The following is a 65,817-nucleotide window of genomic DNA, read 5'->3' on the forward strand; positions in this document are numbered from 1 at the left end:
ACAATGAACTTAACACAGCACCTCCCTTCCTTCCATCTCATTCTCCTGTGTGACATGATCTCCATACTGAAAAACGAGAGCGAGCTTATAAATATAAGCCCTTTCAACTTCCAGCAGACAAGTAAACACAAGCCTGGGAAGATTTTTCTGGGAAGATAAATGTTCCATAGACAAAGAGAGAGAGGAAGAAGAAAGAGAAAAGTAGTTTACTCAATGTTTACTTTGTCCAGACTCCTCTCTCCAGCTATTAAAGGCAAAAGTCTTCAAGCCTTGATCTCACTCTCTTCAGCGCTCAGCGCTCTTCACAGGCGCTTGACCAAGCTGACTCTTGTGTGCGTGTGTGTGGATTTGTTCTCATATGCCTGCTACACAAGATTCCCAGAAAGCTAGCAATGCAAGACACTATTTATACAATCAACAGTGCCTATACTACACACACCTTAAGGTCAGAGTGCAAACTCACTTCAATCTCCTTTCAGTGGAATCACAGACGAATGGAAAAGAATTACATAAAAATAGTAGTTTAATAGAAGTTTGGTTTGTATTCGTTTCTCAGTATGTAAGCGGCGTGGAAATGATTAAGTAGAGAGCGAGAGAAAGGAGAAAACAGAAGGTCCTTCTGAGATCTACCGCACTGATTAAATACGAAAAATAAAGAAAGATTGTTCTTAGAGTAAATGGACAAAATTAACCAAGAACACAATTACAGAATTCGAAGAAGAAGTCGAACCACGAGAAGAGATTTTGAAGAAAATATAATACACTGGAACCCTTCTGCGCAGCAAAGAGGCCCGACAGACCACATTTAGACAGCAATCTGAGAAAAGACTTGACTGTGTGTGTGTGGGAGAGGAACAAGATAAGAATGAGAAAATAAAGATAAAAATAAGACACAAGAAAGTGTGTGAGCCAGAGAACATTTCAAGATCTACCTAGCCTCAAATCCTCTTTCTGTTTCTGTTCTTTGCAGATTCCTTGCAATTCTGGCCTTGATGTGGTTTCGAACAAAACAGGAAGGAGAATGCTGTTGAAGTGTGCAGCATGAGGCAGTGTGTGCACTTCTGCGGCTAAAGGGGAAAAATCCAAGTACTCTTCACTGCCAAAAAAAAACAAAGCAACAAAAACAAATAATATATTTAAGAACAGAAATCACAGGCACTGTTTACCAGTTCCAGTAATCTTATGAAAAACAAATGAAAATAAAATTGTAAAAATAACTTGTATTATATTATGGTAATTGTTATATATCAAGTACATCTTTTAAGGGGGTTTGAGATTTTTCTGGAATTTTTCTGGCATACAAGACCCAAATACTGAATAAGAGGGTGTTTTTTCAGTGCTTTCTGACCCCAAACATTTATATTAGAGAGCAAGATCTTGACTCTGCTCACACTTCCAAGTTAAACAGAACGCATTCATACATGTTTGGCTGCAGTGGGAGCAAGACAAACTGTTCTTTTAGAGAACACAGGCTACTTTCATATCCAGATCAGAACAATCACACAGTCTTGTCCAGGCAGCAGACATGAATGTAATCTGTGACGTTTCCCATCCGATGATGTTGAAGGAGGAGTCACCTCATTATGTTGGCTGACTTCAGCGTGCTTAGTGAAGTGTCTTCTGGGTCTACACAGTATCAGCACATTCCGTAACTTTTCCGTTATTCATAGGCTGACCTTGAGTAAGGCATCTAGCAAATCATTGATTAATGTACTCTGGATTGCATAACTTCAAATGAAAACTCTCACACATTTGTAAGAGAGCACTGGTGTGAGGAACTTGTGATTAGAGAGACTGACACAAGCGTGATTTGACACATTTGGGGAAGGGCAGAAAGAGGAAGGAAGGTGAATGACACAACTGAAAATGAAGCCATACAATGCTCATAATCACATGATTTACTTCATGAAAGTGCATATGTATTTAAGAGTAATGCTGCAATAAATAGCTCAACAATCAGCAATGACCAAATGAATCTAATCATGGGCCGGTATGAGATTTTGATGCTATGATAACCTTAAGCAAAAATATCATGGTTTCACAGTATCACAGTATTGTTTTTACAGCTGTAAAATGTTATTTTGAAATGCCTGCGTAAAGAAAAACAACAACAAAAAAACACTGAACACAATATATTTTATTTTTGTGCAACATACAGAATGTTGGAAAAGCAGTATTTGCTAATTTATTTTTTATTTTTTATGTGTTTCTGAAATGTTGAATTGTGGGCTGTCTTGCAGCTTTTGATGAGAAAAAGAAAAAAAGAAGAAAAATGAAGACAGACATATTTATTTAACCTAAATCTGTAATTACAGTTATTTCATTTTAGTTATAATATACATATAATTAATATGATTTCATATCATTTGTTTATATAATTTTATATACATAATTTGATTTAATAATAACCAAATTTGTAACAAAACCACCGATCTCTGACAAAACGCAGAAGCTCTGTCTGAACGCGACGCAGATCACTCTCTGACAGCAGGAGGCACTCATGGAACAGCACATACAGCGTTTCCTTGGTTACCGCTGTAAACACAACAGAGCTCCGCTGAAACACTGCTTTAATGTGAATTAAACAGACACCAGATGAAAGGAAAACACCATCTAAACTTTTCTGAAGACAGTCAGTTCCCCTCAGAAACACATTCATATAAATCCCTAAATCAATACTGAGGATTTTCATCGAATAGTTTGTGCATCATGAACAGTGAGTGATCTGCCTGCTACAGTATTTTCTCTTTGTGTCCATCTTCAGCGTCTCTGGCCTGTGTTAACGGGCAATAACGGGTAATAACTGACAGATAAAAAAGTATTTCACAAGGTGTATTTCATCTCTAAACCTAAAAGCACTTAAACTCTTCCTTTGGTTCAGTGTTCTTTGTCGCACTGTCACATACCAAATCACAACATCCGTGTGATTACTTAAGATTAAGAACAACATCGCTCCCTTGTGGACAATATGAAATGTGTTCAGCTGCATGAAATAAATGTAGTCTTTTTCTGCATTTAATGCACACAACCTGACAGTCTCAGACACCTGACTTAGAAATCCTTGTAGTTAGTCTATCCAATAAATGGCAGGGTGTCAGAATTAGCAGGGGCGGACTTAACCAAAATGTGAGGTAACCGCTTAGGGCCACAGGGAATCAGGGGGCCCCAAATGATATTTTGTGAAACATATTTGGCAAACGCTCCAGTGTGTATTTGTGTTCTGGAGAATGTGATCAAACGTTCATCAAATGTTCACTCACAACTCAAAGTGCTGAGTTTTTGTCAAGTTCTGAGTTCTGCAAGCTTGCAAATCCTCTCATTATAAAATCCTGAGATACAATGTAAAGAAGAGATTCATTGTGCAGTGCAGACAGCTTTTAGTGATTATAGGCTTTCTAGGCTGTATAATCCTGTCCGATTGTCTCAGAACGGATATATTAACCTCAGAGAAGAAAGTATAGTTTTTTCGTGTCATGATTTTATTTGTCTCGAGGTTTCAGATTCAGAATGACTCGCTTGTGTGCTCTCATACAAATGCACAAATGTGATGACTGGAGATTTTCGATTAATACAGTATATAACATTTTCGATTTGTTTCTCGGCAAACCCTACCATATACATTAAAAACACTTGGAATCCGGAATGAGATGCATGGGATAATGTTATGACATGAATCCTTGTTTTACAAAGATTGAAGAAAGTTAAAATGTAGGAATTAGGTTGTTGTGCGCGTGTGTTTGTTATTATTTGTGGTAGCAGATGGGTTGGCAGATTGAAGTGTCAGTTGTATTTTAGCTTTAAGAGTGTGAACACGGGTTTCTGCAATAAACTGATTAGCCCTGAACACATACACACAGATTTCAACACCACAAACAAACACATGCATTCACACAGCAGATAGTTTTATATAAAGCCAAAAAAAAAAATCCTGGGTCGCGGTTGCGGTCTTTTGGGCTTATTAAAAAAAAATATGATCGCTTGTTTAGAAAATCTGATAGTAGATGCAATAGAGGAATGAGATTACTTTCTTTTATGAGGTAAATTTTTAATTGTTACAATGTTTTTGTAATTAATTATCACAGGTTTATAAAAAAACAAGTAGGTCTATCCCACTACTAACAGTTTAAATATATTTTATTACACCCTACATACATATGTGGCTATGTTACAGCTCTGGTGGTTAGTATGTGCTCCCGCTTTGCTGCAGTGTGCTAATTTTTGTCAAATAAATTCTGTTTTTGCTTTTCAGATAAAAGAGTGGTTTCAGTTTAATACTAATTAAATAGGTTGCAGGCTCATGTATTTGTAAAAAAAAAAACTGATAATAATTAATATCGATGGTAATAAATAATAATGGCCTTGTTTGTGGAATATTTTTGAAGCTGTGGTTGCTTATTTGTTTCACAAGAGTTGCCACCAGTGTAAATGACGTTGTTGTTAATCTCTAAATCTAATTTGAGGTTTGGAAAGGGACAGTTCACTCTAAATCACATTTGAAGGTGTAAATCAGGGTTTAAAGAATATATGGGACATATGGTGAACAGGCATGGACCTTTAAACCGTGACCCTTTGGGGCTTATCCACAGGGATAAACTGTGGCACTTCAGAGGGTGGATGTGGCAGTCCACACCTATGAGAGGAACTAACGAAATCAAGAGGCAGAGAAATACTTGTTTGAAGCTATATGAAAGCAAATTCACGAGCTTTGCTGTACTGAAGAATAAAGTACCTGGACCATGACTCCGATACTGCGCACAGAGAGGCTTCAGCCGAGTGAACTTCAGGCTCTGTTTGGAGAGGAGAAGGATTATTCATGCTCCCTGAATGACATTTTTCATCACACAGAGGTAGACATCTGATCTGTACAATGTAAAAAGACTAATTCACCTCATAATTAAGCATTTCCAGATTAATTGATAGAGATACTCTGTAATGGAATAACCACTTGATATTCTGTTTTATACTGTACTGTAACATTTGCGGTCATTTTAGTTCAAATTGACCGTTTAAACAGTAGTTTGCTTGTTTTCGGTTTCTCAGGCGTGTGAGCTGCAGTCTGACGGTGATAACATAGGGGCGTGCGACTCGAGTTCTCTTTCTGATGTTGACTATGGGAAGCCATGTGCAGCCCCTCATCTGCAGGGACCCACATTCTCCAAACAGGAATACTACACCAAACTAGAGGAGCTGAAGAGAGAACACCTGAGAAACATAGCCGAGCTGGAAAAACTCAACCTGAGCCAGATCAAACCGGGTCAGAGAGAAAGACAGCTCATTACTTGCAGGAGTCAAAATGGAGACGATACAGAGAGGTATCCAATTGTGACTAAACATTAAATAAATGACAATAAAAATGTATATTTTCAAACATTCAACTACTGAAAATTAAATTGTTCCAATAAAACCTCAGATTTGGGTTTGATCCCTGACCTTTGACCTCTTTCATTAGTGGACAGGTGGAGCTCAACCAGGTTGGGAGCAAGGCATCAGTGGACCGTCTGAGGAATGAGGTTTCTCATCTGAAATTAAAGGTAAAGATTAGACCTGAGATGAACTTCAAGGATTTGTTCATCATATTCAAAAATCTTTTAACCCTCTCAGAAAACAGACATAATAGTTGTATATAAAGTGCACATCAGTCTCAAGAAGTGGTTTTTAAGTGCTTGAAAAACATTTTGTCATTAAAAGTACTTTGTTTACTGAAGGTTGTTATGGTGCACAGATATGGAGATTCGGATACATTATCAATATGTGCATTACAAAACCCTTCAAATTAGTCACCAGTCTAAATCATTCAGCAATATTCAGTTGCCTCTAATAGTAACTTGTACTGTCTATATGCAGAACAGAGAGAGTTTCCACTGATAATACCAATATGAGTCAGCACATAGTTACTTTCAGAAGCTTTATGGTTATGCAGGAGGAGCTGAGAGATTCAAACAGTTCTTGAGTGGATAGGTCTCTAATCAAATAAGCGAATTTGTAACATTAATCATGTGAACCGCTTAAATGGACGATCAGATGATCTTGCTTCCACTGAAGCACAAGATGCTCTTTGGATCATCCTCAAATCATGCAGGAGAATAATATGATCACCAGGTCAGGTGTTATACAAAGTTGTGGAGGTCATGCAGCTCAAATATTGCTGTTATTAAAGAAAAAGTTCTGAAATCTGTCATTCAAAATGTTTTATATAATAAAATTAAGGAAAAAAAGACGCTACTGTAAAGGCCCAATGTTGTTCAAGACAATATTCAAAGTCTCTTCTCTCTAAGTTGACATGCATTTCTGTTGTAATGGAAATAAATACATAAAAAAATATTATGTCAATTTCATATTGTATTTGTATTTTATATTTATTAGCATAACTAAATTTAAATACTTTTAAGATTTATTTGGGCCATGGAAGTTTACTGAGGCTCCCTAGTTGTGAACAACTACCCTAAATTATAATTCTTAAAGGGTCATGAAACCCTAAACCAGATATGTATGTATTACTGAAATCAATATCACATCACATATTATTTTGAATATTAAGAAGAATAGTGAATCTTTTGATTTTGTTGTTCTGAATTAAAAAGCAAAACTGAATCTTAATTTTTAATCACAATTGGTACAGAGAGTTGTAGAGAACAGTACAAAAATGTAATTTAATATGTTTTTTTTTTTTAAGCAGGCTCGACAGAATTCGTTAGAGGACCAAAGGAAGTCACACTCTCCGCAGAACTCATCTCACAGTGCAGCCACTCCGGGGATGGACCGCCTGAGACACAATTCCAAAGTAACCGTTCCCAAACCGTTTCGCATGATGCTTCGTGAAGAGGATCGCAAACGACGCAATGTGAAAACCCGCTCTGAGATGGAACTAGAAAATGAGAGACTGAAGAAAGAACTGGATGAGCTGAAAGAGTGTAGCAAGACGTTTCGTGCTAAGCCGGCCCCGCGCTCAACACACTTCCTTTGCAATGACATCATCACTAAGCACCCAAAGAAGCTCCAGCTACAAAAAATCCAATCAACCAAATGGACCACGATCACCACGGAAACCACCTCAAACAAGGCTCTCATCGCCAAACTCCTCCTATTCCACAACAGCCATTTAGCTTTATTGAAAGAGAGCGAAAGAAAAGAGAGAAAAAACTAGAGGATGAGCTAAACAACCTAAGTCCCAAAACAGAACGAAGATTGTTTAAAGCCAGACCCTTGCCGAGGTCTCTATATAGGCCCAGCTCACCAACTTGCCAGATATATGAGGCAGTTAATCTGAATCACAGAGGCTCAGCACTGCCTCCTAGCATTCTGGAGGACATGCTGCAGGAAGGAGAGGAAGCCGAGAATCAGTATGATGATGAATTTTCAAGGCCACAGAGCACAGATATATCACGCTGCAGCAGCAACCTCAAGAAATGGAAGAACAAGGGTGCGCTGCAGGTGGAGGAGGAGATGGAGAGAAAGAGGAACAGAGAAAGAGACAGAGACTGGTCCTACATTCATCCTCTACGCAGGACCAGCCTCTGCCACAGCCAAGAACCCCTGAATAACGGCAAGAGTGACTACATCAGTGTTTAAATACTGACACAGATACATTAAACCATAGCCTACAATACAAAATTCATCATCAGTACTATAAATCTATAACTACATGGTGTGATAGAAACAGAGATCTGTTTTTTCATTGTATTGCTTTGGAGAAAAATAATTTAATAGTGTACATTTGTTTTGGTTAAATGCATTTTCAGCTGGATTTTAAATGGATTCCAAATTTAATTCTTGCATCAAATAACTGAAATAATATGATACAAACATGGTGACTCTGCAAGTTCATTACTTTGTTAGTAGTGTACTTTGTTGTTAGTGCTTTATTGTTCCCTTTAATATCATGTCAGTTTTAAAATGAGAATACTTAAAGAAATAGTTCACCCAAAAGCGCATTTCAGTCATCATTTCCTCACTGTCATGTTGTCACTAACCTGTGATGACTTTGTTTCTTCTATATAGAACATGTAAGGATAATTGACGACGGGCCGATTAAGCCAGGTGGTGATGCAACCACGATGAGAAGCGGAGTAATTATTTTTCTAATAATTCAACAGCCCAAAGTCAATTATTCCACTTATACTACGGTTACCACACCTCAAGACATCAATCAGATGATATATTTAAAGGGATTGAGCTAATCCTCGGTCTCCGCATTTGAGCAGAATCTCAACCAGGCCAGCAGCATTCAGTCTACTAGACTCATTCCCAGCGACAGACTTCACCTCAGCCCGGCTCTCACATAAAGACCAGCAGCTCAGGTTAAACTGTGCTGGGAGTGATATTTCCATCACTTTCCCCAGTTCCTTCCGCTACTTTAAATTTTTCAGAACTATTTTTAATTAGATGTCCAGCTTTCCCATACTCTAAGCACTTTATTCTTGCAGTTGTGACAAAATAACATAAAGTCATCAGCAAACAACTTAAGTGTCAAGTCTAGATGATATGTTTCAAAAGAGGGGATTCGGTACCTATCAGGATTTTTTAAATTGGCGACACCAGTTTTACAGGGACAGGGCCTGAGTTAAAATATCATCACTCATGAATGGGGGAACATTTGATAAAGCAACACTCTTAGCTTGTAATGCGAGGGGAAGGGCAGAAACAAGCTCACCGCCAACAGTAACTCCAGGCTAAACAACAATATTTGCTTTATCAATACTGTAAAGAAAACTTACAGCGGCATTATTCACACTCGAGACTGATAAAATAGACTCAAGCCTTACAACCTCTCCAATAGTCAAGCAACATTGTTCAACACTCGCTATGGACGACACTTTAAGAGCGTGACGCCGTGTAAGCGAGCTCAAATTGACACCTGGGGCCAACATATCTCCCTGATAAACAGGCAGTATGCAGCCCAAAAGTAAAGCAGAAACAACAGCTTCAAGAACCCACCACTAGAGAAAGAACAAGCAAGACAACAGAAAGAAAAAAGGTCACTCATAGAGAGCCACTCACGCATTTGCACCACTCCGTTCACTCGCCCTCGAGAATCACACCGGAAGTGAGAGAGAGAGAGAGAGCTTGTGTGAATTAGGCTACCTCTTTGCAACTCTAAACAGCACTGTCTCCTCGCTAGTGAGAAATGTAACATGTGGCCTTTAAGTTGCTCAGTATAGAGGTTAACTGATCAAATTGCATAGGCAGCGCTGACAACACATTTTTGTGCAAACTGCGTGACCGTTATTACAGTTAACACAATCAAATCTCCCTTGAACTGTACGTTCGCTGTGCGTTTCCTGAATATAATTGCAGATCTCAAAACGTTTGTCAGGAAATCAGATTCCAACATTCAATGTTCCCATAGTATAATAACATATATTGTGGTGGTCTTTCTTTTGCATGCAATTGCAATAGGGAATGAAGCCTTTATTCTTAACAAAAAGGTGGAAAAGCATCATTAAGGTATCATAAAATGTAATCCATATGGCTTATGAACTATATTCAAACTCTTCTGAAGTCATAGGATAACTGTAAAAAACAGACTAAAATGTAAGTAATTTACTGATAATATTTCAGTTATTTACAGTTAACTGCTGTGATAACTGCATCATAATAACAATTCATCATGAATTTAACACTTTGCCTCATGAATTCTCATCATCACCCATGGAAGACAATGTTTCCAATAAATGTTGGTCTGTTACTCACATAAACCTACCACATGACTTCAAAGGTTCTATGTACAACTTTTATGATAATTTTATAGTGCTTTCAAATCTTGAATGCTTCTTTATCCATTCACTGTACTGTACACTCTCAGAAAAAAAAAAAAGATTGATTCGGGCGATACCCTTTCAAAAATGACTACTATGTACACTTTAGGAACTAATGTGCACTTAAAAGTACTGATATGTAACTTTAAGCTATTAATATGTACCATTTAGGGGTAAATAAGGTACAAAGATCTAACTATTAGCTTTTGTACATTAGGATGTGGCCCCATTGACAGCTTTATGCACTTTTTAAGTGAATTATGCCTTTAACTATGATTCATACAGGATAACTTTAACTCTCCACCTCCCTCATTCACTCACACACAAGTACAGTCTTTAGTCGAAATCCTCAGGCCTCAGTCCACACTTCCTGAGTGTACATCTGACGTATGGTATGTCTTCCTGCAGAAACCACATACTCCTGTACAGAACCAGCATCATGTCCAGTAACAAACTGTGCTCCCTCCTCCTGCAGAAACAACACAGAACCCACTGCATAAGCTCCGACTGTCAAATATAACTCCTATAAACTCATATTTATAATATACATGTGCATATGTTTGTTTGATCAACAGATGCTCACAACTGCTTATAGAGGTGCTGGGGTTTGTACAGCAGCTCTTGTTTGTGGTTTTAGATTTCTCTGTATACTCCTCCGCAGGATCGCTGAAACCCTTCACAATGACTAAAGCAGCATTCACTTCCTGCTGACCTTCCAGAAACAACGTCATTAACATAAAAAGGTTACCTACAGCCTAAAAACTGTATAATGAATAAGGCTGATGTAGATGCTGTAGCTGTTTTCTCAAATGATTAAAAAGAGAATATTTGTGATCTTGTCTTGTGTGACACCTGCTTGACATTGCTGATAGACATGGTGTGAGATGACAATCATTCAGTGTTCGTTGTGACTCTGTGTGTGTGTGTGTGTGAAGTGTGAAGTGTCTGGACTGCTGCATTCTGTAAAGGGTGCCGAGTTGATTCCCCTCAAAAAAGACTTGAGTTTCTGTCTCAAACCAGCATTTTCCATGCACACCTGTAGAAACAGTATGCACACAATGTTTCCACAAAAATTCTAAGCAGCAAAACTGTTAGAACATAAATAATAAGAAATATTTCTTGAGCACCAAATCAGCATATTAGAATGATTTCCGTAGGATCATGTAACACTGAAGGCTGGAGGAATGGCTGCTGAAAATTCATGCTCGTAATCAAAGTATACATAAAAGAATTAATATCATTTTAAAATATATTAAAATACAAACAATTATTTTAAATTGTAATAATAATTAACAAGATGATTGTTTTAGTGAATTTATGATCAAATAATGCAGCCTTAGTGAGCAACAAGAGCCTTCTCTCAAAAACATTGTAAATCTTATGACCCCAGTGCACCAAATATATAAAGATGATATTTAAAAAAAAAAAAAATTCTATGATACATAAATATTACAATATAACATTTTTATTATATTTAACGTTTTTAATATAGTATCAAGTGTGTTCATTAACATATTCTTTGCTAATTTGTATTGAGAATCTTTACATTTCAGTTCACCGTCTCCAATCAGTAGTGTCTTCAGAGTTGTATGATCTGGAAAAGATCCCTTTAAGAAACAAAGTTTTAAAACAGGTCTAGTGTACAATCCTTTTTATCACAACTACTACACTAAATGCAGGTCTATCTGACATTTAACAAAAAATTATAGAGTTAGAATAGAAGTTTGTCAAATTTTAACAGGTACTGTTTACAAATTTCTCCTTGTTTGATTTAATTATATCTTATATATTCCTAAGCTTCAATTATTGTAAAACTATGCAGGGCTCCAGTCAAAACTAATGACAATGGAGACAATGGCTTTTATAATGCAACATTTTAGTGTGTTAAACAATAACCAATAATATTGAAAATGATAAAGATAGAGAATACTGTTATTAATTAATACAACTTTACAATCCTACTTATAATTATATTAAGTCATTCAGAAAATTAACTGCCAGACTAATAGAAAGTATACATCACAGTTGTGAACTCAAAACAATGACACTAATTGATTCACTGATTCATTGAAATGAATCACTTGAGCAAGTTTGAGACTGCTTCATGAATCTTTTTGACTGAATCGTTATAAATAAGTAGTTCATAAGATAGATTTTCCCTCAACTGAATATGGATGCACAAACCAGCTTTTCCAACTAAAATTTAAATAAATTATTTCTGTTAAATCTGTTTATTTGTCAATTTGTTCAATAGTTTATTGTGGTGTTCTTCTGGTGAGGTGAACTACATGTAGGAATCTTATCTATCTGTGAAGTGTGATGCATATTCTTTATATTCTGAAAGAATGTGTTTTCAGAATGAAAATGTTCCTGTTAAGAGTGTGTATACCTGTTCAAGTGTGTAATGTAACTGAGATGAGTGTAACAGCCATGGCTCTAGGTGTTAACTGAGAGAGCTGAGAGTTTCAGATATTAAAGATGTTTGAGACGACACCGTGACCACTAAACATGTCTGGCAGTTCCCTGCTACGCTAAACCAGATGTCAAAATAAACATCAAACTCAGAAACAGCCAACGAATTTGCACAGATAATAATGCGTATGTTGATGATGCTCACCTGTATGGCACATGCTGGGATCCCGCGGAGCCAAGGGCAAAAATCACCTAAAAAAAGAAGGAAAAGATTGTGATTTTCTGCATTTTGCATTTTATTACTTTTTTTTTTTTTTACAGCATTATATACTTTTTTATTATCTCTCGCAATTTAATGTGATATGACATCTTCCCTTCCCTAATTGGAAAATGATGTAACCCTACAGATCATTTCCTGTATATGCAGCCACTGATATGATAGACTGATCATTAGACTGATAAATAGTCACTGGATTACATCTTGAGATACTCAAAACAAACTCAGCTCTTCAAAAATGCCCTTAGTCTGACTGGGACAACAGTGATAATGGATAGAACATGCAACATGTTTGAGGTATTACTAACATTTCCAAATATGGTGAGGGAGCGTTTCAGCATCCTGGTCTCTCTTTTTTTGTGACATAGAGCCAAGTATGGTGACCCATACTCAGAATTAGTGCTCTGCATTTAACCCATCCAAATTACACACACACACAGCAGTGAACACACACCCGGAGCAGTGGGCTGCCATTTATGCTGCAGCGCCCCAGGGAGCAGTTGGGGGTTCAGCGCCTTGTTCAAGCACACCTAAGTCATGGTATTGCCGACCCGAGACAGGAACCCACAACCTTAGGGTTAGAAGTCAACTCTATAAAACCACTAGGCCACGACTTCCCCAACATTTTTCCCCACATTTTTTTTGTATTACAAGCGCTAAATATTTTAGCATTTTTATCAGGTAAAGTACATTCAACAATTAAAACTTCTGGGATTCCGAAATGTAATTATTGTGCTGTTACTAGACAATGGAGCCTTGGCCTTGGAAAAAAAAGGTTGAAAACCAATGCTTTACATGCAACTCACGCACTAAACAAACAGTGCAATTCACACCAATAGATGGCAGTATAGGCTTTACAGCGCTATGAACAAGCGCTAATACAGGCTAATTTCTCATATTGTGATATTACGAAAGGAAGAATCTATAGATACACAGAGAAAGAAGAATATGATTATATATATATATATATATATATATATATATATATAATTATATAACATTCGTGTAAATTATGTAAAACCTAGCTGCCCCTTTATCAGGACTATTGAATAAAATCTCATCAACGAATATACTGCTGCAAATGTCAATAATATGTATTTTTTATTATTTTTAATGGACATCAAAACTCAAGACTGTATACAAACACACACAAAAAAAACTTCACATATTTCAAATTCTAAAATTCATACTTTCAGAAGTAAAATGCAAACCGATTTTGTTTAACACTAAACTACCTGTTTAAATGAGCAGGGGGTGGACTGGATTGACCCCTGAACAGTATTTCTGGAAGAGGTTCTACTGGAACCCATCGGACCGGATTCCAGTGCAAAGTGGGTCGGGGGGAGAGAGAGCTCATCTTTCCAGGGAAATTAATTTTACTGCAGGCAACTAACAAGTCACACAAGCTCACAGGAAATAGAGTTTAAAACTTCCAACCCAAAGTTATAGAATTTTCAGAGTTCTACAACTTCAGTGGAATCCGGAGGGTTTCAGAACTTCACTTGGGAATTTTCTTAAAGTTCTAGACCCAAACCCATTCCCTGGGAATTACAGAGACTTTGTTGAATCATATCTCCAGAGCTGTGCTGGATGTGGCACTGGCAGAAACAAACAACTGTCACGGCATTGTCAGATGAGGCCTGCGTCTGCATACGGATCACTCTCGAGAAAACAAAAAGAGATGCATTTCTTGGGATGTGCTTATTAGAGTAGAACTGTTCGAGGAAAATGCACTAGAGGAGAAACTCAGCACTGCTCTTCCATGCCAGTCACGTCACTCTCACAGATCTATTCAAACAGCAGGTTACTGTTAGAGCTCAGTGGATGACGGGTGTAGTTTTAACCACAGCCTTGGAGAAGCATTAGCGTGGAAATGGATATCAGCTGCTAGGATAGAGCGCGTGTTCGTGAAGATCAGCTAGTTTGATTCCAGCTGCTTGTTTCTGAGCTGATGTGGTATACAACATTCTCTTTACCAACCAAATGCGGTGTTAGGCCTAAAGGGCGAATTCACTCAAAAATAAAAGAAAAGTCATTCCAAACCCAGATGACTTTTTTCTTTTATGCAACAGTGTTATCTAACACTTAACAAAAAAATGGAAATACACTGAAATAACTAAATGTGATATAAAAAGGTATATACAAATACAAGAAAATTATCAAAGGACATGGCAAAATTACTACAAAAAAAAAAAAAAAAAAAGCTAAATATTATCACAATTGCATATAAAATAATAATAATAAAACAAAATTTTATGAAAACCATGACCATGAGTGCCGTCCAAACAAAAACCCCACTGGCAAAAATATATTTTTGTGTCTTCCACAGAAAAAAGTACAAATTAGGGCAAATAAATGACAAATATCATTTTGGATTAACTATCTCTGTACTTCTAATCTCCAATTCTGAATTTACCTAGGGCCCTATGATTTATAATAAATCACAGTTTAACGTCACAGAATTTATCAACTTTTGAATTAATTTTCAAATTTATGAAGACTGTTGATTTCAGCGTCTGCGCTCTCACTAAATGAGGATGTAAACACGTGAAGAACAAATCCAGAGCTTCTCTGAGAGTCATTTTAGGAGCATTTGACCATTCAATTTGTGTAAAACTAGAATCATATAACACAGAACTGTAAAGGTATTCATGGCAACCTGTCAAAATAAAAGCCCGGTTTGATTTCAAGATTACTATTTTTCTGTAGAATGTGCATAGCCTACTGTAATACTACTACTAAAATTAAACAAAACATTTTTTTAAGGAATAATCACACAGCAATTCTTCCATATTTAAATTTTAATAGTAAATCCCCTTTGTTTTCCAAAAAATAAAGTTAGCTTAATTTTCAATAATTAAAATAAAATTAAATAAACATTTTAAGCCTTCATTTGAATTTTTTTTTATATACAACACAGAATTTCTGAGGGGAAAATAAATTATAAGGCTACTTTAAGAAAGAAATTAAGTTGTTTTATGCATTCAAATAATTAGACATGGTAAAACACAGCATTTGGTAATAAAAAATTTGTTTAGAAAAAAATAAATAAAACATTTCATAGGGCCCTAAACGCGTAATTTTTGTTTAACTTTTAATAAACTGATGTGAAAATGTATACGTTTCATGATTTTGATTAATTAGACATGCTTTTTGATTAAAACATTTTAATTTAACTATTAAAAAGAAGTCAAAACATAAAAAAAACTCTGATTCCAGAACAATTAAAATGGAAAATACAGAATTTGGAACAAATAAAACCAATTTCATAGGGCCCCATTTACCCAAAAGAAGAGGAAATAAAACAAACAAAGAGAAATCAAACAGAATTATAAAAATTCTTCCAACTTTAATCAGTTCAGAAAGTTTCACAACAAATGCAACACATAGTAAAGGGGAAATTCACCACTGATCATCAGTATTTGGATTGGTACATTCTTCTTCCTAATGAGAATGTTGGCATTTATGTTTATTTTTCTTAGAATTAAATTCTTGCATTTATTTGGACAGGACTTAAAGATAAAAATGAAAAATACAAAATTAAATGTAAACAGATTTATTTTGCTCCAAGTAGTGTCCTGCAGCACTACAGCATGGTAAACAATGTAAATTAGTACAATTCGAAAACTCCAAAGCAGTCTCTGAGTGAGTTAACATGAGCAGTTATAAAGGTGAAGCTTACAAGAACCCATAAATATTCCAACCACTTTTTTTTTTTTTAAACTTCAATTTAATGAAAGCTCACAAAAGGAGCAACCGTCCTCATTGAGGAAAACAAAAATCCTGATGTCGACTTAGCGACAACACACGCACACTCAACATACCCACAACAAAACAGGACAAAACATCTGCATGTTCCCATGGTAGTAAAGATGCTGTACAGTGATGCTGATATGAACATGTAGAGGGGCTGCTCAACACTCCGGTGTAGGAAAAGTGAATTGAGTTTTGTTACAAAACACCACTCACAACCACAGCAGCATCGATCAGACAGTTCAACTCAGCAATCCGCTTCACATTCTGCAGAGAGCTACTTTAGTCCCGAACCACTTCTGGCTCCTCACCCAAAAGACATTCATTGACATTCTCATTGGCTGGAGCAGATGTGTCACTCATTGACCCACACACTGACATTAGGTACCATCTACACGCTGCCAAAACACACACAGCTCTCTGCAAACACAAACTGCACTCTGGTCTTGACATAAACAAATACATGATGTGTGGAAGAAGATGAGGAAATAGAAGGGGAGAGGGGCAAAGAAAAAAAAAAAACAAAAAAAAAAAACAAGCAGAAGCAAGTTAATTGTACATACGTGACACTTCATGCACGTTCGGATTAAAGTGACCAAACATAAGCAGTTAACAATGGAAACGTCATACGTGAAAGTGTCTGTATGAAACACATACTATGCAAACAGGGCGACAGTATCTTTTACATATTGGCACTGTTTTGGTCAAGAGACAGCCAAGTGTGGAAATCGCCTCCTTGCAGGAAGAGCCTAAGTAGTCACACACACACACTTATGAGAAAACCCACAAAAGAGCAGCCTCAAAACTGCTTTAGTCGTGTGTTTAGGAGTCAGCGCAGTGTGTGTGCTGTGAGTTTGTGTGTGAATTCAGTCGCACATCTCTTCTGGTATTTCGTGAGGGTTGAGGATGCCAGGCACGGACATCTGCAGCTTGTGTTTCTCCTCCTGGGCCTGACGCAGCGATGCCTCTCTCTCTTCCAGGAATAGATCAGTGGTGTCCTCACCCGCAAATTCCTACAGGTACACAGAGAAACGTGTGAGCATTTGTGCGTTCTGCTTGCAAGAACCGCTCTGCCAGGGCACTGTCATCTCTGCCATAATCTAATGTTATAATAACTCCACATCGTGCACATACAGTTACACCATACTTCACAATCCCTTAAAGGTCAAAGGGACAGAATACACTCTCTCTCAAACATTCTCTATTTCCTCTATGTACACAATCTCAACTGCATAAAAACTATTTCTATTGATATCAAAATATTTGCATATGGCAAAGACAAAATTTGTTCCATTATTATACTATTAACTATTATTATGGCTCTCAGTGTCCTTGTCATAAAAGGACAGACGGCTTTCAGCTCACCTTGATCTGTACAAGGAAATCCCTTAAGTGTTCTTTGAATGCTGGGATGTCTTGGTTTAAACTGAACAGGCCAGTCACAAATACTTTGACCTGGGCACTACAAAGAGAAAGAGAACAAACATAGTCAGACAGGAAACATTAATAAACCAGACAGGTCACAGTCACTGTGGAACAAAACCCTTTTTAATTAATCTGAGAGCAAGATGTCTACTGAGAGAACAAGCTTATACCTAAGAGATATGTTGTGTAATACTCAACCGAATGCAATAATCATCACACCAACTGCAATTGGTATATTTATAGGCACTTGAGACATGTTCTTGACCTGCATTTTCTTAAAATAAAAGGTAAAAGTCCTTGCGTTAAAACATACAAGAAAATACAAAGCTCCCAGTGTTTTTGGAAAGTGTAAGTTACACTTGTTATTAAATTATACAACAAAATATCAAACCATACAAGTGGCATTTATATTAAATATATAAAGCCAATGTTATTGAGACATTTCCATGACTCTCCAAAGCTCAAAGACTGGACAGATGCAGTCTCGAATGCACTAGCTCTTGTAAGGGACTGGTTTAGGTGCAAGGTGGCATACTCACTCTTGTAAGTGTGGAAAAGCTGATTTGAGCAAGTTGGCCACATACTCCTGAATAAACACTTGGTTGTTGACTGGGCTTGAGGGGTTTAGAACTGCACTGATTTTTCCTTCCTCAACAAGGTTAAACATGTACGCCAGAATAGAAGCATGCATAGTCAAACCTGCAAGATAAATATGCAGAGGTTAAACAAACAGGAAAAGACATTTTCAAATTTAATGATATTCACTGAAGTCACAAACAAATAAATGGATTTTAATGTAAAAAATAAAATAATTAGGTAACATTAGGTAACAAAAACTTTAAGGTGTCCTTGTTACAATAACAATAAATTATGCAGAATTTCACGCTAAACCAAACCCTAATCCTAATCTTATAGTAAGTAAATGTAGTTAATTAATATTACTCAGTACTTAAATGCACAATTACACTGTCACAAAGACAAATAAAATTATAAACATTTTAAATAATTGTTAATAATTAAATACATTATGCCTATACTATTTAAATTATTTAAATCAAAGTAAAGTTTATATTACTCACGATTACTACATGGTGTTACAAAAAAAAAAAAAAGGAGGAGTCTTTAAGAGCAAGAGAGAGAAGAGGGTGGCCAGAACTGACCGGCAGTATGTGATGTATCTGTGACGACAGAGAAGATGTGTTGTAGGATGTCACAGAAGTATGTCTGATAGAAGCTCTGAGCTGCCGCTTCTTCCTGAGCCACGTTCTGCAGCAGCGTGTAGAGAATCTGAAGGCCTGCATGACATTTTTCATGGTAGTTTATTGTATTTATGTTTTGACAAATGATTAGTGTAAATATCACTGCGATAAATGCATTTGTGTTCTCACCGGTGTCTGCCACATTTCTCATCGTGTGTTTAAAAGCCCATATAATAGAGTCAAGCACAAGCTTAAACTGGGCTGGTGGGATGGCCAAGAATGCTGGGAAACAGTGTGAGTTCACCACCTGCAGCAGGTAGAAGAAATGCGTCCGGTGTTCTGGGTACTCTTCAAAATCCTTAAAAAAAAAATTACACAAAATAAACATTTCAAAAGACTCTTCAATGCACAGAATCTGGTTTTAATAATAAATGACAATGGAATATTAAACATGTATCACAGAATGCTGAGAGATAAGGGCAGCTTACTTTGTTGATCATGTTTAATGTGCACTCAAACACAGCATCAAATATCTGTGGGATCTCTCCAGTAATGTGTCCACCCAGTTTGTTTACGATTGTTGCCATGGTACTAAGCACTTCAGGTTCTCTTGCCGCTGGGACATTGCGCTGGTAATCAATCAGCACAGCATCCAACAGCGGAGGAACAAAGTTCTCCCCCACCTGTAGTACGAACAAAATACACACACATGTGCAAACAGGCTTAAAGGATGAGTGGATAAATGTGTGTTGGGTAAAGACAGCACTAATCTGAACAGGTTCAGACTGACAGATCTGAAGCAGGTATACCAGAATTATCTGCAAAGAGACCCAAATACTGGATATAACAATCACAAAGACTTGAAACCTGAAAGCCTTGAGCTGCACTTGCTTCCCAGATGAGACGTAATGAGTTGTTTGTGGGTAGTGGTTGCATAACGTCTCAAAATCAAGATTTCAGTTTCAAAACTAGACGAATGTATAAGCAATGTATAAGTGCATATCCTGTTACTTGTCCTGTTGCAATTTCAAATGAACTTTTCTTGCAGTCACTAGTTAACATTACATGTTCTGTGACAAAGATTTAAAAGTAAAAATATGCGGTATATTAATATTAATAATATAAATATATTTTTCAAATAATAAAAAATAAATAAATACAAAATGCAGTTTAACGTATTAAAGTTACTTCATGCTTCTTGTTACATTGCTATTTTGGTATTTGTAGGAAATGAACAAATTAAAAGAATGAAAAAAAAAAAGATTTAATATTTGATATTTATGAGAATATTATAAAAAAATATGCATTGTGAAATATTGCAATATTTCAAGATATGTCAACTTCAAAAGTATTTAACGTCAACTTCACATTTAACAGCTTGAATTTCTTTTGTACTTTAAAGTGATAGTTCACCCAAAATTAAAATTACATGTTTATCTGCTTACCCCCAGGGCATCCAAGATGTATGTGACTTTGTTTCTTCAGTAGAACACAAACCAAGATTTTTAACTCAAGCTGTTGCATTGCAGTCTATCAGTCTTATAATGGAGGTAAATGGGAATCATCGCTAAAACGTACAGTAAAACTAAAAACATACACAAACAAAACCAAATTAAAGGGGGGGGTGAAATGCACTTTTTTTTACACTGTTAAAGAGTTGGATTCCCATGCAAAACATAGACAAAGTTTCAAAAATTAAGTTGTACGTTTGAAGGAGTAGTTCTGTTCCAAAACTACTCCTTCCGGTTTGTCACAAGTTTCTGAAAGTTTTTTTCGAGTATGGCTCTGTGTGACGTTAGATGGAGCGGAATTTCTTTATATGGGTCCTGAGGGCACATCTGCCGGAAGAGCGCGCGCTCCCATAGAGCAGAGCAGAGAGAGGCTGTGCACAGACATTCACTGATCAGAGCGAGAGCATCGCGAAATGTCACAAAAGGAGTGTGTTTTTGGTTGCCAGGGCAAGACAACCCTGCACAGATTACCAAAAGAGAAACAGCATTAAGGGACCAGTGGATGGAGTTTATTTTTACAGAGCATCAACAGAGTTGTGCAAGTGTTTGTGTTTGTTCCCTGCATTTCGAAGATGCTTGTTTTACAAACAAGGCCCAGTTTGACGCCGGATTTGCACATCGTTTATTTCTTAAGGGTAATGCAGTCCCAAAGAAAAAGGGTCACGGTCGTGTGTTGGAACCGCATGCGTTGAGTAAAACTGCTTCAAATATCTCTGTGTTGTTAACTTCGCTATCGGCGCGTTGATGTTGTCATCAAACTGCACTTTCCACATGTACAGTTGTGTCACAGCTTCCAAACGCTCTCAAAGCAAAAGCCTACTGGCGCTCGTGATTCTTTAGCTCCGCCCACACGTCACGCCTCCAGCAGGTCGTGTTTTTCCGGGAAAAATCGGTACAGATTATCTTTCTCTTATGAATATAATAAAACTCAAGACTTTTTGGAGTTATGAAGGATGCAGTACTACTCTAAAGGTACTCAAGATTAACAGGATATTGAGTGAAAACGAGCATTTCACCCCCCCTTTAAACTCTACAGCTCGTGATGATACATCAATGTGTAAAGACACAAACCGATCGGTCTGTGGAAGAAACTGAACAGTATTTATATCGTTTTTTTTACCTCTGATTCATGCAACGTCCGAACAGTTAGAACTCTCCTGAGCGCGTTCCCAAAGGCAGGCTCATGAGGTGTCTTCTTCTTCTTGCTTTATGGCGGACTGCAGACTTATAAGTCCATTACCACCACCTATCTCTCAAGAGGACCATTAAAACTCCAAACTTAGATTGTAGATAGAGTGTCAATGGTCCATTTGAGAGATAGGTAGTGGTAATGCACTTATAAGTCTGCAGTCCCCCATAAAGCAAAAAGAAGAAGACGACTCCATACGCACCTGCTGCCGAAAACAAGATCAGGAGAGTTCTTACAGTTCGGACATTGCTTGAATCAGAGGTAAAAAAACAATATAAATACTGCTCAGTTTCCTGCACGGACTGATTGTTTTGTGTCTTTACGCATCAATGTATCGTCACAAGCCATAGTGTTTAATTTGGTTTTGTTTCTGTCACGAAAACAAATTCCTTGTATGTGTAAACATACCTGGCAATAAAGCTCATTCTGATTCTGATTCTGATGTTTTAAGCTTTACTGTACGTTTTAGCCATGATTCCCATTCACACCCATTTTAAGACTGACAGACTGCAACGGCTTGAGTCAAAAATCTTGGTTTGTATTCTACTGAAGAAACGAAGTCACCTACTTCTTGGATGCCCAGGAGTAAGCAGATAAACACCAAAAAAAAATGGGGCGAGGGGGGGTTGAACTATCCCTTTAAGTACAGAGCCTTTGCTGTAATAAATCTGTGATTTGGGTCTCACCATCTGTGGGTCACTGGAGCGGCTGACCCAGCCTGAGATCAGCTTTAGAGTCTCTCTCTTTACTGTGCGCATGCTCCTGATTAGAGGCTGCTTTGTCACCATCTCACCTATATAAAACAGACAACCCCGAATTAAATAAACAGATGTAAACAAAGCATTTGTGGTTCTTGAGTGCAGTCAATTATATAATGTTTAAGCAATACATTGAAGTGTTCAGAGAAAGTCAGATTTTCTCATTAAGAATTTTATTTGGGCAACTATTTAATTAAACGTCACTCATTCTGTTCTAGATGCAGTGATATATATAGCTGCCCAGACAGCCCTGTTATGGACTGCTGTTCACATGCGCACATGGTGCTAAGATCCAAAGCAGCCTTTTGTCTTCCAGCTGAGTGAGTTTGTGTAATTAAACTGACTTCAGTTTAATGCGGATCGGTCACTCTGAGAAAACCAATAGAGATGCTAATGCACACCTAATGTACACATACATAAGGTAATTATGGAATTAAACTATTTGTCTAAAACATATGCCCATCTGTGATGATAAACTCTGAAATTTACAGAGAGTGATTTCATTGCCCAAAGAAAAACACGCACCATTCGTTTGGATGGCAGCAGAGATGTTTTCACTGAGGCACTTGTATACATTTAGCATGTCCAGGTAGATCCGGCCCAACTGAATAACAAAAGGGTGTCCCACGGCTTTACATGCTCTGACGTTGGTTTTCAGGATGCTTCCCAACTGCTTCACTGTCTCTGGGTCCTTCAGGATGTCCACATTCTACAGCAGGATAAAAGCATCCATTTAAGGAAATATTAAAAATGGATAAAAGTTTAACTGAAAAAGAATAGCCATTTCTAATTATATAAACAACACACCTTGGTGGCCTGCTGTATGATGCTGTCCCACACCTGGTTAGGCAACAACATGTACTTCTCTATCAGGTGTTCCTGTACAGCCTGGTCGGTCTGAGCTCCAATCATATAGCCGACAGCTTCGTAAAATGTATGCACCTGAGTACGCACACAAATGGTCACTTAAGTCCAGCAGCACACTCTAACATCTCCTCAAAATATATATTTCTAAGGCACCATGTGTCACAATGACACACAGAGCAGGCTAACTGAAATGGATGGGGTACCTGCTGGGGCTGGAGGTCACAGATGATGGTGTTGATGTTGTTGAGGATCTCATCAATGAAGGGCATCACCTCTCCCACCTGCACCTGCACAAAATGCCTCCTGCACTTCTGAGCAATCTTGATGAAGGTGTCACAAGCCATGTCTTGCACTCCATCATGGGTTTCTAAGAAAGAAAGAACAGTAAAATAAATCTAAGAGAACATGATTACTTCAGTTCTTTTATAATCAAGCTAAAATTAGTAGCTCATATTTATATATTATAACCATAAAGACTAAAATGAAACTGCTGTGTATGTGTAATCAAATGTGACATCAAATCTGCTTCTATTTAGAGATCGATCCAAAGATATCACAGAGGTATACAGACGCAAATCCCTGATTCTATTCTAAGGCTTTAAAGACTTTGTGACTCACCATGCATAAACTCAAACAATTTGTTGACAACAGTCTTCAGGAATTTCCAATGTGCACGTAGGAACCGTGGATATTGGCCCACTATGTACATGATGTTGGAGGCAATGATGGCCTTGTTATCCTTGCCTCTCTTCTGCTCACATAGACCCAAAAGGTCCTGTTGATCACATGGGCACAATATTAGAGTTATAATATTACATAAGACTTTGCATCTTTGTATTGTAAGATTTCTGCACCTTAATGACAGTGACAAGGAACCGCTTCTCATCCTCTTCATGCATGGCTCCACTGATGGAACCAATGGCCCAGCACAGCGTGTTCAGGTTCTTCCAGGACCACTCAGTACCGTTCACCTGATTATGAAGCTTTTCTGTCATAATACGCTCAGTATCGGCATAGTCCAGATGAGTAAGATAGACTGCACAGAGATAAATAGAGAAAAATATGACGACAAACACAGTTTAGCCTGTATTCATGATATAAGGGGTCAGAGCTCTCACCAAGTGTCTCCCTCATGTTCTTGTAGAGGTTAATGGAGTCTGTATCTTTCATGAACTCTCGAACCACCTCGCCCTGATCGTTCTCCACCACCAGCACTTCCTCTGGCTTGGCCATGCGGCTTACCATCAACAAACGCACCTGCAGGACAAAAACAAAAACATCCTTATAGTTTCTATCTTAAATTGTCATCTCAGGTGAAATTTCTTTTTTAGTGAGCCAACCTTAGACAGCACAGGCAGGTAGAGTTGTCTGCGGGGTGGTACATCGAAGTGTTGGCTCCCTGAGAGGAGAGGAGAGGTGGATGTTGAGAAAGGACTCTCTCTGTAAAGCTCGGCTGCCAGGTGGTTCCAGTACTCCAGACAGATCTTAAAGATCTCTGTCTCCTCCACCTCTGACACTAGCAACATGTAATGTAGAGCCTAAACAGAGAAACAAACAGGGCATTAACACAATATCATCAATAACTGAGGCTGATTCTCCTTTAGTCCGTGAGTGTGTGTACCTCCATAAGCGTCTCTCTGAGGTTCAGTCTCTTTTCTATCAGCTGTCCGTGCTCTTTGAGGAAGGTGCAGAGGAACAGGCTGAGGTTCTGAATGAAGTTTTGCTCATCATCTTTACCATTTGCATATGCCAATCGAATGTTGGTGTTTAAAGGAAGCATCTTCAACACACAGATAAGAAAAGTGAACATCAGACTGGCCCAAAAGCAACTAGGATACAGGAATTGTACTTTGATCTGCACTAGAAAGGAGGTTACCTGTTTGAGCTGCATCATGGTCAGGGTGAAGAGACTGACGAACTGCTCCTCGTACTGGCTGACACTGACTCCTGCTATCTCAGTCAAGCACTTCAGCGTCACGTTGCGAAACATCGGCACATTTAAAAACTACAGATACACCCAGCAAAGGAGAGGGGCCAACAATTAGCCACTGCTTTTTAAGTGTGAAAACCCAATCTTTGCAGTTATTATTGTATGACTATGTTACCTAGACTTGCTTCTGATTGGATAATAGATGCATGCTACAGTCTAATATTTTGTTTTTTAATAGAAATATATAGGGCTGTGCAAAAAATCGAATGCGATTTTCATGCACATCTCATCAGTAAAGACGTTCCTGTAATTAGAAGTATATCTCCCAGCACGTGCGTTCAGATCATGGTTGCCAGGTTTTCACAACAAATCCTGCTCAGTTGCTTCTCAAAACTAGCCCAATCGCGTTTCCAGGAGGTTCCCCAATAAAAAAATTGCTTTCCAGGGTTAAAATTGAAGTTTTATGGCATGGTTGCCTTGGTAAAGTTTGCATTTTAGGGGCTAAATATCACGTTATTTCTATTGGGGTCGCTTCCACCCGCGGACATGAAAAACAACCACAGACTTGGCAACACTGGTTGGCATTTACTACACTGAGCCGTAATTCACTGACAATCTACAGAAAATCGATTTTAAAATCGGTGGCGATTCTTTGTCGATTTTGAAAACGATTTCGTGTTAGTTGTCGGTAGACTGCCGCTCCACCTGAACCAGTGTAGCCAAGTCTACGGATGTTTTTCATGTCAGCGGTTTGAAGCAGCCCCAATACCATTAACGTAATATTTAGCCCCTAAAATGTGAATTTTACCAAGACAACCATGCCAAAAAACAAAACGTATATTTTAACCCCGGGAAGCATTTTTTTTAAATCTGGGAACCTCCTGGAATCTCGATTAATTTTGGACTAGTTTTGAGAAGCAACAGGGCAGGATTTGTTGTGAAAACCTGGCAACCCTGATCTGAACACGCGTGCTGGAGATAATACTTCCAATTAAAGGAGCGTTTTTACTGATGAGATGTGCATGAAAATAGCATTTGATTTTTTGCACAGCCCTAGAAATATATTTCTGTGTTGGTTTATATAAGACCTATCAAGCAACAGCAAAAGCATTCTACTTAATTCCTAGTTTTTCCACAAAGTCTGTAAAAGTAAGAAAATCTCCAGATATATTACCTTGTACACCAGAGTACTGATGAGTTTAGTTTCAAAGATATAGCCCAAGGGAATCCAGTTAAGAAACCTCAGCAGAGTCTCTAATGTAGCATGCACAAGTGGGGCATTCTGGGAATTTTCCTGAGAATTGTATGAAAGAAAAAAAAAATCCTTTAGGCCAGTAAACACATGGATTGTTGTGTATACAAATCAGCATTTGAAGTTACACATTTAAAGCATCTTCCACCATGTCTGGTTAGCTTACTAAATAGCTTCAGTGATGAGCGCCGCATTTTACCCAAAGCTGAACATTCTTCAAGTCGTTCGTGGTGCAGAGAAAAAAAAATGCATAAGCGCTCAGAGTAAAAAAGACATTCCGTGCTTAGCGCGCTTTTGGCATTTTAAAAAATGTGGTGTTTCATTTATAACAATTGAAAAAATTTGCTAGCCAAAAATCTGCATGCCACAAGTGGAAGAACACATTGAAAATCAGTGCCTTAATAAACAAGAACATTTAAAATATAGGTGTCTATGGATGAAAAAAAAACACATACCATCACAAACTGGCACAACTGAAATATCTGGGAGAACTCATTGCACATGCTGCGGATGTAAACCAGATCACAAAACAACATGGATTAATTAACAAGAAATACTTTAATAATGTAAATACTACCTCATTTTCAACCATAAAATGATTATCTTTTAATGCCCTCATACCTGTCCTTCAGGTGTTTGGCTTTCACTTGTGTCATCTGGCCACTGGAGAAGTCAAACACCTCCTCACTGAGGAGCTTGAGAATGATCATATTGTTCTGGCAAAGGCTCTCACTGGTGCGGCTCGCGCCAACAATGTCACTGATAAATGTGGGCCAGTGTTTTGGCCACTCCTGCTTCAGGATCTAAACACAAATCAGCAATTAACATATTACACAAACCTGAAGAAAGGTAACAAATCATCAAATACACACACACACACATACACACACACACACACAATCATCATGTTTTGTGGCATTTACTGTTATTCTGGGGCTATGAATCTCTAATCTACTAAAAAAAAGTCAAACAAAACTCACCTGTACTAATATCATGTTGAGTTTTCCAATGTACACTTTCTCTTTCTGAAAAAAAGGCAAAGCATAGCATAAAGCAGACAGCCAGACAGAAACCACAGAAAGACGGTAAACAAAATAAGTGGAAGTTCACTGACCTCGACATTGGCTGCATCTGATGATGTCTTTATAATGAGACCCACAACATACTTTTTAATGCCTGAAATAAAGCAGAGCAGTGAAGAGCCTCAATGCATACAGTAAATCAGCATAAAACCCCATGAGCTTCCCATCCAGATAAACGCAGCTCGTGTTACTGTCTGTTCATCTGTAGATCTACATCAGCATATTAAAGATTTGCTGCATTTTTCACATTCAAAGAAACAAAAACACTACTTGATATTATAATTTAAAAGCTTAATGTTTAAAAGTGAATGATGCAATGAAATGTCTTTTGACTGAATATCAAACACTGCTTAATTTAACAAATTTACAAATATTTGAACCTGAGAAGTTCAAATGTAATTATGAAATTAATGTTATAACATACTATTTGTATAATTTTCTTTAAATAATACCTTGCTTTTCAGTGTCTGAATCACAAGTCAGAATAACCATACTCCACTTTGTGTAATATTATTTGCACTTATTCATTTGGCTGGGTGCAGACTCACAGTTTATAGAGAGACTTGTTTTGGATGTTGAGAAATCAATATTGGTTAAGATGTATGGCACAGAAAGTATCCAAGTGTTGATTTATTAGCAATTAAAAAGGCTTACATCATGTTTTTGATTTCATGTGATCTTTCAGAGAGCAGATTGTTTTTTTTTTTGTGTTTTTTTTTATAGATGAACACTAAGCTGAGCAGACGACCTACTGTGCATTTTTAAAAGGGGAATTCAGCTCAACTTGGCAATCACACACTTGATTCTAATGAATGTGTTGGCCTGCTAGAAATGTTTTGTAGAGTCAAGTCCATCGCAGAGTGAAATGTTTACTTCTACATGTCAATGATCCCTTCACTGTATGTCCAAATCCAGCCTTTGAGCTGCTTATGACTTGAGCTATGAATTACATGTTCATCTCAATCAGAGAGTCAGTTTTACCTTCACACTGGTTTCTGGGCAGAATCTTCCATCTCGTTTTAATAACCGTTTCCAGAATCTGCAGTGCATAGTACTGTAATACCAAGAGTACAAATCAAGAGTTAATGATCCAAACATTGACCAGCCAATTTACCAGAGCTGTACCCTTACACAATAAAAAATTGCTCTTAACTTTGACTGACTAATATATTTTCACACATTCTTTGGTGTATTCCAAATGAATTCAGATGGGAAAAAACATGCAGATTTGACTTCAGTAAGAATTATATTATAAACTGAAAAAGTCATCATATTGCCCCATCAAAACTCTACACATTGTTTGTATGGGATTCTGTAGAAGTTTTGCTGTTTCTGGCCATGTCACACCAGAATGTGAAAGACAGGAAAGGAGGAATCAATGGCAAACAGCTAATGGCTTGCTTTCTGTGCCTGGCCACAACAAAGCAAGCAGCTTGGGGAAGTGACGCAAAGAACTGTGTCTGAAAGCAAAATGAACCGAAGGATTATTTTATGAGTCAATAGCCACTCTCAAAACTTTAATCATCAGTGATGTTTTCCCGTTGGTCAGATAAAGACCACACCCCTTTCTGTTGTACTGTTTTCACCAGTAACTGGTGTGGGTCTCAGGAACAGCAAGACCAGCCACAGGATTGGTTCTATAGACTGCCTTCAGATGTTTTATTTACTGCTTTTAAAAGGGTATTAATGGTGCATTAGTTTTCTTGTTCTGGTCACTAATATTATTTGGATAAACAGCATTTCAACTGTAGGGATTCATGAGAAAAAAGGAGAAATGTGGTGCTAAAAGTTAATGTGTTAAAGCAAAACAGGGAATACCGGTCATGAGTGAGGATATTAAAGGTAAGGCCTGGAGTAGTAAGTTGCTTGCATATGGACACATTTAACCCTGTAAAAAAAATCACCAGGATCCTTTCACCTTTAATTTTTCATAGGTTAATAAAAAAATACAAATAAAGGCAAGACAGAAAAACATTGCAACACTACGCAAAGCATAAAGTTTTAATAGCTCACATGTGATGTTGCAATATTTCTTGGTGTAGGATCGAGAAATGCTTGGGGTAAAAAAAAGCAAACCACAGTACACCGAGACACTGATGATCCCTACAGTAGAAATAGCTGCTTTTATCCATAACGAAGATTTAAAAAAGGGGGTAAACGGCCTGCCTATCTCCCTGCCGTCTCTGAGCTCCATATGAGGCATGTGCAGTGTGAATGGAGACACAGCAGAATGGAGAGTAAGGGAATGAAAAGGTAGACCTTGTGGAGGCCTGCCGCCAAAGCCTAGCTGTGTCAAGGTGCACAGGAAGACACACCCCTTTTCGCCCTATTACAAGCAATCAACATAATGGAACATTGTGATTAATATCAAATATGAACAACTTCAATTAATTGTCTTTTGTTTGCTTTTTCTCCTACAAAAAGGCTGTTAGTAAATTAAGCAAAAAGCCAAATGTTCACAAGCACGTTAATGCGCTCTTTCTGTATTTTTCTTGTTGAATTTAGACAAATTCAAAGAATTTACCTGCTCTGTATATTTTCCTGTCTGTTCTTCTAGAGCCCCCACTTTTGGGCCATTATCATTTTGATATTACAGATACTGTTGTTAAATCAACTCAATCATTAGTGTTAAGAGCCATCTAAAAAGGCAAGCAGACGGCCAACTGGGCCAGCAGTACTTTGAGGAAGTCTGTTAACACACTGAGGAAGACAATTCATCCACAAAACTACTAAATGATTTACATTCAGTCTACACACTACAATGTGAACAAATACACTATGATGATATGAACTCTGGGAGTGTGTGGTTTCCAAAAGTAGAAATAATTTTTCAGTATACCAGAAATTCTACACTAAGTGTATCCTCTACTTTACTTACTAAACATAATGAACTTGAAATCAATGGATAAGAATTGGATCACATGGATCAGATGTTTTATATATCTTAACCCTAAACAGTCAGTCATTATTAACACACCTCTGTCTGCTGTACGGATGGAGATACGGAGGTATTTCACTGTCAGCTGAGGATCCTCACACACCAACTTTAACTATGACTTTGCTTGACCAGGAGAAGAATTTAAGGAGAGGTGTAGGAAAATGTGATCTCACATGTGTACAGAGGAATCTGTTTTTGACATGATGCTAGGCAACCCAAATACACTTAAGGAATGGGTATTGCTGGTTTGAAGGAAAAGAAAAGAAAATTGTGTTCCTGTATAATGTGTGAAAAAAGATCAGATCTTCCTCAAAGTTTAGAAACCATGACCCTCCAATGCATATCTTGGGACTCTGCTTACTTTGGTGTTCATATTCTGAGAGAACTCCAGAATAGTGTCAACACGAGTCCATGCGTCTGGGTGCTCCTTCAAATGAGTCAGCACCTCCTGAGCCATTCTTTGCTAAAATAGAGAAACATTAGTCTTAACTTACACTTTAAATTAACAAACAAGTGGCTACGTATTAATGATATCAATGCTTACACTAGTGCATGAATACACACACATACATACATACAAGAGACAAATTTATTGTTATTATCAATGTTAAAAACAGTTGTGCTGTTGTTTGTTTTTGTAGAAACAACAGTAAAACTTTTTCACGATTCTTTGAAGGTCAAAAGAACATTTATATGAAATTTAAATCTTTTGTACCAGGTCTTATTTACTGTCACTTTTGAATGTAATTGGTTCTTGCTAATTTATTACTGTCTTTTTTTTGTGTGTAAGTCCTACTTACCTGTGGCCCAACCCCATGGTAAAGACAGTTGACCACATTATCAAGCAGGTTGATATCCAGTTTCTGGTTAAAGTCCAGCAGCTGTCTGGCTGCATGGTCAGCTAACATTGTCATAATTGCTGGCATAGAGCTCTGTGGGGGACAGGGAGGAAACATCCAGCAGGGGAAAGTCAAGTGAAATGAACATTTGGATACACAAATCCAACAGCTGACCACTACCCCCCTCCCTCGACCCAGGACCATCCAAAAAGCCTTATATGACCTGGCCTGCCAACTCACCAATGCCTGCTGGAGGGTTTAATCCTCAATAACAATGGAAAAGGTGGGTGGCGCAATAAAGGTAACATGCTTGCAGAATGAATATCCCGATATTTCCACTTACTGGGCTCGTCATTATTCAATGAATGAGACCACGTGCTAGGCAGCCCTCTCGCTGACGTCATTCTGTTTACATATAACACAAGAGATGCGACCAGTTCTCCGACTTTAGAACGGTTTTTTTCTACTCATATCGAAATTTTATAACACTTCAATAATGTTTACATACAGTTTGAAGTTCAATCGAAAGGCCAATGCTCAAGTTAATTCAATTTGCACCACGGACCCAAACTATTGCGTAACGAGGTAAGCATAACGGCCAAGAACCCAGAGACAAAAAGTTTGGCATTGGATGAAATTTCTAGAATTTACTTGGACGCGACACAGTAAAGCTTTGTGAGGCCACGAGTCTTTCAGGCCTTAATAAAGCGACGGTACCATAGTCCTCGGTACTGTGCAACCTGTTGATTTATCTGCTTTTTTCCACACCTCACCTTGTTTGATTAAAAAAAGCAATGGCCACAACAGGACACAGAGCTACCTACCAGTTGATTTCATGGACACGTCTTCAAAACACAACTGGGTTTGATAAGATCAGCAGCTGTTTGGCCACGTTTAAGCGTTAACATTCATAATAATGTATCGCTTTACTAACTGTGGCAACAATTACGCATGCATGTTGTCATACTAATGCGCTTAAATGGACAGCAAAACAAATACTTTAGTGCGCAATTACAATACTGGCGGTCTACAGCCGTGTCAGATGACTTTAACGGGGGTGACTGTGCAAGGATCTCCCTCCCTCACTCCGGAGCAACCCCTCCCACCAACACCATGCTCTGCACCCTACACCTGAACGCTGTGCAGACTTTACTAGCAGTAAACCAGGTAAGAAATAGACCACCTGTATTTATTTATTTTTGCCGTTAATACGTCAAATGAATGATACACAGTTCTGCGAATGTCAAACCTGAATTTTACAATTTAAATTGACTTGCCCGAACAACATAATCTGGGACCGCGTTTATGGAGCTCGTGATGTATGTGTGACAGTTTTGATGTTACGTGATATATAACGATAGTTAAAACGAACAAAACCCAGATACATTACTCAGTCCAGCGTGACACCACCAGTGCTGAACATGAGCCATCACGCAACACACCCGCAACATCCCTCGTAAACCCTCAGTAGAGCAAAGCCACTTCACTTTCTCCCGACCTTAACCTCCAAACGTGCAATTTCTAGGCATTTCTACACAATCTCACAGCATCATCATTCTCCATAAAGCACAGACCAACCCAAGCACTCTAGCTGTAAGTTTTCACCTCATATTTACCTACCTAAAGTCCAAAGCCTTTGAGAGAAAGAAGGTGGGCTTGTCTGCCAGAGTTGCTAAAATAATTTTTATTTGATCCAGTATTTTTGTACAAGTTTCTGGCAAAAGATCTTTAGGATGAGTCGTTGACTGGCCAGCCACACTATTCCTCTGTGAAGACCACACAATTTAGAAGCTTGATTTAAGGACCACAAGGATGTGAATTCCGCGTCAACAATCACGGCGAGTTCAGTATTTTTTCAGTCCAGTCATGTTACGAAACAAAGTTAACCTTAAATGTGCTCTGTACTGAAGTATATTTTGCACCAGGGCGGTAATAGAGACTGAGCCTGTGCCTCCTTCTCACAAGCAACAAACTCGTAACCGGTTGAAACCGGTTCAGACTGGGAGATTCCATCTCGGTTTAGTTTTGAGCCGATGGCGCCGCGAAAAGTTTGGATTAACGTCACGCCCATGGAGGCGTGCCATTGGGCGAAGCGTTGCTAAGCTCGTCCTTGCACGCGGTCCATTGGATGGCGCGCACGTCAATCCACCCGAAAGCTCCGCCCGTTCAGAGAAAAAGAGAAGGCAACTGCGTGCAAAATGGACTTGTAATTTGCGATATTATGATCGCGTATTATTTCTTTATTATTATTTTTTAAGGGAAATGCAAGTTTCGAGTTACTTATTTTGCGCGACTCTACCGAAAAACACCCTCTTTTTATATTTCCCGTGTGCTTTAAATGATCCGGTTTTTTATATTCAGCAACAGCGATCGTTTGGATATTATGAACATGCTCGGAAAAATTATTTCACGGTGGACTGAAGGAGATCGAGGGCATCGAGTCCGCGAGGCGGATGTAGGAGCCTGTACTTGTGCTGATTGTACGCTGGTAATTTTCCACGAGCCACGAAGGGGAGTGGTTGGTCAGAGTCAGGGTATGATACGCATGGCATGGGTCAGAGCCTGATACAGTTGGCTTGTTATGGTCTCCATAAACTTAACTCCCGTGAAGTTAACTCCAATATGACTGTGATGTATAATAAACCTATCGAATCACTCGAAAACGTAATCATAAAGCCCGTAAAGGTGCTTCACAGGGAAGTTTAATGCTCTCATATTCTCCCTGTCCTCCCTCTTTGTAAGTCATGTGACGCAACTTAAACGTCATCTGATGGAAAAATACTGGATTTTGTGTGAGCAAAATAGAGTAGTGTTTGCACCGAACAAAGAATGAGGGAAATAATATATTGTTTTGAAATCAAGAAGTCATTTATTCTTATGCATTTTTCATTAAACTGTTACATTTCATAAAGTCATGATGTGTACTGCATGTTGAATATCTGATACAATATTTCCCTATAGTCCAGCATGTCCAAGCTCATTCTACACACCTTTTAAAATTGTTAACTAAATAAGAAGTGTTACAGTAGTTTAGACCAGTAATTTGGTAAACTATATGCTCAGCCTTTACCAACAAACTGATCTCCAGTGAAGGTAAACCTTTAATTAAAATGCCAGATTTTAGGCTTATTCTCAAACAGACACTATCATTGCATTTTGTTATTTAAATGGGTACAGAAATAATTTGATAATCAGCTGTTGTGTGAATCAGATCCACATTTACTCCTTTTTTAAATCTTTGATTACATGTAGGTCCCATGCAGCTATAAACTTTGGAAGCTGAGATAAGTGTTGAGGAGGTTTGTGTTTACCTGACTGTGAGTAAAGTCAGTGCCACAACTTACATTTTTTTGATTTCCTTTCTTGCTTCCACCTAGTTTCCAGGAATCACAGGCAAAATACTCTGAACCCCATGAAGGATAAGATAAATGTTGAATAAATACAGTTACTGCAGGTTTTATGATAAAACAATTAGTATTTAATGGATAAAATAAAATGTATTTTAGGCTATGACTTCACTTTGTGTAACAGTAAACTCAACATTATTCCTTGCTTTGTTGTGTCGGCTGTTTTTAATTATTTTGATTAATACAATAAATCATTGAAACTTATCTGGACGTCTTGTTTTGTTTATTCCAGGTCCCAGACCATGCTTATTTACTAGAATGCATTTTTGTTGAAATTTGCAAAACCTGACATGTTCTCTATTAAAGTATGTAATTAATCAACAAATACAGAGTGTCTTAAAGTTAACAAGGTCATGGGGACAACCAAAAGAGGTCATCTTGCTGAAGTGAGCAGTAGGAGGGGTAGAGGAGAGAGCAGTGCACTGCATTATGACACATACATGTGAAATGAGGTGGACTGCTCCGTTCAGGATTGGGCTAGCTTAAGCCCGTTCTATCTGGTCCTGCTTTACCATTTACATGTAATGTCATAACCTGCTCCTCCCGTCACTCAAACAAGTTTGACAGTTGTCTTGTTAAGGGTGTGGTATATACTTTCTCATAACCTATGAATCCTGCCTAATTAAAAAATTTAATTTAATAGTGAATCTTTTTGTAAGTATGTCCTTGTCCCTTTTGTATGGATGTCCTTTACTACTATTAGTATTATCATTATTATTATTAAATGATTTTTCTATTTTATTATTATTATTATCATATATTCATGAAGCATGGAGAATTGCTAATATCATTTGATGCATATCCACATTAAAATATAAATCTTACAAGAATATTCTTGTTATTTGCAATTATGTGTTGGCTTCTTTAAATTGTGCAATGTACAATAAATCATTATAAGCTATTTGTTGTAGCTTGGGCTATTTTCAGGGGTGTCTTCCTAATGATGGTCACTATAAATAGCTCTGTCCTTCTTGAGGGAAGTGAACCTCTTGACAACAACACAGACAATGAAAGAGGTCTTGCTACACAGTAAATCTGGCTTCAAGAGGATCATATTTAGATACAAACAGCTCCCTCTAGCGACAATAGTACAAACCCAAACAGTAGTAAAAATTATTTTGCCTTGATCTAGAAATTATATTGTGGCTTTCCTCTATGCTTGATGTGACTCATAGCTAACTGGTGAAGTGGTTTATAATTTCAGCGAATAGTTTGTGACAATGTGATATATTTAGCTTTAGAAATCCACCATTTTATGTTATTTGTTACAAATAACAATAGACAAAAGAGCATTGAATGATGAGGATATGACCTTTGACTGAGTGCTGAGGGAATGAAGGCAGCTACTGTCCGTCCACCTTTACCCTCGCTCTGCTGCATCTCTGCTCTTTCTGTTCCTTATAACTAAAATCTATCTGATAAACTCAGATTCCTGTCACCTCTAGAATTTTATTTTTAATTAAAGCTTGATATTTTTCATCTTGATGCTGTAAAGTTAATTAAGAATCTCAATGACACACTGAAAATGTGCACAACTGTGATGATAATAATAATAAAAAAAAGTTTCTTGAGCACCAGATCAGCGTATCAGAATTGTTTCTGAAGGCTAATGTGACACCGAAGACTCAAGTAATATAAAAATACACCTATACCATCACAAGAAATTCTTAATAAGAGACCATTCTATAAATTCCTGTATAAGAGCATAAGCATAAGAGACTCATCAAAATCATTTTAATCACTGACCACAAACTTTTGAAATGTAGTGTAACTGTATTGCTTGTTGAAATGTTTAAACAGATAGAAATAAACTGGTAGTAACTGGTATAAAAAAATGGCAAGTAAAGAAAATCCGATAAGAATAGTTTTGAGTCAGAGTGTCATTTAAAGCCGCTTGGTCTGCTTCCTCAGAACTGTCAACTTTTCAAAGTAAGAGAGAGACGACTCTTGGAAACAGAGTGATATCTGGTGAATGGTGGGGGCTATGATGGATCGATTTCCTACCAGCAGAGGGAATTAACACGGTCATTTGTGTTCTTGGCTGGCAGGTGGCCTAGTAGTACTGCAACCCAACCTGCCTGAGCTCTCTCAAACACCAACTGTCACCAAAAAAGGCAGACCGGCTCATCAAAGCTCCGCCCCCACACATGCAGAACCTTCTACTTCCCTTTTCTGTTGTCATGGGGACAGTTGTGCTGGAAATCCTCCTCAATGATATGACCGGCTGATCATGAGATAAACCACTAATACCTTGCTTTTTATACACATGCCTCTGGTTACACAGACGAGGCTTAAGCCTAGTCTCAGTCTAGAATGCATGTCTGGACTGTTTTAGCTGAAAGAAACTTATTGATTCTCACCAGTAATGTTTTTTTCTAAGGTACATTTATAAAAGATACTTAAATGTCCCAATTGAACTGTAGCCTAATCCTGGCTTAACCTAAACCCTGTGTGTGAAACCAGGCCATGAAGTAATTGTGTGAAAAAGCACTGTGTATTTACAGGCTTATAATTTCCAAATCGAAGGCCAAGCGATAACTCATTTATAACTTGTAACTTAAAATAATTCTACAGCAGTAAAAAAAGACATGTTTATTTTAAATGATTTTTATTCTAAGGATTCTGCATTCTACCCCACGTCACATTGGTCCAAATGGCACAGTTGTGATCGTTTCAGTGCAACATAATCATGGACCTCACAGGTATTAGTCATCAGCATGACACTTTACCCTACAGCTTCTTTGCCTACTATACAGGTTTGAGTCATTGCATTAAGACGGCTTAAAGTGCAGGGTCAGTACCACAGAGATGAGCTTTGTCTGGTCACCTGAGTCCACTAGAATGAAGCAAGGACATTTCAAACACACTGCAGCTTGGATGAATCCTGAGCTAGACATGAGATGAGATAAAGCAAAAGGTGCAAAATAAACTTAAATTGTACTAACTAAAGTAACAGATCTTTAAGTTGGTTCAACCAATTCATTAGCAGCCAAAAGCATGTATTGTTTACAGTGCAACTGATTTTATTAGGTCCATTGTTTATGTTCTATAGCTACAGTTATGACATCAGTGAGCAATCCATTCTTCTCCTGGGATTGTGATGGAAAAGACTAATGCTCTTCCTGCTGTAACTGGACAGAGTTTGAAGGAGGGGGGGGGAGGAGTGGAGCAAAGGACGGACGAAGAGAGTGATGGTGTTTTCTGCCTCGTCAAACAGCAGCAACCTTGTTTACTCCTCCTTTTCAGAAACTCATCCACTTATCTCCATGTTTTCTCTAAGTCGGTCTTGACAGCCCCGAGCGTGTCTTCACTCTAAAAAAAGAACAAAGTGCTGGTTAAAATGGAACTGACAGAATAAGAAAAAGGGAGTAAGTAAAAAAGGTAAAAGAATAAAAATAAAGCTGCAAGAAAGTATATTAAAAAGTCAATAAATTGTATATAAACAGTAAACCACTCACACCCATGTTGTTCCAAACCTGAATGACTTTCTATCAAAAGACAGTATTTTGAAGAATGTACAGGTAAAGTCAGTGGGGTCCAAAACACTAGACCCCATTGACTTTCACTATATGGATCAAAATATCCACAGAAAAAAGAACATGTTTGCCTGACAAGAGCAGACAAGCCAGTTTAGAGTTAAAATAAACATGTTCCTAATCCTTCTAAATCGCATGATTGAAATCTTGAATTATAATTTGAAACACTTTCACTCGTTTTGCTTGTCTGTGCAGTGTGTTCCTTAGAGTTTTCTCTGAGCTGCTGTGTCGTCCGCTGGACTGAGACGAGGCCTTAAACTGGGCCTCCATCCTCGAGTAGAGCCCCGCTGCCGGCTGGAACCACACAAACACACATGAGTACAATTTTGTACTACTGCTGTAAAAGATGTAATAAAACAGCAATAAAACTTAATGATGCTTTAGCAGGTTTAGCAAAGAGATTACAGATATTTTGTACCTCTTTTATGTCTTTAAACTTCGTCTGCTCTTGGTCACCAAAGCGCATTTTAGTGAGATTGGCTATTATCTCCTCCATTCTCTGATCTAGAGTGAGATGAACATATAGACATCTATCACAATCACTGCAAATCTACACATAATCTACCTGAAAGCTTCAGTGTCAGAAGCACAGCCAAAAATACCTCTAAATTATTTAATACCATTGATTAATTACCATTATAAATCATTCAATAATCCTATTTTGAATACAAAAGTGTTTATAAAACAAAAACTGATTTAATCTTCCAAAGAGTTGACAGATTTAAATGCTGACGGCTGGATTTAACATTCGCTGATGAGATTTTCTGGGTTTTTTTTTTTAAGTGGTTTTAAATCACAACCCCTGATCAATTATAAATGGTAAATTGAGGATCTTTGTAACAGTCAGAGGATCTGAAAAAGGTACCTACCATCCTCCCTCTGTGCATCCTTATTGTACCTTATGGAGCGATTGCTATCCCACTTAATTTATTCTTCTGGATGCTGATGCTAAGAGCAAAAGAAGGCCAATGAAAGAGGGAAAAAAAAGTCTCATTTGGAAGTGTAAAAATCCCTTCTCAATCACACAAAAACAAACATAGTTTTTGGAATTAGGTCAATTAAAACGGCAAACAAGTACATTGAATGAAAAAAATAAATAAAGCAATACTAGATTATATAAACTATAGACTTTGGTCTTCAATAAAAGTTTTTGTATTTTTAAAGTGATAGTTCACCCTGAAATGTAAATGCTGGCTTCATTTACCCACCTCATGTCGTTCAAGATATCCAAAGATATTTTTCTCTGATAAAACACCAAAAAACTTTTTTTTAGGAAAACATCTTTTGATTTTTAAAAAAGAAATAAAAACATGAGAGTTTTTCATTTTTGGTTGAACTATACTTTTAAATTTTCAACTTATTCTTCTACAGAAAACATAACGTGTTGGAATCACTCACATGAACGGGGTTGAGTCTCCAGATGGTGCCTTTAAAACAACAGGATAGAACAAACTAAGAGAGAAAAGTGACATAGAACAACAACTAAATCAGATTTTAAAAAATTCTGATTTTTTTCCCACATAAAAGTCCCCATAAATCATTTTGCTTGAAATAAAAAAGATGAATTTGAGAAATTTGCAAATGAATAAGCTGCACTGACCTTTTCTCCAGATTTCTCCTTACGCTGGAAACCGGGGGAGGACACTTGTCTTTTCAAAGGTTTTCCAGATTTTCTTGCCTTCTTTGTAGCTATTTCCACAAAGTCACAAACCCAGCTGTAAGGTCAGTCTTGATTAAATTGTACCTGACTGCCACCTTGTGACCGTAATCAGGTACTGCATATCAAAGATTATCGAGAGATTTTTTTCACGAATGTGTAACATAATCCACCTTGTTTTTTCGATGTGTCTTCTTCATCTCCGATCTCATCCTCTGTGACCTCTGACCCTGTAGTGTACTCCTCATCTTCAGAGAGCAGAGACTGCTGCCTCTGCAAAAGGACAAAGCAACTGAAACAAACAAAAATAAACAATGTTGCTGCATTTAATATTTGAGAAACTTGCTTCTTACCACCTGAAGACACTGTTTTTTAACAGTGAAAACTGCAAGAGAAGGAAAAATGGTGCTGTCATAATTTGAGCTTGAAAAAACAAATTTAGATTCACACTAAATTAAAGTCAGATACCACCACTGTGGACACAAATTAAAATAAAAAAAGTGATTCTTAATATCTCTTACTTAATTATGACTTAATTTATATCTTAAAAAAAAAATTATGTAAACTAATGTACATTTATCTCACAATAGCAAATGTATTTATTGTAGCTGTGACTTTACCTCTCACAGTGTGTATCTGTCAAAGATGCAACTATTTCTTGCAATTGAAAATTTATCTTGCAATTGCAACTTTATATCTCACAATGTAACTCTATTTCTTATTTTGAAATATCTCACAGTTGCCAATGCATTTCTTGTGACTTTACTGCACAATAGGAAATTATTTGGAATCTCAGATAAAGTTGCAACATCAAGAAACTCAACTCAGCATATTATAATTATTTCTAAAGGAAGATGTGACACTGAGTACTGTGGTCCTTTGAACATATTACAATAAAAAAACAATAATTTTAAGTTAAAAGCATTTGACTGGTAGTGTATGTTGTTGATGGTTGCATAAAACAAAGTTCAAAAATAAATAAATAAAAAGAAAACAAAAAGAATCCATCTGATAAGACTCACAGCTGTGGTTTCCTTGGGTCTGTGAGCTGTAAGTATTGCGGCACTTCCTGGCACACGTTCACTACCTGCAGAAGCGTCCTCAGAGCTACAACTAAACAAATGGATTAGACCAAAAAACATAGTCAAAAGACCCAAACATTAAACTAATCAATTATGGCATTCAACAGAGAACCAATATTTATTTTCTGAAGGAAGTCACTATAATCTGACCTCTCTGGCACACACACAGCCTCTCTGTGTAGCAGCAGGTCATTGAGTATTCTGGTCTGGGTTGAGTTCACATTGTGATCTCCGCAGTCACCACCATCTGCCACACTCACAATGTGGTCTCTTATTTTACAGCCCTACACAGACATACACAGGCATTCATGGTGAAAAGTCAGACAGGACATCTGAATTTAAGAGAACATATTCTAATGCAACAACATAAACCTTGGGCATGGAGGAGGGATCGAATCTTAGGACTTTCTGGTCGCAGCACGGATAAAGACCAAAGCCATGCCATCTATGATCTGCCCCAATGCCAGGATACACAACCGCCTCTGGGTGGTACTTACACTAGCCCAAATCTGTACACAGTTATGACTGCAGAGAACATACAACATGCCCTTTTTTAATTCCCATTTTTATATCCAACTTACTCAAGTGGCATATATATAAAAGGTATGTCCATGATTAAATTAATAGTTCACACAAAAATGAACATTTGTTGAAAATGTACTAACCTCAGACCATCCAAGATATAGATGTGATGAACAGATTTAGACAAATCACACAGCTTTTCTTTTCATGAAACATTAATTGATGGCCTGGAGTCATGTAGATGTTAGCAGCTGTTTGAACTCATATTGACGACACTCATTCATCACAAAGAGCAAGTGGTGAGCAAGTGATGTAATGTTGAATTTCTCCAAATCTGTTCCGAAGAAGACACAAACTCATCTACATTTTGAATGGCCTGAGGGCGAGCACATTTTAAGCAAATGTTTGTTTTTGTGCAAATTATTCCTTTAAATCTGCCTGCCCTGTACTAAAGTGTTACATTTTGATTTGTGAAGTACATATTTGTTTACCTGTCTGCAGAGTGAGCAGGTAAAGAAGTTGATGGTGCCCCATATCCTCCAGTACACCAGCACCCAAGACTTCAACTCTTCATAAAGCCAATTCACATACTCATGTACCTCCCAGGCCTTATGTCTACAGACACACCAATTAACAACATGTCATTATATACAGTATATGTATGTGTGTGTGTGTATGTGTGTGTGTGTGTATGTATATATAAGGCTAGAGTATAAGCATTTGGAATCTAAGAATTCAATGAAAGTTTGTTTTAAACACTGTGTGTATGTGATTAAAATGTGACCCTGGACCACAAAACCAGTTTACATTTTTCTGTAATCTGAATAAATAAGCTTTCCACTGATTTATGATGATAGGAAAATATCTGGCCGAGATAAAACTATTTGAAAATCTGGACTATGAGGGTGCAAAAAAATCGAAATATTGAGAAAATCATCTTTAAAGTTGTCCAAATGAAGTTCTTGGCAATGCATATTACAAATCAAAAATTATGTTTTAATATATTTACATTAGGACTTTCACAAAATATCTTAATGTAACATGATATTTACTTAATATCCTAATAATTGTTGGCATAAGAAAATAATAATAATAATAATAATTTTGACCCATTCGATGTATTTTTGGCTATTGCTACAAAAATACCCCAGCGATTTAAGACTGGTTCTATGTTCCAGGGTCACAAATATATAACCTGGTATGATTGAATACAATGTATCCCCGGGCATCGATGTTGATTTTGTTTGGAACACAAGGGATTTTTCTCTCAGTTTCTTTGGTTAAAAGCTTAAGGCAAAGTCCACATCTGTGGAAAGAACCACAATGTTAAATTACTACACTGAAATCCACTGTTATAAACCAGAATTATTATTTATAATACTTCCAGTGCATGTCTATACAATAAATCATGCAATTATCATGCTAATACAATTTTACAGCTTGCACTGCAATGCAAAAGACTCTCACCTGTACAGAGTAGATGCGTTGCCAGGGGAATCGTGATTCTAAGAAGCATGATCAAATAATCTCTCAATCTTCTTCTGAAACAGTTTACTGGTAAGAAGGTAAAAATTATCAAATAAAATAGCAAAATACTTATATATGCATTTTATATAGCCATTACATTGTATAAAAAATTATATTATCTGTATACTACCATGCAAAAGTTTGGGGATAGGAAGCATTTTAGTAAGCAAGGATGAATTGAACAGTAAAAAGATGTATCTTCTCATATTCTGAAAATGCAGCTTGCAAGTTCTTTTAAACTGTAGTTATATTTCACAATATTAGAGCTTTAAATGTATTTTTGATAAAAAAAATGCAAATAAATTCAGACTTGCTGAGAACATAAGACTGTTATAGCCAGTAAATATCTAGCACCTTTAGATATTCATGTGTGTGCTGTTCTCACCATTTGAATGTGTCTCTTTTGTCCTTGAGGTCATCTGCCTCATTGTGGCTGAACAAATCAGCAATGTGTCAAGCCAGGTTGTTATTGATGCAGTTCATGTTGCATGGCGTCGCTATGATGGCACTCATATTTTTGTGACAATACTGGATACACTCCTCAACCTTCAAATCCACAAAACACATGATAATCAAACACCTGAAGCCCATTTAACAACTGGATGAATAACCTCTGATGAGATCAACCAACATGCTTACTGTTCTACAACTCATTAGTGCTTGTTTGGGCAGTGCACAACACAAATGGTGAAACAGCTAACATGCATCATGCTATTTAATGTGCACTACTACCTAAAGGTCACCCAGTTCAGAGCACACTTGCTAAATTACCCAAAACATTGTCACCCCTCACAACACTTACTAAAGTTTCCATCTTCAAGAACTCAGGATTGAGATGACATTGCTGTGCTCTGCAACCAAACACCACATAACATAACCGACAACATCACAAACAGCGAAACATCAAACTCACAGCCAATGCATAACCATTTACAACCACATGAAACATTATCCACCACTTACAAACGCCATTCAACCATGTCAGAGAACACACAGTACACAACGCCTCTGATGGTAGCTTTGATCATAGAAATTAAAAACACAGTAAACACACACAGAACAATTGAAATGGTTCCCAAAAGACAGTTACCCAGTCTGGGTTTGTCCATGTGTTTTCCAAGCGAACATTCAGTGTTGTGACTCTTGACGTAGTTCATGAGCCAGTCGAAGATCTGGATGTCAACAGTGGACAGAAATGTCCACCTCGTCCCAGCGCTGTGGGTCAACAGAAAGATACTCTTCAAAGTAACGCATCTCTTTTACCAGGAGGTTCCTCGGACACACAAAGTCCTGTTTCAGGTTCTTTGCCTCATCACAAACATGGATTACCATGTTGGGGCTATGTGAAAAAAAAAGTAAAATTATTATTAGTCCTCAATCTTCTTGGCAGGATCTGCTATCTCACTGTCTGCAGGAGCTCCTTGACCAGTAGGGATTACAGGGAGGCCTGGATATATATATAAACAGTCCCATTTCAGTAAATTTTATTTACATTTTATCTATGAAAATACCCCATACAAACAAGGATAACAAAATTCAGTATATCTAGGTGAGTTCAGCACTAAATAACGGACTGGAGATTTGTACCCATCCCCCACCCAGTGACTCACCTGACACTGAATGAGTGTCCTGATTGGACGGTGGTTCCACTGTATCTCCAGTAATGTCCAATAAATTGGATTTAATGTAGGTGGAAAAGGGTTCCGATGGAGAGCTCACTGCTCTAGTCAGTGGATTACATTGGTCATTAACATGAGGGAAACTCCCTGTAGTCTTTAGCTCTTCAAACCTCTGAGCACACTACAAAAATATTAAATTTGCTGAAATTTGTGTAAAAAGGACTCAATTGTGTCTGGCAGCACTATGTGATGGGAAATATTATTGTTATTATATTAAATTTATTATATTTTTGGATTAAAATATTTTATTTTATTTCATTCTATTAAATATTTAATTAAATAGTTGTGGAATAAAATGGCACAAATCACAAGATCTTCTTGCTAATTTCTTTTTCATTTCAAAGGCATTCTATCTACATAAACAATTCTATAATATTTTTCCACATTTTTGTAATTTTACAAAATTACAACTTGACTGGACATTAATCACATTACATGTCTCATATTTCATCTTAGGTACGCTCTGAGATTTACTGATGTCTCTTTGGTAACCAAATACACTAACTTTGGATAAAAAAAAAAACACTGTGACTGTTGGCTGTGATGGAAATGACAGTCCAACAACAGTATATAAACTAGTAAATATCTATAAAAAAAACATTTTCACACAACAAAAATGGAATTGGTTTGTGTTTTATTTCCCCCATCCATTATTTCATTTATTATTAAAATTGTTATTTTCATTATAAAAAGTCTGTGTGGTAAAATAATTACGTACTGAATAATTACTTTATAAAACTAAGAGTTAAGTTTTTTTTATAGTTTATAGTACACAAAATATAGTTAGATTACATCGTTAAAGGTCCTCATGTCTCTTACCTCTTTAGGTGTGAAACCTGGGACCAACTTGGCAACATTCTCCCAGTTGATTGGCTGAGGCGAAGCCCACAGTGAGCTCAGGACCATGTCCAGCACCAGGAGGTTGTTATCATATGGAAAGTTATTATTAATAGAGCACAGGCGATTCATTTCTGCAAAGGAAGAAAAGTATCATCTATTGTAGAAAAACTTATTTATTTTAAGAATAACCTAAATAATTAGAATAGATTAGCTCTCTTTCGTCCCTTTGTATTGAATTTCAGAGAAACAAGGACAATCTGAGGGAAAGACTATGGAAGCATAAACAGGTGCTGGTCATATAATTAGAATATCATCAAAAAGTTGATTTATTTCACTAATTCAATTCAAAAAGTGAAACTTGTATATTATATTCATTCATTACACACAGACTGATATATTTCAAATGTTTATTTCTTTTAATTTTGATGATTATAACTGACAACTAAGGAAAATCCCAAATTTGGTATCTCAGAAAATTAGAATATTACTTAAGACCAATACAAAGAAAGGATTTTTAGAAATCTTGGCCAACTGAAAAGTATGAACATGAAAAGTATGAGCATGTACAGCACTCAATACTCAGTTGGGTCTCCTTTTGCCTGAATTTCTGCAGCAATGCAGCATGGCATGGAGTCGATCAGTCCGTGTCACTGCTCAGGTGATATGAGAGCCCAGGTTGCTCTGATAGTGGCCTTCAGCTCTTCTGCATTGTTGGGTCTGGCATATCTTATCTTCCGCTTCATAATACCCCATAGATTTTCTATGGGGTTAAAGTCAGGTGAGTTTGCCGGCCAATTAAGGACAGGGATACCATGGTCCTTAAACCAGGTACTGGTAGCTTTGGCACTGTGTGCAGATGCCAAGTCCTGTTGGAAAATGAAATCTACATCTCCATAAAGTTGGTCAGCAGCAGGAAGCATGACGTGCTCTAAAACTTCCTAGTATACAGCTGCGTTGACTTTGGACCTCAGAAAACACAGTGGACCAACACCAGCAGATGACATAGCATCCCAAACCATCACTGACTGTGGAAACTTTACACTGGACCTCAAGCAACGTGGACTGTGTGCCTCTCCTCTCTTCCTCCAGACTCTGGGACCCTGATTTCCAAAGGAAATGCAAAATTTACTTTCATCAGAGAACATAATTTTGGACCACTCAGCAGCAGTCCAGTCCTTTTTGAAGCGAGACGTTCTGACACTGTCTGTTGTTCAAGAGTGGCTTGACACAAGGAATCCGACAGCTGAAACCCATGTCTTGCATACGTATGTGGTTCTTGAAGCACTGACTTCAGCTGCAGTCCACTTTTTATGAATCTCCCGCACATTTTTGAATGGGTTTTGTTTCACAATCCCCTCCAGGGTGCAGTTATCCCTATTGCTTGTACACTTTTTTCTACCACATATTTTCCTTCCCTTCGCCTCTCTAATAATGTGCTTGGACACAGAGCTCTGTGAACAGCCAGCCTCTTTTGCAATGACCTTTTGTGTCTTGCCCTCCTTGTGCAACGTGTGATTGTCAATGGTCGTCTTTTGGACAACTGTCAAGTCAACAGTCTTACCCATGATTGTGAAGTCTACATAACTAGACTGAGAGACCATTTAAATGCCTTTGCAGGTGTTTTGAGTTAATTAGCTGATTAGACTGTGGCACCAGGTGTCTTCAATATTGAACCTTTTCACAATATTCATATTTTCTGAGATACTGAATTTGGGATTTTCCTTAGTTGTTGGTTATAATCATCAAAATTAAAAGAAATAAACATCTGAAATATATCAGTCTGTGTGTAATGAATGAATATAATATACAAGTTTCACTTTTTGAATGGAATTAGTGAAATATATAATTTTTTTGATGATATACTTATTAAATGACCAGCACCTGTAGGTAGCAAAATTCAATTTAAATGAAAATTATTTAAATTAGTATGCAATTTAAATAATAAGATTACTGTTGGAAATGGCAAATGTAAACTGCAAAATTTACATTTTGCACCAAACTTTGCACATGGAAATGTAAAATACAGAAATACATTTCCATTTTGAATATTGCATTTTAAATTGAATTTTGCTACCTGTATGCTTCCATAAATGTTAAAATGAGCTTATGGGCTCAGATAAAACAAAAACGAACAGTGCTAAGAAAATACACATTTCTCAGCTAGAATATTCAGTGTGTGTAACTTTAAAGATGCTTATCTAGCATCATAAATAACAGATCGTTGCATTCCTTACGTTTTTTTTTTTTTGTCGCATCAACCTGTGAAATGCTAAACTAATTCAAACAATCACATCACCAGTTTACCCTGTTGCAGATTTATGTGCTGTTTCCTCTGGTAACAATGCTCTTCTTTCATACCAGCTGAGAGGTGCAGATAACGGGCTGGGTATGAGAAACATCAACAGAGATGCTGTGGCTTACTTTGATTTTATCCTGGGAAAACAGTAAAGCTCACGTCGACACAGCATATACAAATAATAATAAAAACAAATGCTCAGGCAGAAATTCGGCGATTTGGTGTGCATGACTACACACGCCGGTCTCTTTCCTCAAGTGGCTCTTGTTAAAAGTCGTCTTTTTAAAATACATGCTGTACTTTTGAACTTTCTTATCGTCAGTGAATCAAGAAAAATGTGTATCGAAATCAGTAACTCTACAGTAAATTGTAGTAGTATTTCATAATATTACCTTTTTTTTTTTTAAGAATAACTTACTTTCAAAACTCACTGCATTAAAGTGGGGTTCGGACAAAATAGAAAATTTTTTAGATAAATTCGGTACACCAAAGCTCCAAAAATATAAAGATTCATTGACAGACTCTCACAGTCTGACTTTATCTTTTTTTGTACTGCTTTAAATAAACTAATGCAGCTCTAGTGAGCATAATACGTTTTTAAAAAAAATATTTTAAAAACATGAATGACCCCAAACTTTTGATGGTAGAGTATGTTACGGAGTTAATGTAACACGTTGTTATTATTAATGTCTTATTATCTTTCTTTATTTACATTTCTTAACCAGCTACATGACAATGTCTGTAATTTTCTGTAACCTTGGAAATGCTGGAACTTTACTATACAATTGAAAATGACAGGAGATAATTTTTTTATTATTTTTTTTTACGTATTTACTGGCAAAATAATTGCTTGTATTTACATAATTGCACACTGTGTTAGTGGTATGAAAAAAAAACAAGCCTGGAAAATGCATAAACTTATTCTTGATACAACACAACTTAAAATATTAAATATTCACATTTCAGAAAGATGAACAGTAATCTAAAACTCCTACACTAGGAGAGATTTGTGATAAACACTGCATTATAAATTTAGACTGATATGACACCTCATAATTTAAACTAAGCAGATGCATTAACTGTGTATGCTTGAAATGACCCACATTTTTGTAACAATTTATGTTTGATGTGAGCATATCAAAACAAACTGAAACTGTTTTTCCTAATAATTATTCAAAATATATCAATGTGTCTTAACACAATCATACAAACTAAAATGCTGAAATACCCAATATTTTTGACAAAGAATGAAATGTGAACAAATATTGGTAATTGCTTTGAACCTAACATTCTACTGAAATTTACAGAATTAGGTGTTGGACTAAGTTACAGTTTGGACTAAGGGTGATACATTCAAATGAAGGATAGACTTTTTCTCCTAACTCCCACCAAGACACATACACACACACACCTCCCTGCACATACAAATTACTCATGAGTCCATCGTTTCTGAGGTCATCACTACAGTATCACTGCTTTGGTTTGTAGAAGGTTGCACCTCCAGGGTAGCATGAAGGCCTTGTGTTTCACTGTAAACAGACTCCAAAAGCTCATCTGGATCTGATGTGGTAGGGACCGCCTGCCTGGAGTTGGGAACAGAAGCTGTAGCCAGAGCAGCTTGAGGTGCTGGAAGGTTCTGGTCAGCCTGCTGGGTCTGTGGCATCCTCTCTAATTCTGCATGCTTTCTGCCTCTCCTCCGGCCCAACACTTTGACATAGTTGGCAGGTACGAGGCCAGTGGTCTGCCCATCCACACTGGCTAACAGCCAGCCACGCACCCTGGGCTGTTGTTCTGAAAATAAGAGTGAAATACACTGAGTACAAGCTTTAAAGGCAGGGTAGGTAAGAAATTTATAAACAACTTTCTTCCAAATTTGTTTAAACTTTCTATTTATATCAATGCATAATTAAAATGTAAGTACTCTGATAAAAAGAGTATAAAAATCGAGTGACTCTAGACCGTTTAATCTGTATTAAACACAGCTCATTATTTCCTTTCGGCACGAAACATAGGATTGGCTTAGGCGACTGTCACTCTCTCGCAACCATGGCAACCACCCTTTTGCCACACATGACCTGCCCACTTGCGTACGCACGTTTGATTTGAGGAATTCAAGAGGCATGGATCCTAGGAATACCAAAACAATGGCAGAGAAACAGCAAGCAAAATTCACTGTACCGGCCTATGCAGTTAGTGAAGGCAAACCAGGCAAAAAAAGGAAGACAGTAACAGTACAAGAAAAGGCAATGAACAAAAAGTCTTTGGATAAACAAAGAAATAAAACGTGAGTTAATATCGGCGTGCCTTTCCAGCGATGGCTGGAACTGAGGGAACTCAAGTGCTCCTTGCCCTGCCCTGCACTTCGACCACCCCGTCCTCGGCCTCTACTTCCTCGGACCCTAGTTGCACGGCCTCTTGCACGACCTCCTCTGCTTCGCCCTCGACCCCGGACCTGTCCTTGAGCTGACGATGCGGTACTTGTCTCTGGAGTGTAACGTTAGTCCTCATCAGAGTCAACAATGCTTTCATCATGGAAACTCTTACATGCAGAACAACGTATATGTTATGAATCTTACACGAAATTCATCTTCATCACAGTGTAAATGATGGTAATGGAAAAACGTGTATCATGCAACCTGTTTTTAGCTTTGCCTTATAGATAACTAGCTCGTTAGCGAATCAAAAAATATATATTTTAAACTTTACCAATATCAATATGCTAGCTTGATAGTGAGTACTAAAATACATCTTGTTTGTTTATCTTCATAATTATAAAGTTATTTTTATTACATGTGATTCTGACATGATTTCACTACATGCACTCTGCTCCTTCCTCTCCGCTCGTCTCAGGTAAATAATGCGTCTTCCAGCTCAGTGGTCGGAGTCGCGCGTTCATGTGTTTTGGGGGCGTGGCTTTAGAAGGCGCCCAGAAGGGAGGGGGTGGTGTGAATGGAAATAATGAGCTGTCTTTAAAACAGTCGTTAGAGGTCTACAGACACTCGATTTTTATACTTTCTTTTTCAGAGTACTTACATTTTAATTATGTATTGATATATAAATAAAGTTTAAACACATTTGGAAAAAAAGTTTTTTATACATGTTTTACCTACCCTGCCTTTAAGTCAGTGTTTATAATACAGAGGAAAAACACACATTGGTTTTAATATGCTTGACGTTAGTGAATTTTTAAATGTTACATTGTTTAATATGGGAATAGTTGCCCCACTAGCTAGCTAGTGTTTTATGCATGTCAAAGTGTTTAAGTACTCTTATGTTCAGAATCCTTCTTGTTCTTTTACCTTTAGGGGCAAGATTAAGCATGTCTCCAGCCTGTAGAGAGATTTCTTCCTCAGATGCAGCTGTGAAGTCATACTCCGCTCGTGCTACCACATGGTCATCCTCCCCACTTGCCCAGTCAGTGGCTATAAAACAGGACACAGACACATGCTTCAGAACTTGTACAAACAGAACAAACAAACTACAAACACATTTAGGTCATCCAATCATTTCTATAGGCTGCTGATAAAGATGTGCATACTAAACTCTGCAATAAATTCAGTGTCCTAGGTGCTGCTTCAGAAGTGTAAAGCTTCTCTCAGCTTTTATTTGTGGTACAACACACACTACTGTTCTAAAGTTTGTTTTAGAAATGCATTATAATATTTTTCATTTATTTGATCAAAAGTACAGTAGTATTGCAAAATAGTATTACAATTTAAAATAACTTTTCTATTTTAATATTTTAAAATATTATTAATGTTGAAAACAATTGTACTGCTTAATATTATTGTGGAAACTGTGATATATTTTATAGAATAGCAAGCTAATTTATTATTATATATAACTAACTAATTATAATATAACTAATTAATTTATCCTAATTATAAAAAAAAAAAATTTGATAACATCAAATATTAGTATAGAATAGCAAGCTAATTTATTATTATATATAACTAACTAATTATAATATAACTAATTAATTTATCCTAATTATTTAAAAAAAAAATTGATAACATCAAATATTAGTATAAAATATAAGTATTTATTAATTTCTTAATACTAAAAATCCCCAATTTTTGGAATGGTAGGGTAAATCATTCTCAAAACGGGTCCTATGATCCCACATTAAAATCAAAATATAAATGGCAGTCATATATATTCAGCATAATACTGGTCTCTAAAACTTTCACCATTGTCACAAACTAAATAATAAAGCAAAGGCATCCTTGGCTTTTTAACAAGTCTCAAGTCAGACCAATAGATAGTGAAAAGAGTGTGTGAAGTTTAAGATGAGAACAGACAGAACAGGAAGGGAGAAAAATGTCTCACCATTTTCCTCAGGATCCTCAGCAGACCGCAAAAGCTTCCAGATCAAATATGGCCCTCCAAGAACTACAGCAAAAAACAAGAAAATGGGCCATGATTTGACAGAATTCGCTCTGGGGTCATCAATCCCTGCTCCTCTGGTTCCTGAAGCAGACACCATGGAAGAAGCGGCGCTGTCCGCCCACAAGTCATCCACCTCTGAATCCTGGCGCAATCCTAGCAGCCTCTGCAGCCTGCGATATAGGTATCTAAGGGTCCTAACCAGAGCGAAGGCAGACAGCACTTTTGTGAAATGTATGCGCAAGCGGGAGAAGTGATTGGCCACATCCAGGACAGCACGGAAGCTGTTGTAGACAGCAGAGAACGTAGCGTCCATCATCATGCTGACTGAGGAGAAGGCGTGGACAATGCTCTCAATCGACTGAAATGCTCCACGGCTGCTTTCCTCTGCCTGCTGGACAAAGCGGCTTGGTGGGATCTCGTCTGTTTGGTTATAACGGTTATAACCCAGGTTGCCTCCAACTCCATAACCACTGTAGCTGTAGGGGCTGTAGCCCCCATAGATGGAGCTCCCATAAGGGCTGTATGAGGAGGAGAATGAGCTGTATGAAGGGCGGTATGCTTGCTGGACTGGTCTTGGAGGAATGGGTGGTGTCACACGTGTTAAAATTGGAGGACCAGACACTGATGGCCCACTTCGTGATGCTGATCCAAAGTCAGTTGAGCTAGATATAATAATAATAATAATAATAATAATAATAATAATGTCAAACGAAACACCATATATAATAAGACCAATAATAATAACAATAAAACTGTTGAAAGTTGCCAAATAAATGTATATTTAAAAGTAAAAGACAGAACACAGCGTGTACGTAGGAGTGAACTTTGACGCTCACATGCAAACACTGACGTGCTCGAGCACGAGCCAAGCATTAAGTTTGCGTAACTTATTACCACAAGTAAAAGTGTCAATACAACCCATAATCGAATTAACACAAACCGTATGCACATACATATTCGTTTAATAACTAAACACCGATTTGACAAGTAAATATAGTTTAAATATATAAGAGTTCGATAGCTAACAGACTTGCTAGCGATCCTACACTCCGTCTTTTGGATGTAGTGGACAAAGTAATACGAGTTTTTACGAACCGATAATTTAGTGGTGCCCTCATAGTTCCAGGGATCCCCCTTTCCCATGGTTTTGGTGGAGGGTGAGCCATTATTTTATATTTCAGACCAAAGTCGAGCTGCACAGAACAACAAACGTCATAAACAGAAACTGGCCCACACGCCAGAAAAGCAATCGCTCCTTCACATCGTTCTGTCTTGCAACACGAGACTAAAGCAATCAATCTCTGAATCGATTGCAATGTACTTTTTTTGTACATTGCGGTCTTGTAATCTCAAGCAGTGTTGCCAATTTACAATGTCGTGAATAGGATTTTAATGCAGAGATTAAAATCTTTGAGAGCTGGTTATGTAGTCTTAATAGACGCGTTTCAGTCATTATAATATTAATTCCGTTGTCGGACAACAGAAGCATTCAAATATAATAATAAAAAATTTTTATTGAGAATTTTGACTGCCTTAAAATGCAGTGCATGAGCACAGAAAGGGCAAGATAATATGACGCATCTGAGGATGCACATCAAGCAAAATCACCCTTTCCACATGGGTAACATCGTGACCGTGAGACGTCCATGTTGTAGAGGTGTCATAGATTTGACATAGATTTAAAAAAAAAAAAAACATAATTTGTAGACTTAATTCATATTTCTACTTAAGACTTATTGCTTAAGTCGTACTTTAAAAATAAGCATAGCCTATAAAGCGTTTTTGTTTCCAGTCTTTAAAACGCTGTTGTAAGAAGTGGGATTTGAACCCACACCTCCATTTGGAGAATATGCCTCAATTCCTGAGAAGGTAGAAACCCTTGAGCCAGAATTATTTTGAAACTGATATTTTAAAAGCTTTAAGTTGCTTTCAGTCATAGTATTTAGAAAAAGGAAAATAGTAGTAGTATTTTTATTTCAAATGTCCAAAACCATTTTTCAGAAGTGGGATTTGAACCCACACCTCCAATGAGAGAACTGAAGCTTCTTCATCTGAGAAGGACAACAGTTAGGAGCTTTGACAGAGCAGAAAGGCACCCTGGAAACTTTGTTGTTTTATTACCTAGCTCAGTGGTTCCCAATCCTGGTCCTGGAGAACCCCCAACACTGCAAATATTTGGTATCTGACACAATTAAGTGCCTTGTCCAAAATACCCACACTTGCGGTCTTGGCCACTTGAGAATGCATGTGCGTGACAGGAAGTAAATGCGCAAGACTGTCCCAGGTCTTAAAGGGGTTATATATTGCATTAAAAATTTTCCTTTCTCTTTGGAGTGTTATAAGTTCTTGGTGCATAAAGAAGATATACAAAGTTGTAAAGATTAAAGTCTCAAATCTAAAAATATTTTCTTTATAAAAGTTAACACTCGTTCACGCCCCCCTAAAATGCCTAATTTAAACACGTCTCCTACACGTCTATGTCACTGTGTTGGGAGATTTGCATAACGGCGCCCAAATGTTCATACACAAAAAGGTGGCGTAACTTTTATTCACTGTATTGTTGTTGTCGCCAACAAAAAAAGAGAACGTTATCCACTTCGTCATGCCTAGAGCTGATCCGCACTGGTTGCTGAAGAAATACATCAACTTCGCGACAAGGATCGCCAGATCTGCTTTCACCATGAACAAAGCAGAGTCCAGCCCAGGGTCGTCACATGTGGTTGCTGCAAGCCCACCGCCTGCTCCATTCTCAAGTCCACTGGCCATTCCTCACTCAAGCCAGCAGTGTGTGACGCTGTGTGATGCATTTTATGGAGGACTGTTTCCTGAACCTGTAGTTTTGCATAGCATACATTGGATCTGAGCTCAAATAAAGTTCTCAAAACTCAAAGATCTGAGTTCTATAAAGTGGGGCAGTTCCAACTTTGCAAGGACAGTAATTAAGCAAAAATTTTTTTTTATATTTAAAGAATTTGCCACTGAGGATTTAAACGCGAGTTTTGAGCAGTGTAGACTAGCACTTGTTGTTTGTTGTTTGTTGTTTCTCCGATCACAAATGCAGACATGGTTTTATGTTTATAAATATAATATGGAGATATGCAACACAATGCGTAAAAATACAGTATAAGACATTATAATCAGTAATTATGTCCCCACTGGATGCAACAAATGCCTTGTTTGTAATGGGTTTTATTGTTTTTGTCTCATCAAGATGGGACTCGGCATCACAGTATGTTAAGGGGCATAATATTTCTGTCACACACTTGAGGTATTCAGCCAATCACAATGCACTGGATAACTGGCCAATAACCGTACACATCGCTTTTCAGAACGATGAGCTTTTTAAAAAGCGTTTCAGAAAGGTGGGGCATAGAGGAGAAACAATATACATTATGTGGAAAATACCTGTAAACCACATGAAAACATTGCATAACACCAAATACACAATATAATGTTCTTTTTAGCAAAGTCATATGACCCCTTTAAAAACGGCAAAGCGTAGTTCCCTTAATGCTCACTAAATCCACACTATCTTGTGGAAAAATTAAAATTATGTTATATTATACTACTGAACAGTCATTTAGAAGTTGATTTTAAAATCCAAAGAATTTAAAATTAAAATAAAGCTATGTAAAGACTTGCATTTTTACAACACTATAGGTGTGTCCCATCAGATAATGAAAAGTTGGACACACACTTGTGATCTTCATCCTCACCTGAACACTTGGGCCAAATGCAGGAAAGATGTCATGTAAGTATAGTTAAGTGTTCAAGTGCAAATACTGCAAGTGTAGGTATTAGGACAAGGCAGTTGTCTTGGACTCTTCACTCATGAGCTGATGAGTTGAATCAGGCTTGTCTGAATAGGGAGACATCTAAAATGTGCAGTGTTGGGGGTTCTCCAGTACCAGGATTGGTAACCAATGACATAGCTGAACGCAATAAGGATTTTTCTAAATAACCACAGTACATCACAGGATAGTAAATGCAGACAATTATATAATATCATATCAGAGGCAATATGTCCTAAATGCGTAATTGCTTGGTAGTTTTGTGCAGCACTATATTTGACAGTCCACAAGATGGAGCTGGAGCAATGTTCACCTCAGCTTGAATTTGGTTTACAACTATTGTAATCTATTATAAATGTGTCTCTGGACTGCAGTAGATCAGATCTCCAGCAGCAGTGAAACATGAGTTGATAAAGATCAATCAGGATTTGTGAGAGGGTATTTGCTGCTTGCCAACATGGGGATTAATTATTTCAATCAAGTTAATGGCTGCACACCCAGTGGTTAAACATATTTACTGCTGTTGGCTGAGAACTCAACAGTACTCAGAAGCAGTTCCTGGCTCAGTATGAGAAATTTTTTTTTTTTTTTTAAAGATTCGAGAAAGATAGAATGAGTGAATGATGCATTTATATAGCACTTTATTGTGTAGCTATTGTTGTACACCCAAAGTGCTTTACAATCATGTGATGGGGTCTCTCCTCAACCACCACCAGTGTGCAGCATCCACTTGGATGATGCATCGGCAGCCACTGGACAACGGCACCAGTGTGCTTACCACACATTAGCTACAGGTGTTGAGGAGAGAGAGATAGAGCCCTTCAAGTGGTTGATAGGCCATATAAGTGCCTCTGCATATCTCTGTTCAATATTAGGCCTACTTGCAAATCTAAATACAGCATGTGCATTGATTCTATGAAATATGACTGTCTGGCAAGATTGAATTTCTCTGCAGATATGGTCTATTTTTTCAAAGACAATTTTTTATATTATGCAGTGATAATGCATCACTAAAACTGTCATTTGACTATAGTACTGTCTAAATTTTTATCACTCATCAGCCCACTAATCTCAAAGGGACAGGTTATTTATTTATTCATGTATTGAAATGTTCAATACTATGCAACCTTTTAAATGGGTAAATTATGCAACCAGTATATATAAATGATGATGATGATGATGATGATAATAAAGGTTCAAGAGAGGAAATAATAACCTCTAAAACTGTAGTAAAAATTATGCCGCTTCACTGATCTAAATACAACATTGCAAAACACTTCAAAATCATTTATTAAACAAAAAAAATGGTTTGGAGCCAGATTGTTTGATTTAATGCACGGAACATCCTATGTTTTTTCATGGCCTTTGCATTGTATCATAATTTCCATTCAGCTGGAAAACAAGTTCCCTGTTTATGATATTTGCCAGCTAAAAATCTTTATTGCATATAGGCAATGTTATGGAAAAAGTTAGTGAAAAATCGTTTTATTGTTATAATGACAAAAAAAAAAAAAGTGCGCTTCCTGCGACAATTGTTATGCGTTATTTGTTGCGACCACTGCCATTCGGTCGCTGGTCGGCAGATGCCGTCATGACGCAGGACTTCCAGCGCGTTGACGCGATGTTACGTTCCACCAATCAGCGGCAGTTTCCGAAGCCCAGGAAAGGAGCAGATGATATGGCAGCTTTGTGAGCGGCCAGGTGGAACTCGCTTTTGTTTAATCGGGCTGACAGCGGAACATGAGTACACTTTAACCCGCACGCCGCAGCGGGGGATCCGAAGATGATATACCTGATATTAATCTCTGCCTTCTCCGGGGCCATCGTCACGCTCCTTCTGCAGCTCTTACTGCTGTACCGGAGGAGCCCCGAGCCTATCGCTAGGACAGTTCAGTATGTCAGTGCAGTTCCCGATCCCGCACTGAAGGATTACTTTAGCAACCAACAAGCCGAATCAACGCAGCAACAATCAGATATCGCATCGTCTGCCTCCAAACAACCAGAGGCCGCTTCCCCGAAGCACCACGAGACCACCGTCCCCGGCAGCAGCCCCAAACAGCAGCCGTCCTCGCCATCGCCTTCGCTGAGCGACTCTCAGCACACCTCCAAAACAGAGACATGCGATTTCCTCAATGCCATATTTTTGTTCTTATTCCGCGAGCTCAGAGACACCCCAGTCATCAAACACTGGATCACCAAAAAGATCAAGGTAGAGTTTGAGGAGCTCCTCCTGACCAAGACCGCCGGGCGTCTGCTGGAGGGGCTCAGTCTGCGGGATATCTCTCTGGGCAACTCCGTGCCCGTCTTCAAAACAGCAAGACTCATGAAGCCAGTGGCTCTCAATGAAGACAACATGCCAGAGGAGCTCAATTTCGAGGTTGACATAGAATACAATGGCGGCTTTCATCTGGCCATTGACGTCGATTTAGTATTCGGGAAATCGGCTTATCTGTTTGTGAAGATGACCCGGGTGGCCGGCCGCCTGAAGCTGCAGTTCACCCGCATGCCTTTCACGCACTGGTCCTTCTCCTTCCTGGAGGACCCGATCATAGACTTCGAGGTGAAGTCTCAGTTTGAGGGCCGTCCTCTGCCCCAGCTCACCTCCATCATTGTCAATCAGCTCAAGAGAGTTATCAAGAAGAAGCACACCTTACCAAACTACAAAATAAGGTAATGTCTTGTGTCTTACTGCTGTCACTTGCTTACCGCTATACTTCTGTCACTTGCCATGTCAGTGTAGTTCATCTGGGGGCCCGGGTCTGGAGTGAATGTCCTCAACTTTGGCAGAACAGTCAGAGTTTAGGGGCTTGAAGATGAATTATTGCAGACAGTTGATCCCAAAAATCCATTACTTGCAGAGTTATTTTTCAGCTGTGATTTTGCACCGTATTGTTTACAGACACACACATATATATATATATATATATATATATGATGTGTGTGTCTGTGTTTATATATATATATATATATATATATATATATATATATATATATATATATATACTATTTAACAAAATAATAATAGGTATTGACAAACACACACACACACACACACACAAAAGCATACACACACACACACACACACACATATATACATATATACATACATACATACATATAAATGCCAATACCTATTATTATTATTTTATTAAATAGTATATCAGACGAATTTTCAATTATTTAAAATTAATTATTTATCCTGATATTTGACAAAATGAAACGGATCAATTATAAAAAATAAATAATTAAATAATAAAAATAAATAACATTTTTTAAAAGCAGCAGAAGTATACTACTAAATCTAATACGACAGCTACTAATTTAGTCATTTTTACAATAAAATAATTTTTGTAAACTAAAAACTAATTATTATTGTAATACATGTAATACACATTTTTGTGTAAGTGTGTAATTAAGCAACAATGTTCTTTTTTAATGCAGAATAAAAGACGTTAATGAAAGACCTTTCATACAACACATTAAATAATTTGCTGTTGTTGATTATGTTTATTGAGAGACCTCCAGAATGGTGGCAATTAAATTTAGACCTGTTATTATGTGGAAAAGTGTAATTATCTGTAAAAGATATGTCAAGCTATTTTCTGAGCTCTGCTTTTATTGTACACAAAGAGTCTCAAGAGGTTGTGGAACCGGTAGTGTGTGTTCATGTCTAAAAAGGGTTGTGAAAGTGAACAGGCAGAAGGACTGTGGCACTAGATTTCTGAGATTATTGGTAGAGTTGTGTGTCGAGAACCGCAAGTGTGCTTCATTTTCCCCGGGTGAAACTGGAAATGGAGGCCGCCTTCCCTATTCAATCACGATTCCCTTTACTGTGCTCATATTCCTGACCGTTAAAAGTGAAAACAACTTCACTGTTGTTACTTCCTGGTTTTAGCCGAGAGAAAAAAATAAGGTCTATGACTAAGGCTTTCATCCAAGCTGTGGATTGATTGCTTGTAGGATTCATCCACCTACACCTCAATGCTCTCTATTACTCAGCATTGGCACACCTAAAACGGTTGGTTGCCAATAGAGACAGAACAACACGCATCATATTCTGAAAACCATGCCCACCACACTTGTTTTTTTGGTGATCGACGGCTTCTAAAAACGCAGTTCTGGTGTCTTTAGCCGGAGTGGGTGTGGCCTAAATGCGCTCTCTCTATATAAGCATTAAGATATCTCAGAGTGTGTGTGCTTTGGATTTATTAGGTGTTTTATGTTTTTTAGGTTTAACATCGTAGTTTTTTGGCTCATCAGTCAAATTGCTCATCTTTCTGTTGACATACAGTGTCTGTGTACATAATGTGCAAATCACAAAGTCAAACACAGCACCGAGCACCACACTGTGATTTAATCCATTAAGTTAATTGTAGTGTCAATGGAAGGAAAAAAGAGCTGGATGAATTTAATCTGTGTCAGTTCGAATGGTGCATTTGAACTTTGACCCCACACAGCTGGGATTGTGAGTAGTGAATTAGATCACTGCACTCTTTGTTGAATGTCACAATGAACTATTGATAAGAGTGTCTCAATACAAGAGCATGATTAGTAAGGAGAGTTTAGGCTTCATCAGAGATATCTTTTCATAACATTTCTCTCTTTCCTTTGGATTCATGCTCCTGAATTGACGCTGTGCCCTCTGTTATACACCATAAGGACGCGTGCTGCAGAACTAAAGAGTTTTAGTCATCACAGCACGCACATACACAGCCGGCAGCAAACTTACTGAAGCTAAATGCTTAACATTACTCAAAGGGAAAGAACTTCTCAATGAAGTGAGACATTAACTGATACATTAATTTTCTCAGTATTGGCAGCTTCCCAAAAGTCACAATCACTTGTTTAGTGTTTGAGATGAGAGATTTTTCCTCTTATGTAAGTGGCATTCATGCACAAGTCATGTTTTACTGCCCATGAGTTTAATGGTGTTTGCCTTAGGGCTGAAATGAAAAGAACTTTGTTTAATTTGTGACGCGAGAGGTGACATTAAGGCGCTGACAATATTCTCTATTAAACAAGTGTGTCCGTGGGAACTTTGTTTCAAAAGCAGACAGCGAGCGTGGCCCAGGGAAAAAACAAGTGGGCAGACCACAGTCCGTTTCAGTCATCCCTGTGTGTGGGATGAAAGTGTCACAGTCAGATGGAGGAGGTGTTCAGAACTGGACAATTGTATGTGTGTGGACAAAACTGCCGGAGGCTTACGTAGTGAGGTTGAAATGCTTTTATGGCAATAAATATGGCATGATAAATTAATAGATTTGCTGTCTTTATTTTAGATAGCCGTTTTGTGGGACACCAGGATGAAGAAAGAGTTTGACTTAGTGATTATAGTGGTGCTTCTGGTGAAAGTTGAAATGATTAATGGCTTGGATAAAATAAGTTTTCGGGTTTTGTTTTTTGGAATACTTACCATACTGCTGTTTCCTATTTGATTAGATATTGGATGAATAGAAGATTCAAAAGAACAGCATTTATATGAAAACTATTCAGTTTATTGTAACATTATTAATGTATTTATTGTCTTCATTTAAACGTATTCTTTCTGAATAGAAATATCAATGTCTAAAATCACTGAAACCACTTTCTTAAATTACAGCATTTATGTGTATATTTATGCCTTCGTTAATTTAATCAGTTGCTTTATTATTTTTTCAATGTTTTTTTTTTCTTTTGAGAAAAAATATTGGTCACTTTTTTCCCCCCAATATAAGTAAAATGCAGAATAGAAGAACGTTCATTGTCTGATGTTTAGACTATTGCACATTTTACATAAACTCTGCATTTGCACTGAAAGGTGAATCAACGTAAATGACATTTTCATGCAAGGAAATGCTCTAATTACGGTCTATTACTCTGATCCAGCTCCTTTGTCCAAATGTAGATCTTAACTGTCCTTAAAGGTAGGACAATGGGAGGTCTTAACTCTATTTAAAGTGAAATTGCCTTCTGCACTGCTGTGGCATGAACGGTCTATAATATATTTGGAGACAATGTGTGTAAAGAAAAGCATTAGTTTATAACCCACAGTGGCTTGACTGTTAAATGCTGAGTAATACCTGAAGTACTATAGTCTAAATGAACTATGAAAAGGTTTATTACAAGCTATTCAGTGTACAGGAGTCCTGTACTGTGTACCTGTGGGGGTATTTAAAAAACCCAGGACTGTATGACATCATCTCTGGTGCATCCTGGATGGGCTCCATGTCACAGATGGCCAAACCTTGAGAGTCAGAAATGAGCATTTGTGGTTTATGTCCATTTACCTGTTCTTCAGGCATTGCCGCGTCTCAGGATGTTGTGATTAGAGATGTAATTGTGAAGGTTTCTCCCTCCCCATCATTTGCAGTTCTGCTATCTCAAATAAATTATGAATGATGTTCTCAGATGTTGTAGATGTTTGATATATAATGGTGCGAGACAGTTTTTGTGATCTCTAATCCGTACTGTTCTCCGGTTACACCTGTTGATGTCACGTCTGGTGTGTTTGCGTGTCTAGCTGTTATTGATAGGTGTTTAATGACACCTTCTGTTCTCGAAGATGGAGCGACTCAGTCTGTATGTTTGGGTCAGTACAGTCCCAGTTGGCAGGTGATCTGTACAAAGAGTTACTGATAGACCCCTATCAGCTGCATGCCCTTGAGCGAGGATCGGGACAACTTTTCCTGACTGTGCTGATGTAATGGTCCAGTTCCTCAGAGGCATTAGAGAAACACATTCTCAGTAGAAAAAAGCACAACGTTCGATCTATCCGTGTGACAGTGATGGAGTTTGACTTTTTAAATGCCCCTTGCTAGAGAAACTGTCAGAGCACTTGTTTGAAACTGTCGACTTGCGGCTTCTTCACATTCAGAGCGAACAGGAATTGATGTGTCATGATTAACTAGTAATCTAGATTTGAAGTGAGATGCTATTTTTGTGTGCGTATGACTATGACGAGCTGACTGAAATCCCCAGCTCCAGATCTGATTGGCTGGCTTTACTTTCAGGATTAAGGACAAATAGTGTTTGCGACTCATGGGTATTTATTGAAGGAAGGACGAAGAACCACCAAAATGTCAATATTGTAAGCACTCCGTTGGCTGCAATGGCCAATTTTTGATGTCATGAGAGACAGCATTGTTTGTCAGGACAAACTTTTAAGGACTTGTTTTGTAAGATGGACACATTTGATATTTAATGTGTTTCTGCCACTAAATAGCCTGTGAAGCTAACATGACCATACACTTTAATACAACAACACATTTCTTTTTCTCAAAAATTGGTATCAGATGTTTGATAGATGTAGTTTGAGGCACCTATAGCACATTAAGTGGATATCGATGTGAAAAGCTATGTTGTTTTGTCGGTAAAATAACCATTACTCTATTTCGCATATGGTTGCACAATATTGGTACCATATTGGTAAATAGTGATTGCGTTTTAAAATGTGTTGCATACATACCAGCCGATAATGGATATTTAAATGGGTTATTCTGTGTCAAATCAACCAGATGTCCCTGGCTCAAAATTTAGATTTGGTAGATTTGTTTTATTTTTATTTTCTGTAGAAAGACAAATATGTATAGTTATGACAGCAAAAATATTAAATGTCACCGATGTAAATTTTCTGAGTAATCCACTATGTTGTAGAGGCAGGTCAAAATTACAATTTTTACCTGATATTTGGAGCCAATTTACAGGGGTGTAAAAATTACTTTGTTTTTACACAGAGATTGGTAGGTCTTTTAGTAAAATCTGTTGACTTTGGCAATATTAGTTTCATTTTATCCTAATGGTGACCATTTAAAAATGGCAAAAAGCACATCTTGTGTTGTTTTTGTGCCTCAAGTTTGCATGCCTGTATTAAATATATTTTATGATGGTTCAATCCAGAAATAAGGCGATCTTAATGCAGCTCCATGAGTAAACTGGACAGTTGTACACGTTTGCAATGTTCAAAAACCGAATGTGGGTAATTTTGCATACTGCTGATACTTAATTCTTTTAAGGAGGAATATCTGAAGAACAAATAATGTTGAAACTAGAAATGTACCCAGTGATTTTCTATCAACACAATTGCAGCATACTTCATTGCCATAAATATTATTTTTCCAAAGTTTGCATGGCTGGAACTCTAAAAGTATTCAAGAAATTTTAATATTCTTCTATATCCTTCCCGATATATGAGAGACTAAATCATATTGGGCCTTAAAATGAAGTCTTGGGGAAAAAAGAAGTTTCATAAGAACAAGAATCTAAAAGGACATTAAGATATCTTTAACACTTGTTGAATTAAAGACTTGTAAACTTGGAGAGGCGTGTTTTGTTCAGTTGTTTTGTTAGAGGGAAACCAGATACATTACTAGTTTCACTATTATTTGTTCTTCAGACATTCCTCTTTAAATGCTGAGAGGAGGAGATATATACGGAGTTATCGGATCGGCAAACCTCTACTGAAAATGTGAACAATTGACCAGTTTACTCATGGAGCATTTTAAAATAAAGATACCAAAAGAAGAGTTTGAGAACCAGAATCTAAAACGATATTAAGAAATCTGTAATACTTCTTGAGTTATAGGAATGCAATCCTGAGAATTATTATTATTATTAATTATTATTATTATTATTTTTCATAAATCTAATATTATTAGGGATGCACAATATACCATTTGGCTATTAGTCAGTATTAGATTTTTTTTAATCAGTTAATTATTTTGTTTTATGTATATTTGCTTTGTGTCCACTATTATTACCTTTTAGTTACCTTCCAGCACTCTAAGTTAAACTTAAAAGCCAATAACACTGTTAAATATAATTATTAGCAAATCTTAAAATGAATATCCATTTTTCAAAATGTACATTCTAATATTGTGATGACTAAATTCGCTGGTGTTTAAAGTGACTGACTTTAGTTTTTAGTGATTTTGAATTTAGACAAGATAGTAAAGAAATTAAATATATCAGCTATTTATGAATTATCAGCCAGATAATGAAAAGGAGACAGATATAAGTTTTGCCTAGTTAACTATGCCCTTTCTCCTTAGTCGGCACATTGAAAAGGACTTCCTCGAGTGATCTATCAGTGACTCCAGTCCTCATTCTGTGGCTATGCAGTGTGCACTGCGGCCTCTCAGATCATCAGACTTGACCATGATGGAAACTTACACCTCATTCTTTTTTTTTCTCTCTCTATTAAAGTCCACTTACATAAGTGCTCTTCAGAAAACATCTGCACTTCCATTTGTACCCGCTTACAAATACTTCTTTTACACCCCACCTCACAATACGCATGTTATTTTCTCTTTCTTTTTCTAGACTTAGAGAAAGCCTCATCAGTGCATTTTAAAAAATAGTTACGTGTCCCAAGCCAAATGGCGCTGTGACATCAAAATGCAACTCAGCCATGTTTCTTCATCTGACCTCTTAGGTGATTGATCCTCATATCTCGAAGTGTAAACTTGCAGGGGAAGGACCTTCTGTGTACATTTGCAAATCAGTCTGGCCAAAGTTCAAGCTGGGATGAAATCCCGTTATTTTTGCCCTCTAATGCTCTCTTTTTGTGTAGAACATAGAGACTAGAGAAAATTATCAACATTTTGTAATTAACTGTCACTTTTATTACATCACAAAAACTCCTGGGAAAATACAAGTATGATGAGTTTAGCTGCTTTTGTACTCAGGCCTGAAAATACTCTCTTCTTCATAAATTTGTGCAAATTAGGACTGTGTATAAAAATTTCTGGTTGATGCATAGAATCTAATGTTGTGACATAATCAATAAAATAGCTTTGTACTATTTTGTCTAAATAATTAAAATACAAAAAATCACTAAAAAACTGCAAGTACATTTAGGCATCCCAGATTAATAATGTGCATCTTGAGATTTGCTAAAGGTTACATTTTTTTCCATTATTAATGTTTT

General features: G+C 37.4%; 3 protein-coding genes and 1 pseudogene across 7 annotated transcripts; 1 reads left to right on the top strand and 3 right to left on the bottom strand.

Annotated features, from left to right (window-relative positions):
• The first annotated feature begins 2,543 nt into the window (after positions 1-2,543).
• LOC113093178 (protein FAM161A-like) lies at positions 2,544-7,403 on the top strand. Of its 2 annotated transcripts, none has more exons than XM_026259038.1 (5): positions 2,544-2,716; positions 4,587-4,847; positions 5,041-5,312; positions 5,450-5,531; positions 6,674-7,403. In XM_026259038.1, the coding sequence occupies exons 2-5, from the start codon at positions 4,737-4,739 to the stop codon at positions 7,142-7,144; spliced, it is 936 nt and encodes a 311-aa protein (XP_026114823.1). In that variant the 5' UTR covers positions 2,544-2,716; positions 4,587-4,736; the 3' UTR covers positions 7,145-7,403. The 2 variants fall into 2 exon arrangements, with proteins under 2 accessions (XP_026114823.1, XP_026114824.1); XM_026259039.1 differs by having other exon boundaries at positions 6,677-7,403.
• Positions 7,404-15,768: 8,365 nt separating this feature from the next.
• LOC113093179 (exportin-1-like) lies at positions 15,769-33,503 on the bottom strand. 4 transcript variants are annotated; one of them, XM_026259040.1, is made up of 25 exons: positions 32,808-33,503; positions 31,149-31,280; positions 30,710-30,811; positions 28,392-28,464; positions 27,443-27,504; positions 27,309-27,353; positions 26,950-27,131; positions 26,784-26,832; positions 26,251-26,370; positions 25,023-25,151; positions 24,768-24,926; positions 24,487-24,684; positions 24,265-24,403; positions 24,001-24,182; positions 23,765-23,921; positions 23,350-23,513; positions 23,087-23,221; positions 22,805-22,988; positions 22,208-22,314; positions 19,310-19,504; positions 19,011-19,179; positions 18,783-18,917; positions 18,162-18,321; positions 17,563-17,659; positions 15,769-17,210 (listed from the first exon to the last, which is right to left on the bottom strand). In XM_026259040.1, the coding sequence occupies exons 2-25, from the start codon at positions 31,272-31,274 to the stop codon at positions 17,064-17,066; spliced, it is 3,216 nt and encodes a 1,071-aa protein (XP_026114825.1). In that variant the 5' UTR covers positions 31,275-31,280; positions 32,808-33,503; the 3' UTR covers positions 15,769-17,063. The 4 variants fall into 4 exon arrangements, 3 of the variants coding, with proteins under 3 accessions (XP_026114825.1, XP_026114826.1, XP_026114827.1); XM_026259041.1 differs by lacking the exon at positions 32,808-33,503 and adding an exon at positions 32,012-32,794; XM_026259042.1 differs by lacking the exon at positions 32,808-33,503 and adding an exon at positions 31,428-31,964.
• Positions 33,504-38,205: 4,702 nt separating this feature from the next.
• On the bottom strand, positions 38,206-47,983 carry LOC113093180 (uncharacterized protein KIAA1841-like; annotated as a pseudogene).
• Positions 47,984-48,518: 535 nt separating this feature from the next.
• LOC113093177 (peroxisomal membrane protein PEX13-like) lies at positions 48,519-53,372 on the bottom strand. Its single transcript, XM_026259036.1, has 4 exons — positions 53,218-53,372; positions 52,063-52,784; positions 51,033-51,155; positions 48,519-49,524 (listed from the first exon to the last, which is right to left on the bottom strand). The coding sequence occupies exons 1-4, from the start codon at positions 53,286-53,288 to the stop codon at positions 49,166-49,168; spliced, it is 1,275 nt and encodes a 424-aa protein (XP_026114821.1). The 5' UTR covers positions 53,289-53,372; the 3' UTR covers positions 48,519-49,165.
• Between the last annotated feature and the right edge of the window lie 12,445 nt (positions 53,373-65,817).

This window comes from Carassius auratus, unplaced genomic scaffold, assembly GCF_003368295.1.
Source record: "Carassius auratus strain Wakin unplaced genomic scaffold, ASM336829v1 scaf_tig00214919, whole genome shotgun sequence".
Classification (NCBI taxonomy): domain Eukaryota; kingdom Metazoa; phylum Chordata; class Actinopteri; order Cypriniformes; family Cyprinidae; genus Carassius; species Carassius auratus.

Coding starts and splice junctions, on each gene's coding strand:
- LOC113093178 (XM_026259038.1), top strand. CDS start 4,737: ATGACTCCGATACTGCGCACAGAGAGGCTTCAGCCGAGTGAACTTCAG. Junction 4,848..5,040: donor ACATTTTTCATCACACAGAG/GTAGACATCTGA, acceptor TCGGTTTCTCAG/GCGTGTGAGCTGCAGTCTGA. Junction 5,532..6,673: donor TTTCTCATCTGAAATTAAAG/GTAAAGATTAGA, acceptor TTTTTTTTTAAG/CAGGCTCGACAGAATTCGTT.
- LOC113093179 (XM_026259040.1), bottom strand. CDS start 31,274: ATGCCAGCAATTATGACAATGTTAGCTGACCATGCAGCCAGACAGCTG. Junction 27,354..27,442: donor CAGATGCAGCCAATGTCGAG/GTCAGTGAACTT, acceptor CCTTTTTTTCAG/AAAGAGAAAGTGTACATTGG. Junction 18,918..19,010: donor GAGAAATGTGGCAGACACCG/GTGAGAACACAA, acceptor AATGTCATGCAG/GCCTTCAGATTCTCTACACG.
- LOC113093177 (XM_026259036.1), bottom strand. CDS start 53,288: ATGGCTCACCCTCCACCAAAACCATGGGAAAGGGGGATCCCTGGAACT. Junction 51,156..52,062: donor TGAGGATCCTGAGGAAAATG/GTGAGACATTTT, acceptor CCTGTTTTATAG/CCACTGACTGGGCAAGTGGG. Junction 49,525..51,032: donor GCTTAATCTTGCCCCTAAAG/GTAAAAGAACAA, acceptor TCTTATTTTCAG/AACAACAGCCCAGGGTGCGT.